Source organism: Eumetopias jubatus, unplaced genomic scaffold, assembly GCF_037043125.1.
Source record: "Eumetopias jubatus isolate StellerSeaLion01/CBP00866 unplaced genomic scaffold, mEumJub1_p1.0 scaffold_3, whole genome shotgun sequence".
Lineage (NCBI taxonomy): Eukaryota > Metazoa > Chordata > Mammalia > Carnivora > Otariidae > Eumetopias > Eumetopias jubatus.
In genome coordinates this window covers 141,445,017-141,517,105 of record NW_028274809.1, presented here as the reverse complement: position 1 = coordinate 141,517,105, position 72,089 = coordinate 141,445,017, and the positions used below count along the sequence as shown (strand labels likewise).

Below are 72,089 nucleotides of genomic sequence, written 5' to 3'. Positions count from 1 at the left end.
AGACTATGGTGCCCAATTGTTTCATGAAATGCTAGCTTAGATGTTTCTGTGAAGGTGTTTTTAAATGTGATTAACATTTAAATCAGTAGACTTTGAGTCAGGCAGTTTTCTCTCCCTAATATAGGTGAGCCTCATCCAATCAAAGGCCTTAAGAAAAAAAGACCTCCCAAGGAAGAAGGAATTCTGACTCCAGATTACTTTTAGACTCAAGACTACAAATTGACTCCTGTCAGAATTTCCAGCCTGCTGGCCTGCCCTGCAAATTTCAGACCTGCCATTCCCCCATAATTACGTGAGCCAATTCCTTAAAATAACACCCCCCTCTAAATATATACATTCTATTGGTTCTGCTTCTCTGAAGAACCCCAATTAATACAAAATTAATATGTATAATGGCTAAATATTTTAGCTTCCTTGCTATGTTAAGTGTCCTCAATTAACGTTTGCATTTCAACAAGGGCTCAACTTTAAAAAGTGAGCAATGTGAAAATTTAATCCCATCAGAGAGCCAGTTGAGGATAGAGAAGTATTTCCTAGTGAGTTTGAAATCACTTCAGTAGGCAGCTGCCTATTCATGAGATGGGCCCTGGGCTTATATACAGATTTGGATTTATTTCCTCCTCCCCTGAAGCTCTACATGGGACATGTGGAAATGCCTTTAGCTATTGGCCCATACTACATACAGTTCTTTTAGTCTAGGTTAACATTTGGAAATCACATATAAATAAAAATAGTCTTCATATTGCTCTATGCACCTGCTGTGAATGTCAAATATTGGTATAATTCATCTATTCATCATAATCATCAGAACAGTAAGGTAAACATGAATCATTGTTTCCTTAAGAGTCCAAAAGGCGACAAAATAAAATATTTCTCTGAAACTTTCTGAAGGAAAGGCAATCTTCCACCTATTACATTAGGGCAGAAAAATCATTCAGTCCAAAAATCAAAGTCTTTTTCTTTTTTAGCTTTTCATGCTGATGTGTGTCAACAATAAATCTTCCAGAGTCATCATGGTTCTTATGAAAGTCATATCACATCCTTTCAGAAACGGTAGAACAATGATAACATAGGGTCAAGGTGGACTTTGGAAGAGAAATGAACTCCACCTAGGATGTGATAAAATACCAAATGGTTTTGGTTTCTACAAGGCAGACTATTATGAGAATGGTGTTTTCTCTGCATGAAAATGTAGAAAATTTGTATTCACTGATAGAACATAGTTACTACATTTCTTTTTTATTGTTAGTGTTTGACAATCACTTATCTTTGTTCATTCTTGCTTGTTCACCTGCTCTTTGCTCCAATTTTTGATCTGCCTTGTGAGATCATGGATATTGTATGCTGCCAGAAGCAGAGGTTATGATTCCATACCTTGAAACAGAAACGGGTGAGCCTGGCAATCCTCTCTGTGAGACTGACGAAGGACGTCTGCCATAGAGGAAGGACAGGCAGAGAAATTTTAAGAAAGATTTACTGCCTGGGACCATGACTCACCTTTTGGGAGAAGGTTTAACCAACCCTCTATGTGAGCTGGTTGGGAGTTAACTTTTCTAGGAACTGAGAGAAGGTAAGTGTTGCCTGATGGAGAAATGGAAAGGGAGCAAAAGGGAAAAGGGCCAAAGAATCAGGGATTTAGGGTTTGGTCCTCAGCCTGATTCCAAGGACTAGTATAAGGTATTGCCAAGTACTGTGAAGCCAGCAAAAAAAAAGACGAACTATTGTTTTTCTAGAAGTAATATATTAGGATAATTATGCAAAATACTAATTAGTAAGTTTCTCACACCTCTGCACTTCACAAATCCCTTTGCTTGTATCCTGAAGGCCCCCCGTTCCCCAAGCCTGGAGCTATAGTCATTTGTTAGCCACTGGCTGTGGCCCCAGAAAAAAAGGTTATAGACATTGAACAAGAGCTAAGTGAGAGATGAGCTTCTGGAAGCAGAGGGTAGGCAAGTCTTCCTAGCTCTCGTAAACTTTGGGACAGATGCATAGAGCTAGGAAGGGGAAGGAGAAGGGAGGATAGTGCAGAATGCCCCCACCTGTAACCAGGAGCTTCCTTTGCCCAAGCTGGGAGCTCAGTGGATGCTAGGTAGCCATTGACTGGTCCTTCTTGCTGCTTTCTTGTGGACAATGCCCACCCCATGATTTGGTTTACTCATCATGGTGACACGAGGGTGAGGATCTGTCTACCTTCAGTGGGGCTAACAAGGTGGATCTAGACTGAAGTTTTTAAACTTTGACATTATTGGTATTTTGGATTCCATAATCCTTGCTATGGGAGAGGTCTGTGCCTTGTAGGATGTTTAGCAACATCTTGGACCCTACTTGCTAGATGGCAGTAGCACCACCCCCCTCCCCTGGTTGTAATAAACCAAAATATTTCCAGATATTACCCATGTTCCCTAGGGGGCACAATTGCTGGTCTAGACTGAATCTGTTTGAAATCTCCCACTGAGCCAGTACCTCTCTCTCCCTGCCATTATTCTCCTCCCCACCCCCACCCCCAAATCTGTCCTCTCCCCTCCTCTATACGTTAGTCTATGTCATAGACTTACCTAGCCCACAAAACTGCTGTGGCTTCTATACTAACTATTCTTCTGTATCCTCTTTTATCCTCCAAACATCACTTCTCTACCCTGAAGCCACAGGGAACTTAAAAAAAAAAGATATCTGTCCTGTGCTTAAAACCCCTTGGGCCTTCCCATTTCTTTAGGATGAAGACAAAATCCCTTACCGCCTGACCTCGTCCTGTGTGCTCAAGCCACTCTGCAGATTCCTCTGCCCCATTCACTCCCTTGTTCCCGGGGCTCTGACAACCCTGTTCTTTTATTCACAGGTGGGCTGTGATTCATCCAGCCGCATGGTCTTTGCACAGGCTGTTCCTCTGCCTGAGACACTCTCCCCCTATTCTCCTGGTCAAAGCACCGTGTTCCTTGATCAGGGCAAGCATCTCTTCCTTGGGCAAGACTTCTCTGACTGCTCACAACGAAGCAGGCTCCTGCTCCCAAATGCAGTAGTACCAGTATGGGGGATGTGTTTGCAACATTTACCACTGTGGTTTTATACTAGTGGGTTATTAATTAATATTAATAATTAATAATAATCTCCCTTCCTCCCTCCCCCTCTTCTTTCCTTTTCTTCCATCCTTCTCCCTTCACTTTTGTGGACTTAAGTCCACATGAGTCTGCCGAGCCTGGTCTCCCAACCCCCACCCCAGGATCTCTAAAATACTACATCTTTTCTTCCAGTTATTTATCTTCCAACCCATCTCCCTTCTTAGCAACCTACCATTAACCCTCCCACCCTTTCTGTGGGTTAAGAGGTCTCTTGAAGGAATACCAAGTTGCTGAAAAGATACCACCTAAAGCTCTCTTTGTGGGACCCCTCCAAGATGATGAAAATGCCCCAGTGTTTTATGCAAAGCAAAGGAGTCCTGAGCTTTCCAATCACATTTCAGCCACAGGGCTGCCCAGGTCTCTAGCCTGTGTAGCTGATGATAAAAATAAAAATAAATAAAAATAAAAGTCAAATAGTAGCAAAATAGAAAATCTAACTCATTGAATGATTTTTTCAGGCAAATTCTCCTTTAGCAGGGCTTTTGGCAGTAGGCAAGAGAAAGTATAGTTAATGATAAGGGCTGATAGCGGTATGGCTGATGGGTCGTGAACTTGTCTTGGCTCCTCTGTTTCTGGTTTGTGGTTCTATCCCAAGTCTGTAATGACATATAAAATAATAGACCACTTACCCTCGTTCTTCCTTCTCATTGCAAATCACATTTCTTAAGACAATCCATGGAATTTACAGGATGTGAACATGTCAATAAAAGTGGGCATCACTCCTGATGCAAGACCTCACACCTCATGTTTAACTTAAACCTCCTTCTCCACATGGTTCCACTTTAAACTTGTGTTTCCATTTTGTTTTTCTTCTCAGTCCCAAGGCTGTTGAAATTCCCCATTTATGTCCAGATGAGAGCTTCAGAAAGTGTGCAATACCAAAGAATAATGAAATCATGAACACTTCCAGTCTTGACAAGACTGTGCTGGGGATGTAGATAATAATCACAATGTAGGGATAATGATGGGAATTGCTACAGATTTTAATTGATCATAAAGCACTTTTCACATCCATAACTGCATCACAGTGACACTTGAAGGATGCTAAGAGGAAACTCTAGGCCCCAGGCAGAGATTAGAGAGGTTCTTCTCCACTGGAAATCCCATTTTACTATGATTTCTATTGTAAACACCAGGGGCCACATTCTTGTTTGCTTTACAAACTCAAGGAGAGATGCTCACTGAGAAAATTCACAGGAGAGCTAGATGGGGGGATTGGGCTGCTGTCCTAGCAACTGGTTTAAGCTCCATGACTGCAAAGACTGTGTCTGTTTTCTTCAGTATCACATCCCTAGAGCCTAGCACAGTGTTAACATTTGCTGTTCCCAGTGAATATCTGTTGATCTGTGTGTGTGGCAAGTAACACAATATGGAAATGGGTGGGAAGCCTCCTTCACAGATGGGAAATAGGAAGGAAAAAATGAGGAAAAGTGGCAACAAATGAACTTATGTTATCTTCTTTTAAAATGTTTCTTCTTCAATGATGTTGTCCTTCTTAGGCTAGCATTAAGACGTTTTCTTAAATGGTTACTGTTATTTCCATTTTGTGTAGTGGGAGAAGGAACACAAAGCATGGATTCCCTTGGGTCATATGGTGAATCTATTCAATCCTTTCTCTATTTTAAAATATGCTTGTTTCCTTTTTGATCTTAAATAGATTTGTGTCTGTCTTACACTGTTAGAGATTCAAGAAGAGTCAAGAGTCACTCACTCAGAGGAGGCAGTAATACGTATAGGACCGGTCATTTCTCAATTTCTGTGAACAAGTTAAAATTTTTCTTTTGACCTTCCATGATGCTGGATGCCTTAGTTCTGCCGGGATAATTTTTCTGGAGCTTGGGGATGAAAATGTATCCACCTTCTTTTTCCTTCTCCACCAGCATATGGTAGACATCCTAACAGGAATATGTTATAAAGTTTTCTTAAGAAAGGAGATGTTAAACACTGAATAGACGTCCAGCTCTTCAGGATGTAAGGAACAGAAAATGCACAGTCCCCTTGGTGGAGCTGAACTCTGGGTATGAAGCTAACAATCTAGTTGGGGGCAGTATTTTGCATAATAAAAAGGCAGGAATCTGGCTCTGCTTTAAGGCTCCTGCCCTCCCCAGCGCACGCTTCTTACATCTGGGACTTCCTGCTCATATCGCTTTGGCTTCCTTCTCTTTTCCAATTCCCAGGCTATGTCATGGTGCTACAGATACAAACTCACCGGCACCCAACACACACACAAGCAATTCAATGGTCATTCCCTTACAATTTCACGTTCCTTAACTACCTGATGTAACAGAGCCATTCCACTGTATTCGAGTCTAAGTTGCCTGCTCCGGATTGGCAGTGCGATACCATTTAGATCACTAATCTCTTTGGGTCTTTTTTTTTTTTTTTTTTGCACTTGCATCTTGAGGATGTTCTCATGCCACGATACAGGCCAAGAAGGAGAAATACAGGAAGATACAAGGAGGATGAAGCAAGTCATGTTGCCAGTCCCAAAGGAAACTCAAATAAGTTCACAATCACTACCCCACTTCTTTAAATTTGTGTCACCATTGATTATTAGCCTAGTGCTATTTATGTACCACTAAGAAATAAAAAAATGTCGCCAATCAAACTACGACGCAGTGCTTTCTTATCACATCCATCATAAGATACATGTCAATTTCAGAAATGTGAAAATGCGAAAAAGAACTTGACAAAGCACGTATGTGCATCCCACCTATCAATAGAATCAGTGGTGCGCCATGCCCACGTTACACCGCAGAAATTATAAAGTAGGCATTATCAATTATATGAGCTGTTATTTTAGAAGCATTCTGTTTTACTGCAGTCATTTCCATGTGAATTGGGAAAGGACTGAGAGCACAGAACTTGGAATAGCTGTTTTCATGAGTAGGGGATAAATGTGGTCTAATGCTCAGCATTGGACTGACATTACAGTTTTATCCAGCTTCCATGAGCGCATTTATTTATTTTAAATCCAACATTCTTTCTATGAGAATTTCTTTTAAAATAATAGCCACTCTTCGTGCCTCCCACAAATAACCATCCTTGTACGCTTGCTGCTGACTCGGCACTGGCAAAGAAACACAGTCTCTTTCCCAGGGCAGCCCCGGCTCGGCCGCCCAGCAGCACGAATGCTCAGGCAGCACGCTCCACAGTTGCAACTCCGAACAGCCTTGGCTGCAGAAGCTCCTCCATCAGACTACTGTCAGTCTGCACTTCAAAGTGCAGTGAGGCTGATATTTTCCAGGGGGGAGAGATAAAAAGTATGCTTCCTTTTTTTTCAGTTGATACTAGGGAATTGTGCTCAGTGAAGAATGTATACGTTCAAAACGGACTTAAGAGTCACCGTGACCACCTTCATAATGAACTGTCATGGAATTTTGATGGCTTGCTCACACATCCATCAGCCCAACTGCCTCTCGGGAGCAAGGTATGAGCCAGCAGGACAGAGGGGCGGGGGGCAGAGAACATTCTGCATCCTTTTGTCGACTTGTGTAAGAGTAGCTGTAATTTCCTGAGCACTTACTATGTGCCATGAACTGTTAGAATTCAGAAGCTCAAGCCACTTATTTCTCATAACACATACAATGGGTAATATTACTAGTGACATCTCAAAATAAGGAAACCTAGCATTATGTGTCTGTGTCCTGCCCCACCCCCCATTCATATGTCAATATCCTACCCTCAGGACCTCAGAATGTGACTGCATTAGGAAACAGGGTCTTTAAAAGAGGTAATCTAATTAAAATGAGACCTACAGCATGAGGCCCAATCCAATAAACCCGCGTCCTTATAAGAAGGGGAAACCTGGACATAAGAAGGGGAAACCCGGACTCTGGACTCAAGGACAGGCGTACAGGGAAAACACTGTGTGACATGAGGACAGCCATCTGTAAGCCAAGGAGGGAGGCCCGGAGCGGATTCTTCCCTCACAGCCCTCAGAAGAAAAACAACAAAAACAACAACAAAAAAAACACAACCCTGTTGACACTTTGATCTGGGCCTTCCAGAACTGTGAGACACTACATTTCTGTGTTTCAGCTGCCTAGTCTGTGGTACTTGTTATGGTAGTCCTAGCAGATGAATTCACTCAAGTTATGTAATCTGACAAGGATCATCCAGAGAAAGGGGTCCATAGCTCATGCATGAATTTTGGTGTCTGAGTCTGGCGTGTGGGCTCTGCTTCACACCACACTCTACAGTCCCTATTGAGTAGTAATAGACTCTCTTCCTGGACTTCTTTCTCCATGAAATTGGATGAGTCCATCACATGGGGTTAGTGGTTTCTAGATAATTTTAATAATATCGCACAGTAACTACTTGTCTGCCATGTAATACTATTGGTGAAATTTTTTTTTTAAGAACTTCTTTTTGCGGGGGGGAGGGGGAAGAGGGTGAGGGAGAGAGAATCCTAAGCAGGGCTCGAGCTCACGACCCTGAGATCATGACCTGAGCCAAAATCAAGAGTCAGACACTTAACCCACTGAGCCACCCAGGCGCCCCTTGGTGAAATATTGAATATATTATTATCCCCCAGGGAGAAGCCAGGACCAAACGGACCCTGTCCATCTGGCCTGCAGTCTGTAGTCTCACACTGGAGCCAAAAACAGACTTCAAGGACACTTTTGCCCAAGTCATCCTCTGGGTCTGAATATTAGGGTCACCATGACTGTAAATGGGGTGCACTTTCCGAAGACATTGCAAAGCTCCTTAAAGTCCTGACTGAGTCATTCCTCCGCTCAGAAATTTGGATGACTATCCCATCCACTGTCTTGAGGTGCAGAAGAAAGTTGCTAATACATTACCTCACATGGCATTGCCCCGGCCTATGTTTTCAGACCTCACTAGAGCCCCGGGATTTTCTCCCTGCATGCAGGCACATGTGCTCACACTGACTCTTCCCACGCTCACCCCCAGGTTGGCTCACCCCCTCTAGACAGGTTTTGCTGAGTATTCCTTCACACCTGGGCTTTTACTCTAGGTGTTTCCTTGACCTGAAACTACCTTCTTTTCCCTTGTTCGTCTACTGACATCCTACTCACTTGCAAAGTCCACTTTAAACTTTGCATTCCCCAAAGGCATGGCTCCCTTCCCTCCAAGTAGAATTATTTCTCCTCTCACTCAGAGTCCCAAGGCCCATTTCCTGGTCTGCCTTCAAATGGAGATAATTATGACTGTTATCCCCATGAGCTCTTGGGAGATGGGACTTTTGTCTTTTCAATCTGTATGTGTCCTCCAACAACATCTAGAATGATCTTCTTTATATAGTGGGTACTCACTAAGTTTTTGCTAGGTAATGCAGTCTCCAGGATACCTTAATGAAGGCTTCCAAACAGGCTCCAAAAAAATCCACTAACCTTCAGGAATAAGAAGCAAAGAACATGAGACTTGTCCTTGGCTTTCATTTTAAACAGAGCCAGCTCATAAAGGCAGAGAAACTCTTTCTTATGCTTTTCCTGGAAGACAAAGCGTGGGCCTATGATCACTAAGTGTGCTTTGTGGTCTCAATTTCATTGCCTACTCACTTATAAGGTTTTATTTTGTTTCTAGGCTGAACTACTTTGAACTCCAGGAGTCGATAATATAGCATACCCCGGCAACAATTACTCCACCTTATGTCAGGTAATGAAATGGCAGCTCAGGTAACATGGCGGCCCCAAACAGAAGCAACATGTAATGTCAGATTGGAAGCTGCAGATGGTCAAAGTCTATTTCTTTTCTCTAAATTGCTTTCTTCTTAAGAAATGTGAAGGCAGCACAAAAGAAATATGCTTCCCAGCTCATGGATCTCACTGAGAGTGACTGTCCAGTGTAACACCAGTCCTGATCCTTGTAACTTCGTTTTGATAGCAACAACTTCATTAGCAACATGATCCAAAATTTATGTCCCTTTTCCCTGAGATAAATTCCTTTTGAACGTGATGGAAATTATTCAGCTCTAAATGGCAACTGGGTATAATTGTTAAGTGCATGGAACCTGGAACCATCTGGCTGGGGACAAATCCTTATGCCTTATTAGGTGTTAGGGATTTGGGATGTGACTTAACTTTCTGGGCTTCAGTTTCATTGTCTGTAAAATGGGGACAAAGGGCTACTTTGAAGGACTGTTATGATAAATTAACCAAATCAATACATAGAAAGTGCATTGCCCAGTAACCAGGACATAGTCAGTGTTGGATTTAATGTTAACTGTTACTATTTCAAAGTGTACTCTTTACCAAAGAAAGGAAATGACAGAATATTATTGGCTTCTGTGATGGATTCCACCTCAAACTCCTTTTCTTCTGCTGTTATTTTTTTTCTTTTAAGACTATGTTGGAAATTATAAGCAAACATGCAAGTGATGCATGTATATTGAGTTTCACATACAACCTCATTGTTACTTCCTGGCACCTTTCCAAGAAATCTTACAAGTTATCAATCTCGCCAGGACAGAGTGTGTTTTCTGACCACTTCCCCTTTGCAATTAAGGACTGTGACCACTCGCTTACGCACAGACTGAGACCAGCAGCCTTAACCCCAAAAGAGGTCAGAAACTCCCAGCTCTTCCCGCCGAGGGGGCTAGCTGAGAACCCGATACCATGTGTTTTAAGGCTGTGGCTACGACTGTGACCATAGGAACTGGGAACACCCACCAACACCCTGCTTCCCCCCGCCCCATTTCCTTCGCTTCAATGCCATTAGCATGGTTGCAGTGCATTTGTGAATGTTTTGAGTGGAGTTAGGTTTCTGATGTTTATCGTTGAATTGCTAAAGATTTGGAGCGAAGACAAACGAGCAGACAAACAGACAAGCAAAGAAATATACAGAAAACACCCCTGGACAGACGAGCACTATGAGCAGACATGCTCAGGATTACTGGGGTCCATGAAGGTCTGGGGTCTCACCGGAGCCCCAGGATTTGGTCAGTTGCTCTGCAAAGAGAACCTGCCTTAGACACACAGCAAGGAGGCTTTATTTGCCCAGGAAACCTGCCAGTCTGGCCTTGCAGATAGTAGGTCAGGGTGGCGATGAGTTTTCCTGTTTACATCTACCTTCATGGAAGCATTGAATACAGGGCTTAAAGGGGCTAGGGAGGGCCATCTCCTCTCCTCTTTCCAGATTTGGTGTCTCAGTTAAATCCAGGGCTTCGCCTCTCTGATTGTTCTCTGTACCATGCAAAGCATAGCAAAGTAAGATAAATTCACAAAGACTTCTCTTCTGAGAGTGTGGGAGGGCTTCGAAGTGAGGCTGGTTGGGCTGGCAATAGAAAGGTCAGGTTGCACTGTGTCATCCACAGGCTTCCTCATCTGACCATCATGGTGCCTCTTACACATACTTATCTACATAAACTAAACTCCACATGGCTAAAAGCTGTGTCTATGCTGTTTGCCACTCTATGCCCCACATCTACCAAGGTACCTGGCATGTATCAGACTCTTAGTGCATATTTGTTGAATAATAAATAAATGTCTACTAATAGATACAAATACATAGGAGTTGGTATGGTCTGGATTTAAAATATTCAGTTACACTGTATTCATATGTGTATTTGTGTACAATCATGATAGTTTTTTGTTTAGTCTATGGTTACTTTGTGTTCTTCCTTCCTCCCTTTTTCCTTACTTCCTCCCTCCCTCCCTCCCTCCTTTCTCTCTTTTTCTTTCTTTTTCTTTCTCTCTCTCTCCTTCTTTCTTGTTAAAATAGGGAAAGCAAACTTCTAAGTCTGGAGAGAGAATATATTTGAGACCAGCCTATGAAGGCTGTGTGTGATTTCCTTGGAGAATAGACTCCAAAGGCTCTTCCATCATATTTGAAGAAGCTTACAGTATGCAAGCTTCTCCATCCAAGACAGATGATACCTTTCTTGGGAGTCTAGGATTTTATCACTCCTTTGAGAGAAGCTTAAAGTTTAAAGAAACTGAAGTTACTGGATCTGCTGAGGAGGAAGTTGAATGGCTCACTTTAAGATTATGAAAGGTTATGCTCTTTGAAGATGATGTTGGCTGAAGGAGTATAAATTATAGCTTAATATATGAATCAAGAGCCTAAAATTTTACCTTTTCATCTAGTAATTCTTCTAGGAATATAGCCTAAAGATATAAGACAGAAATCGGCAAAAGGTCCATAGCCAGTAAAATTCATCACATCATTGCGTATGAGAACCAAAAGTTGGAAACAATTTTAATGTCCAGCAATGGGCAATGGCTAAGTAAATTGTGGGGTACATTCATTAAAGTGGAAAGTAGGATACTTTGTTGTGGCTGTTTTGATACTGTGGATATTTTATGTCCCTAAAGAATAAACCACTGAATTCTTAAGTTAAAGAAAAAAGTGATACAATTAACACATGCATCATCCCTAGAACTCTATTTCTTCCTATCTTTGACTCTCACCCCAGGAACTTGAGCAACTCGGTGAGTTTTAAGGGTAGGACAAAGGTATCTGATGCATAAAAAATTTATAATTTAAAATCAAAGCTTAATGATTTCTTTTCAGTGTCACCAAATAGCAGTGTGTGTTGAAATAAACATGACAACTAAAAAAATGGGGTCAAACCTTTACTTATAAGGGTAATATTTATAAAGAGTATTTATTGATGAAGAGGAATATTATTAGAATAGTATCAAGTAAAAAAAGGACACAAGTGTGCATGTACAGTGTGATAATATGAACATATTTATATAAATATATACATATAATGTATGTATATAATTTATGTGCTAAATTATTTATATTAATTTTCATCATATAATACTATTTTAATATATATTTTAATATATAAAATTTAATATTTATATTTTAATATATTTTATATAGATACATATTGCTTTTATATAAAATTAAAATAGTATAATAAAATATTGAAAAGTAATTAAAATTAAAATGTGATAGATTGGGTTATCTATAAAAAAGAACTTTTTTGTTCTTTCTTTCTTTATTTATTTTTAATGATTAAAAATTTATTATGGTTCATTATATTGTACACCTGAAACTAATATAACACTATATGTTAATTATACTTCAATAAAAAATTAAAAATTAAAAAAGTTAAAAATAAAATAATGAAATAATAAAATACCATGTTCCTAAACTAAAAAATCCTTAGAAAATCTTGAGTAACTAGAACTCTGTTATACAAAACTTTGGTAAGTCTATGTATGTATGTATTTATTTTGTTTGTTTGAAGTTTTTATTTAAATTCTAGTCAGTTACCATAGAATGTAATATTGGTTTCAGGAGTAGAATTTAGTGATTCATCACTTACATACAACACCCAGTGCTCATCACAAGTGCCCTCCTTAATACCCATCACTCATTTAACCCATCCTCCATCCACCTCCCCTCCAGGAACCTTCAGTTTGTTCTTTATTGTTAAGAGTCTGTTTTCTACAAGATGTTGGCGAGGATGTAGAGAAAGGGGAACCCTCCTACACTATTGGTGGGAATGCCACCTGGTGCAGCCACTCTGGAAAACAGAATGGAGGTTCCTCAAAAAGTTGAAAATAAAGCCTCCCTATGACCCAGCAATTGCACTACTGGGTATTTACCCCAAAGATACAAATGTAGTGATCTGAAGCGGCACCTGCACCCCAATTTTATAGCAGCAATGTCCACAATAGCCAAACTATGGAAAGAGCCTAAATGTTCATCAACAGATGAATGGATAAAGAAGATGTGGTATATATATACAATGGAATATTATGCAGCCATCAAAAAAATGAAATCTTGCCATTTGCAATGACATGGAGGGAACTAGAGGGTATTATGCTAAGCGAAGTAGGTCAGTCAGAGAAAGACAAGTATCCTATGATCTCACTGATATGAAGAATTTGAGAAACAAGGCAGAGGATCATAGGGGAAGGGAGGGAAAAATCAAACAAGATGAAACCAGAGAGGGAGACAAACCATGAGAGACTCTTAATCTCAGGAAATAAACTGAGGGTTGCTGGAGTGGAGGGGGGTGGGAGGGATGGGGTGGCTGGGTGATGGACATTGGGGAGGGTATGTGCTGTGGTGAGCACTGTGAATTGTGTGGGACTCACGAATCACAGACCTGTACCCCTGAAACAAATAATTCATTATATGTTAAAAAAAGAGTCTGTTTTCTAGTTTGCCCCTCGTTTTCCATTTTTACCCTATTTTCATCCGTTTGGTTTCTTAAATTCCACATATGAGTGAAATAATTTTGTATTAGTCTTTCTCTGACTGAGTTATTTTGCTTAGCATAATACACTCTAGCTCCATCCCCATCATTGCAAATGGCAAAATTTCATTCTTTTCGATGGCTAAGTAATATCCAATTGTCTATATACACCACATCTTCTTTATCCATTCATCAGTCAATGGACATTTGGGCTCTTTCCAGAGTTTGGCTATTGTTAATAATGCTGCTATAAACATCGGGCTGCATGTACCCCTTTGAATCAGTATTTTTATATCCCTTGGGTAAATATCTAGTAGGGCAATTACTGGATGGTAGGGTAGTTCTATTGTAAACTTTTGGTGGAAACTCCATTCTGTTCTCCAGAGTGACTGCAGCAGTTTGCATTCCCACCAACAGTTCAAGAGGGTTCTCCTTTCTCCACATCCCCACCAACACCTGTTGTTTCCAGTGTTGTCAATTTTAACCATTCTGACAGGTGTGAGGTGGTATCCTACCATGGTTTTGATTTGTAGTTCCCTAATGATGAGTGATGTCGAGCATCTTTTCATGTGTCTGTTAGCCATCTGGATGTCTTCTTTGGAAATAGACTTTATTTTTAGAACAACTTTAAATTTACAGAAAAATTGAGAAGATACTAGGGAGTTCCCATTTGTCCCTTCAATCAACTTTTCCTATTATTAACATCTGACGGGGCACCTGGGTGGCTCACTCATTGGGTGTCGGCCTTTGGCTCAGGTCATGATCCCAGCATCCTGGGATCCAGCCCTCACTGGGCTCCCCACTTAGCAGGGAGCCTGCTTCTCCCTCTCCAGCCCCCATGCTTGTGTTCCTTCTCTCACTATCTCTATCAAACAAATAAATAAAATCTTAAAAAAAATCTTACATTAGCATGACACATCTGTTATAATTAATGAATCAACATTGATACAATATAATTCACTAAAGCCCATGGTTTATTCAGATTTCCTTAGTTTTTACTTAATGTCTTCTTTATGTTTGGGGATCCCATCCAGGATACCAGATTATATTAGTGTCACATCTCTTTAAGATATGCTTTGCTGTAACTGTTTCTCAGACTTTCCTTGTTTTTGATGAGCTTGACAGTTTTTTTTTAATTGAAGTGTAATTGACATATAACATCATATTAGTTTTAAGTATACTGCATCATGATTTGACATTTGTATATATTTATATATTGTGACATGATCACCACAGTAAGTCTAGTGAACACTTGTCACCATACGCAATAAGAACTTATTGATGAAAAATGTTTTCAAATACTCGAAATCAGCTCCTCAGGTAAAATGTGTGGCTGCTTCCTCACTGACAGTCTTGGGGAAAGGTGCTCCCTTTTCTCCTTGAAAGGTTAGTGAATCTAAGGAATGGGTAATCTGGACCATGGAATACCTCTTGTCTTCTAAATATCTGTTAAATTATGGAAACAGAGCAAGAACAGTTTAGTGCTGCCGCAAGAAACGGCCATGGTTTTTCTGGCAAGTGCTTTACCAAGGTGGCGGCTCGAATACCTGTCCCAAGGGCCCACCTCTCTTAATAAATTCCCTATTTTCACACCCCCTCCCCATTCAAGTCCCTTTTCAGAGTAGCCCCCCATTACAGACAGTGGGACCCCTGAAGGCTGGAGTTGATCTTCTCCTCTCATAGCCTCCTACACATTGTGCAGTCCCCGGTGCTTGGGTCCCCTAGTATTTAGCTCAGTGCTGGTGGATTCAATAACATACTTAGATAACAAAGCTGGAAATAACCTAAACTGAGTGTTTCCTTACCTTGCACTCGACTCTGACCCCTAGTCTCAATCCGTGAGGTCCAACTCTCTCAGGAGTAAAGATCCAGACTAGGATAGGCCTCAGGAAAGGGCAGGGGTGGTCTGTAGTGGCCCTCAGGGTTCTCAATATATGGCACACTCTAATACAGTGGTAATAATATGGCAATAGTGAATAGCAAAAGGGATCACATACTTGTGATGGGAAAGAAAATAAAGACATCTCATTATCTGAGTAAAATTAAAAGCAACACCATTCATTTCACTAATAATTTTGGCTATTTGGGTGTAGTATATGGAAGAGGGTGTCTATAGAGAAGGTATTTTAGTCCCATAGATCCTGACAAAATACTATTTGGATCAGAAGCATCTGCTAAGAGCTACTTTCCATGGCAGCTGGGTTTTCCTAAGCCAGCTTTGTGAGAATTGGCCTGTAATTTGGGAACCCCTCCGAACTTCCCTGTCCTCCCTGGAGGCAGGCTAGATCCTGGAAATGGTTTCTGGGGCTCTAAAGACCAATTTATTCTGGACACTGGGAAAAGAGGGAGCAGAGAGAGAGAGAGAGAGAGAGAGAGAGAGAGAGAGATCAATGAATTGCTATAACTTATTTGCTATATTTTGTATAAAGGTATCTAGGGGAGGAAAAATGACTCCAACCGGGGCAGAGGAGTGTCTTGATGCTTCTTCCCACTCTATGTTCTAGATAGTAAAAGAACTTACCAGGCACAGAGATCATACCCTTTCTTAGAAGTTCGTGGCCCTACAGAGAAGGAACTGGAAGAAGCTTGTATTAGTTTGCTAGGGATGCCATAACAAAGTATCATAGACTGTCTTAAAATACAGAAATTTGTTTTTTCACAGTTTTGGAGGCTAGAAGCCCCACATCAGAATGTTAGGAAGGTTAGTTCCTTCTGCAGGCCCCAAGAGAATTATCTTTTCCAGGCTTCTTTCCTTGTCTTGTAGATGGTGGTCTTCCCCCTGTGTCTGCACATTGTCTTCTCTTTATATGTGTTTGTGTCCAAATTTCCTCTTATAAGGACCCCAGTCATATCAGACCTCATTCTAACTTAATTACCTCTGTAAAGACACTATCTCCAAATACAGTCATATTCTGAAACTCTGGGGGTTGGGACTTCAAAAAAATACAAATTGTGGGGGGTGCAAAATTCAATTGCGACAAAGCCCATTTATTTCTGACTATGGTATACTCTGGCATAGGTGTATTCTCCAATCTTTCCTGTCTGTAGGTCTGGGGTCCCCAACTCTTCACACCAGTAAGAGAGGGTAGAGACAATCAACCAGCAAACATTGCATGCAAGACTCCGTTCTTACAGAAGGTACTGGATGAGCCACCTTCTCAATCCCAGCCTAGATTGGACCTTGTTCTCTTTCTAAATGGAGAAGTTGCCGAAAAAGCAAAATTGTATGGTGAATCCAAAATAGTCTGAAACTACGAAGCTGGGCAGCTTGGCTGTGTGGTGGAGCCCATTAATTATAGTGTGTCCTGATCATGTTTATTTGTCTAAACTTTTCTTGGTATTGCAGAGCTGCCCCCCTTGGACATTAAACAACAAAAAAAGTGAGAGCCCATGAAGCCATAGTCATCTCCCCTGTGGCTCAGGTCTATGGTGGGACAGCACAGTGAGGCATGCTGTGTCTCCCTGGAAGGGGCCCTGCGTGATGTGGGCTCACCTGGGTCCCCTAGAGAGAGATTTTCCTGCGTACAGTTGTGGGTCCCTAGGACCAGCTGCCGTCTCATTTATCATTAGCCAAATGCTTTGCAGATTAAACTGATGGGTTGGGAATGAGGGGGATGGGTGATGAGGCGAGAGAAACACTCACAAGTTCTCTCCTAAACATCTTTTGTCCCTGCCCCAGACTGTGGTAAAATAGAGCAGGGACCAGCTGGTTAGCCTTGTTTGTTTAAGCTGTTGACTAATCTCTGAGTTCATGTGCTGAGCTGGTTCATGAAGTTCTTGAACTTCTATTATCCTTGGACTTTTGGCACAGTGAAGATGAAATAAGAAACTGACACTGTTTTTAAAAGAAGCCTATGAGATTGAATGAAGTGAATGTTTGACTATGAATTAAGAGATTCAAGGAATTCACATAAATTTGCACAATATTTGTTGACGGCTACTCTGTGCCAGGCACTGCTCTAGGATCTGGGATCAGAGTGAAACTGAATTTTCTTCTCAGCTCTATCAAGAGCTCTACTCACTGGAGCTGCCTCTGGAATGGTTGGGCAACACTGATCCTGTTTCTCTGAAACAATGTTTTAAATGCAAAATACTAATAAGCAGATATAAATCAGGAATAAAGAAAAGTACATATAGACCTGTGCTTTCCAATATGGTAGCCACCAGCCTCAGTGAGTGATGAGGAACTGTGGAAATTCTGTCCTCTAGCTGCATTACCCATATTTCAAATGTTCCATAGCTATATGGGTCTAGTGGCTACCACATTGCACAGTCCCAGTACAGAACATTTTCATCATGGCAGAATGTTCTATTGGACAGTGCTGATGTAAATAATGAACAAATACATATGGTTTCATATGGACTATTTTTCATCTGAAAACATTTTGCAAACTGCAGCGTACAACACCTGGAAAGGCCCATTAAGGTTGCTAGTTTGTATCTCAGGACTGGTAACAACCCTAAAAATTATCTAGATTAACTACCTATCTGATCATTAATCTACTCTACAACATCTCCATCAAGCCTCAGTCTATGTTGGGCTTGAAAATGCTAACAACAGACATTTGCCTTTGAAGACAGTGGATGTTCTCAATGAATTCCCCCTAGTCCAAAATGGTTGGTGAAATTTAGTACAAAGCTCTTTAAAAATATTATGAAATTCCATATTCTTACAAATGCCTTTGTAAATGAGTCACACAATTTCCATTAGAATTGTGTATACAAAGAGTAAATGTCAAATGTAAATGCAAATGTCAGAAACAAAATGAAGCGATGGTGTCATCTGCCCATTTGTCCTGCAGTATGCTAACAATAATTTAAAAATTAAGTTTGGATGTATTAACACAGCCAAATAGATGACTTCTTTCTGGAAAGTGATCTTAAACTTTTCTCAATGATTTTCTTTCTCCCAAATATTTCGGCCATTGAAAAATGAGCAGATTTTCCAGATAAATAGTTAAGTTTACCTTTTATAACACCCACTGTGTGAGAATTATAATCAATCATGACAGAAATACTTTCATAGAGTATCTCCGCTTGAGTAAGCAGGGCATACTGATGCACTCCAACCTTTTCTAAAGGTCTTGGCATCGCCAGCACCATGGTGCTGAGCCAGGCCATTGTACCAGTGAGCTGCACTAGCTGTGTGACCCTGCAGCCACCCTAATATGTGACCCTATTGTCACTCTACTGTGTGTTCCTTCTTTGTTTGGTAATTCCGACTGCTCTCGCTGAGCACCTCTAGCTACAGTTGGGTATTCTTTACTGGAGGATATTCTTTACTGCTTCAGTTCTTCTCTTTTCTTTCTTTCTTTTTTTTAAAGGTTTTATTTATTTATTTGGCAGAGAGAGAGAGTGCGCACAAGCGGGGCAGTGGCAGGCAGAGGGAGAGGGAGGAGCAGGCTTCCTGCTGAGCAGGGAGCCGGATGTGGGACTCTATCCCAGGACCCTGGGATCATGACCTAAGTCAAAGGCAGACGCTTAACGACTGAGCCACCCAGGCGCCCATCTTTTGTCTCTTTCCACACACACTGGGTTGTTTAAAGATAAGAATCTGAAATGACTCTTTTTCTCAGATTTCTAATTACTATTAAATAAAGTGCATAGATGTTGATGGCAATCTGAATGGCTGATAAGTGATGCTGTGCAGTAGTCATAGTAATAACAACGACAAAAAGAAGAACGAAAATGAATGTTACATGCATATATTAAGCACCGTTCTAAGGATTTGTATACAGTGGCCCAAACTATATTCATTACAACCCATAATGTAGACACTGTTTTCTTTATTTTTTAAATGGCCTAAGTAAGGCATAAGAAACTTAGGTCCCCCAGCCAGTAAGTGGAAAGCCTGGATTTAATCACAGGACATATGGCCCCAGAGTCCCTCTTTTTAACTATTTTGTTTTAGGGCAGAGTTCTGAAGTTTTCACTTTGTAATACAGCATGGATGCATGCAGGTTAAATAATCACTTATTTCTATCCTCTGTTTTGCATGCGGACCTTTGACAAAACCCTTGTACTGTTTTATGAGAGTCAGTTTGGTATAACAAAGAACATAAGATCTATACTCAGAATAGATAGGACATCTATTCAGGCATTCACTGCATACTAGTTTAGTATGTATTAGTCTACAAAGTCTAATTTGAGTATCTTTAGTTTTTAATCCTTTTGTTCTACCTTTCCCAGAAGGCTAAGAGTGCCTTATTTGCATATGAGTATGCAATATACATTTATGATGGTGGTGATGAAGATGATATCCGCCATACTGGTCATTTCTGAAATGTGTTCACCCAGAAACATCTCATGCTGTGTATTTTTGCATCTGTGCTGCTGTTTCAATGTTTTAAGATTAAAAGGGCCACTTAATTCAATACACTAAGTGCCTAATGCGTGCCAGGCATTTTGCTAGGTGATAGGGATGCGAGAATGAATACAATGTCCTCAAGGCTCCTATGGTCTACTGGGAGGACACTCATTTATAAACAGATGAAATCACTGAGGAAATGAAACAATGAAGAAGGTGACAGGTTAAGGGTGAGTGAGGAATATGAGAGGAAGTGCTCTTAGAAAAATTCAGGGATTTGGGAAAAGCCAGGAGGCAATATCACCTGGGCTGAGATTTGATGGTTGGATAAGAATCAACAGAATAAACAGAAGTGACAGGGAAAACTTCACAGGTGCACTCAGACCTATGGTGTGATATGGAGCGCATCCAACCTGCTCCTCTTCCAGGATTTCTCCTTTCAGTGAAGGGTGTCCGTCAGTTGCAAGAAATGAAAACCTGTAGGGCATCATGGACTCCTTCCTCTTCCTCACCCTCCACAGCCAGCCAGCCACCACACCCAATGCATTCCACTTCCTAAATGCTTCTGGGACCCATCACTTCTCTCCACCACTTCTGCCACCACCGTGGTTGCTTCTTGCCTATATTTGGCAATGGTCTGGTAGCCAGCTCCCTGCCTCCAGGCCAGCTCTGTCCGTCTCTTTCCACTACCCTCCTCCAAACTCATTCCCCACATTGCAGCCAAAGCATCTAAATTGCAGATCAGAATATGCCATTTCTCTGAGGGGAAAATCTTTCAATGGCTCTCCCTTGCTCTTAGAATAAAATTTAAATTTTTATCATAACTGGCAAAAAAGCTTGGTGATTCAATCTCTGCTTATTTTTCTAGGCTCATCTTTACCCATCCCTTCCTCACACTCTGATCAAGCTATACTGAACTTCTTGCAGTTCCTTGAATGCATTCTGTTTTGCTTCTGGGCCTTTCTATGTGTGTTTTCACTAGTTTGGGATAACTATTACTTATCCCACAAGTCTCATCTTAAATATGGCTTCTCCAAAAAATGTCTTTCCTAAACTCCCTAGTCTAAGTTAAGAACTTCTCTTCTGTGCTTCCAGAGCACATTTTACTAATTACACTATATGGTAAAGTGGCTGTTTCCTTGAGTAACAGCATGTTAAAGTGGGGACCAAAATACTAGGTGGCAAAAACTCCCATAGTTCAGAGAAGATACTTGTAGAGAAGGAATCTGGAAACAGATTAAGGATATAAATGATTGAGGATGAAGTAATCAAAGGATGGTTTGTTTAGAGAATTGATGAGAAAGGCTTTGAGAGGGACCAGTTGGAGATCTTGATATTTGTTCTGAAGTTTGAGATGACAGAGACTGGGATTTCTCTGATGTCTAAGAAGACTAAAAGTAAATGATTGTGGCTGGAGCTGCCTGTCTGGTGGCAGAGCTAAGATGAAGCTGTCCTGGGAGCAAAATATGTTTTCATTGACAACAAGGCAGAAGTGTGTGCTGGGGACAAGATGTGGGCAGCCAAGGAGGAGACAGTCTGAGGATAATATTTAAAGAGATTTCATCCAAGAGGGCTTCCAGCCAGAGACAGGCTGTGGCCAGAAGAAAGAAAAGGGGATATACTATTAGCTGCAGAAACTGAGGGGATAGTTCTCTAAGGGAGAGGGAACTTCAGTCAGATGTTTTTGGTGGGAATTTTTTCAAGGAAACATCAAAGTGCCCCATGAAATAATTAGCTCTGAATATTCATTCACCAAGCCCAAAGAGCGCCAGCCCAGGTTATAACAGTCAAATAAGACCTTTCCTATCCTTTGCCACTCCCCACACCACCCCACCCACACAGCAGCCCCTTTAGCTTATGGTCATTTTTCCAGACTGGTCGTTCTAAACTGTGGTAGGGAAGAAGATTCAACTTTAAATGGAATCAAAAATTTTATTATTAAACTAATCCCTTCATGTAATTAGCAAGCTGAGTGTGTTCTCGGGACTAAAGTGACCAGAGAACTTTTTATTATGTAAGTGTTAACAAAGAAATTGTGAGACTCATCTGAGACCTCCAGGGAAAAGGAAAAGAAAAATATAGATTACTGACTGGTTTTAAGGTTTCTTCTTTATCTTTTGGTTTCAGCGGTTTGATTGTGGTGTGCCTAAATGTGGATTTCTTTGTATATATCCTGTTTGGGATTTTCTGACTTTTTCAATCCATGAGTTCCTGTCTTTATTCAGTTTGGAAAATTCTCAACATAATCTCCTCATATGTTGCTTCTTCCCTATTCTCTTCTTGTCTTCTGGAACTCCAATTACACATATGTTAGACCATTTGATGATGTTCTGCATATTCCTAATGATATATTGTTTTATTTTCTAATTATTTTTCCTTTATGTGCCTCAGTTTGGAAATCTTCTATTGAAGAGCCTTTGAATTCATGGGCCCTTTTTTTCCCTTTTTGAATCTAGTCTGCTGTTAAGCTCATACAACAAATTCTTAATTTCACATGCCTTATTTTTATTTTCTAGAATATTCACTTGATTATTTTTAAACCATTCCATTTCTCTGCTGAAATTCCCTATCTTTTTATGTATTTTCTTTACCCTTTCCTCCATTTTCTTTACCATAATTATTATAGTTATTTAAAAATCCTTGCCTACTATTTCCAATATTTGGGGTCATCTCTTGGTCCACTTCTGTTGGATGTTTTTCCCCCCCTCTTGATTGTGAACCACACATTCCAGCTTCCTATCATGTCATGTAATTTTTAAAATTGCATAATAGGTATTATGTATAAAAGAGCTAATGTAGATACTAACATGCAGCTAAAGTGAAGAGGAATTCCATCCAATCAAAAATCGAGCTGGGCTGTAGCTTTAGTTTCAGTGCTCAAATCTTGAAAGCTATATATGCTTTGTGCTTATTGTAAATCACTCTCTCCAGCAATATTTAAAAAAACTCCTAACTGCCACTGTGAACTTAATGGCTTCCCAATACTAAAAACTGTCCTGATAACATCAGTGGTGATATTAGTTGAATGTGAATTTGGGGTATTATATAATGAAATATGTAAACATTGGGAAGATCTGTGGAATTCAGTGAATGAATATTTTCCAAATGACCATGCCTGATATTACAAAGTCATCCCTGGGGAAAAGATGCATTCAAAGAAAAAGATAGACCAATGGATATTATTGTAATGGAGGAGGAAAACTTCACTGAAGGTTTTAGATGCCACAGTGCAAATAATGGCTAAAAAATGACCACTTGTTGAGTTTTAGTATAGTAGAAAAGGAGAACTCTGCAATTATCAGGAAAGGCAATGAAAATACTCCTCCCTTTTCTATTTATATGTTTGTGTGATGCTATATTTTCTTCATACACTTCAAGAAAAACAATGTATCACATTAGAGTGAATACAGGAGCAGACAAAATAAGGTTGTCTTCCATTAAAGAAATTTGTAAACACAAAGAATGCAACTCTATTCGCCAATACTTTTATTTTTAAAATGATAGTTATTTTTCTTAAAATATGTTACATATTGTTACCACAAAGAGTAAAAAAATGTCTCTGTTTGAATATCTAATATGGTAAATATTAATAGCTATAACCCATATTAAAATATTCAGCTCTTGGGGGCAGCCGGGTGGCTTTGTTGGTTAAGCATCTGACTCTTGATTTCAGCTCAGGTCATGATCTCAGGGTTGTGAGACTGAGCCCCGCCGTGGGGCTCAGGGCTGAGCACTAAGTGTGGAGCCTGCTTAAGATTCTCCCTCTCCTTCTCCCCTCTGCCCCTCCCACCATCCACCCCATCCCACCCCCGTCATGCATGCATTCTCTCTCTAAAAAAAATAAATAAATTCAGCTTTTGGGGGTCTCTGGTTTTTAGGAGAGTAAAAAGTTTCTGAGACTAAAATGTTTGAGAACTGCTCCTATATAATTACATAAAATCTGAAAGTCACTCAAGGTAAAATTTGTTAAGTTCTAAAGCTTGATATTAAAATTTTACAAAATTAGCATAAAAAATACATTCCTCATTATGGTATAGACATATTATGTCTGTAAGTTTGCTGTATAAGTTTCCCTAATCTAACTAGGCTATCAAAGTAATAAAGAGATTTAGAGAGTGACATTATTTGGGTACTTTCCTCTTTAACACTCAGTCTTCTCCCTAGTCCAGCCCTTTGTTATTAGAATGCCAGAATCGTTTGCATATTCTTTTCTTCTTTTTAATTTATTTTTTATTATGATTTTAAAATTTCAGTATAATTAATATACAGAGTTATATTAGTTTCAGGTGTACAATCTAGTGATTCAACAATTCTGTACATTACTCAGTATTCGTCATCACCTTCACCTATTTCACCCATCCCCCACCCACCTCCCCTCAGGCAACCACCAGTTTGTTCTCTATAGTTAAGAGTCTGGGTTTTTTTTTTTGTTTGTCTCTTTTTTATTTTGTTCATTTGTTTTGTTTCTTAAATTCCACATATGAGTAAAATCATAAGGTATTTATCTTGCATATTCTTTTCTTTATTTCTTCACTCATTTTACAAACATTCTTTAAGCACTGGGTTAAGGCAGTAGGAATACAAAGGTAACTTCCCTCAGGAGCTAATGGCCTAGTAGGTTAGAGAAGTAAATTAAAGATTATAAAAAACATTTCAGAGATATGACAACATATAGACATAGTGTAACAAAGAATCCTAGAGAAGTGGTGGCCGGCCTCTGGAAAGGTATCAAGAAAAGCTTCATAAAGACAAGGGGGCCTTAACTGTATGTTTGAAGATAAGCTGGTAATCAGATGAAAAATCCGGGGAAGGTCAATCCTGGCAGACTGAACGACCCAAGGTATAGAAGTAAAAAATCGGAGGGCGCAAGCAATTCTGTGTTGCTGGGGCATAAAGCTGAAAGGCTAGAGGGTGAAAAGAGGCAGTGAGGGAAGTAGGAACCAGAAGATGCTAGAAACATGGGAAGGAGCTTGAGAGTCATCTGATCGAACAGCAGAGTTTAAGAACGAAGCCACGAAGCCCTGGCAAGGACTAAAAGCCCCAAGTCTGTGGGAATGCTTTGTAAGGCTAGCATGCTGCCTTATAATGGATAGGAACTGCTTTTCTCCAATTTGCCAGCCTTCCGTGGTCTCCAGGGTCTTGTGTCTTGTCCCTCCTTCTCCTGTTCCGGCAGTCTCTGTATGTTCCCCTGCCTGCTGACCTTTGTACCGACACGTAGGTCATTTGTGTTGTATGGACCATTTGTGTCCTACAGGGGTCTCTCATCAAGTTTTTACCAATTCCTGCTCATTAAACCCTTGATATATGAAGCACTCCACCCCACCCTCCTCCTCCTCCCCACAAACTAGAAAATCTGAAAATCAGTGAATATCCAATCCCTTTTCTTGAGATTTACAATATGCTTTTGTACATTACTGCCACTGATAAGATCTGCATTAAACAAACACCAACCAATTTTATTTCCAAGCTAATCTGACCATGGGACCTCCTCCTTTATTTAAGTGAATGTCAAATAACATCTAAAGCAGCCATTTTCAGAGTGTAGTTGTAGTTGCGGAATGCCTAAGAGTCTCTGAGATTCTCTCACGGGTTCTGTGAAGTCAGGAGTATTTCCTAGTGGGGCGCCTGGGTGGCTCAGTCGGTTAAGCAACTGCCTTTGGCTCAGGTCATGATCCCAGGGTCCAGGATCGAGTCCCATGTTGGGCTTCCTGCTCAGCAGGAAGTCTGCTTCTCCCTCTCCCCCTTGCTCATACTCTCTCTCCCAAATAAATAAATAAAATCTTAAAAAAAAAAAAAGTATTTTCTAATAAAACTACAGCATTATGGTCCTTTTTCCTTCTCATTCTCCCAAGAGTATACAGTGGAATTTTCTAGAGGCTGTATGATGTTCAGTAATATAACCGATTAAATACAGAAATGGATATGAGGATATATTAAGCCAGATAGTAAGGTGATTTGAAAAAATGTAAAACAGTGTTACTTTTCTCCCTACTTAAAAAAATATAAATGGTTATATTTTATAAAACTTTACTGTGTTAACATGCTAATAGGTTAAAAAAATATCTCTGTTTAGGGGCGCCTGGGTGACTCGGTCAGTTAAGCCACTGCCTTCGGCTCAGGTCATGATCACAGGGTCCTGGGATCAAGCCCCACATCAGACTCCCTGCTCTGCTGGAGGCTTACTTCTCCCTCTCCCACTCCCCCTGCTTGTGTTCCCTGTCTTGCTGTCTTTCTCTCTCTCTGTCAATTAAATAAATAAATAAAATCTTAAAAAAATCTCTCAGCTTAGATTTCAACTATGCCAAATATTCACAAATATAACTCATATGAACAAAAGTCCTTTGGGGTCCTCATTAACTCTTAAGAATAGAAAGCAGTCCTGAAACCAAAGAGCGTGAACACTGCTGACTTAGCAGAGTCACTGGTCGTAACTGGTATTTTTGCCTGCCCAGCAACACAGAATCAATTCCTTGTTTTTGATCTCTGTACTTTAATTTTCCTTTGGGAGTTATCTCTCCTCTCTCTTCTCCTCTCAGCCCATAGGTTCCGATTAGGTTAACTCAATCCCCTGGCTCAAGGGAAAGACATTTGATGAAGGCCTGTGTCCAACCATGCCTGAATCTAGACCTAATGCTACATTTTTCAACTACATGCACCAATAAATTGTCCCTTGACTCCAAAGGATTTTCATCTTAATACACCAGGGTCTTAGGAAATGCAGCATGAGAAATGTTGATCTAATCATCATGTTGTTTGTAGCTGAGTATTGACATAAACTTGAACCTTCAACTGTGTTTTTGGGCTTGACATCTCTTAATGCCTTAGTTCACTAGGGCTCTGACTTAATTATTTTGCAATTTTAGTAACAAAGTACCTGGTTAATTGATATATTAAGGTAATAATAAATCTATGAGTTCACAGTAAGACAGACATGTTCAATTGGGAAGATGTATTAAACAAAGAATTATAATAACATAATGATTCTCTGCCTAAGATAGACCCCTGGTCACTCTCTCCCTTGATAGCTATTATTCAAGTATTAGTTTTAATCATTATCTTTGCCTCTTGAGAATAGGTTAGTCCCCCTCCCCATTACTAAAATGTTCTCATCATTCTAGCACTTTGGTTTTGGAACACTCATCATAGTTTTAGTTAATTATTTGATGATTTGTTTGATATGTTTCTTTCCCACCAGACTGTAAGCTGCATGTTTGTCTTGATCACTCTGTCATTGGGATCCAGCCTGGTGCATGGTATATGGTAGGTTTCCAGTAATGTATCTGTGAGTGAGTGAGTGCATGAGTGTCATGATAGGAGGAGTTAAAGGTGTTGTGGGGCCATAAAACAGAAGGAGCCCACCCAGGTCAGGGGAACAAAGGAGGACTACTGGAGAAATGGTACTGGAGCAGAAAGAGGAAGGCTGAGTAGGAGAGTCATCCCACTGTGGACAGAAGGGAGAGAAGCACACTACGGTGAGGGATAATATTCAAAACTGATGTAGAACAGGAGTCTTGAGCCAGATTGTGAAGGACCATTGGAGGTTTTTATCTCAAGAGTTTAGACTTCATACCAATGACACTTGGAAGCCATTAGAGGGTTGGAAGTAGGCAAATGATACATCTTTTTGCTTTAAAAGGAAATCCCAGTCAGTGTGTGTAGAACTGTTCAGGGGCAAGCAAGTCTGGAGGAAGTGGGACCAGTTAGGTGACATGATTAATTAGGTAAAAAAACAATGTGACTTGGACAGGGATTGTGGCAGTCTCCTTCAATCATATTTTTATTCAACACATATTTACTGTATACTTACTATATACCAGGCAACATTCTAGAATATGGGGATATAGAGATGAATAGTACAGATAAAGTTCTTGAACATGTGGAGTTTATATATCAAGGGGTGGAATGCTGATGAATGAATAAGCAAATAAAGAGGCTGGAAAGGTTCATTACCTTCAAAGAAGCAACAAATGGACTGACAGTGGTTTCCAATTCAGCCGATGCATGCCAGAATACAATGAGATAGAATCTTTAGGGTACTAAAGGAACACAAGTGCCAAGCAGTAGGAATGTCACATGAAAAATTCTGTACAAACATAACATGTGGTCTAATATATGAAACTATGAAGCTACTGGGTCAAACATACCTGAACATGACTCAGAGATTTGAAGGACCCTCTTGTAATCTGAGGATAATGATGGCAAGGAACAAAAATGTATGTAAAACACTGGAAAAAATGGAAGGGATTACAGAGAGGTCATTGTGGGTTTAGTTGTTGCTATTATTATTATTTTAGAGAGAGAGAGAGTGCCCGAGGTGGGGGGAGGGGCAGAGAGAGAAGGAGAGAGAGAGAATCCCAAGCAGGCTCCACTCTGGATGCAGAGCCTGACACAGGGCTCAATCGCAGGACCCTGAGATCATGACCTGAGCTGAAATCAAGGAGCCACCCGTACGCCCCAGGGTTTAGTTGTTATAATGCATTTTAAACTTCTTTGATCTTATTAAAGATCTATAAAAAAGACGAAATATAGAATTGTTTTCCAAAAGAAGACTAAAGAGGAAAATAACATGTTATCCTCAAAGTTAACAAACAAAAAGTAGGGAGAGGCCCAGGTCTGCATGGAGTAGAAGATTAATGTTAATTACTTCTATACTGGAGTCTGCAAATTTTTCCCCCTCTTTTCCTATCAGACTTGTTATACATACACACATAAATGCTAAAAGCATTTTTTTTATTTGAACAAACCATTTCATTTGTACAGATGCTTTTTTAAATCCAACCTGGTTGCTATTCTTCAAAATGTGCTGTGTTCTAAGTGTTCACCTGAGAGCACAAGCTTTACTAACTTAGAGATGTGTCATTTGTGAGAAATCTTGCCTAGAGAAGAACCCATTAGAGAACTATGCAGAAAGAGAACACAAAGTTAAAAAGGATTCATGAAATGTAGAACACCACAGAGGTGGAATTTTTGTAGGTGTCTCAACTGTCCAGCACCCACTTCCCTTACTTCCTGCTGAAGATGTATCAGAATTTGTGAGCCTAATCCATATTTTCATTTTCTCACCGAGGGGCACAATTCCGAAAAGGGGCTTTTTAAAAACCCTTGAAAGTTTTCTTTAGCAATGAAACTGACATTTAACTTACACCTTCAACCTTGTGTAACATTCATCTTTCTCCATTCACAGTCAGGAGCTCCCCCGGGGCTCCCTATATCTTAGAGTATAGCCCTCTTATCTTTCGGATACTGAAGGAGAATAACCGTCAAGCAGTAGGAATGGCATGTGACGAACCCTGTCGGAATGTAATATATGGTCCCATATATGAAGCTACTGGAACCTACCCTTCTTTCTCTCTGTACTGTTTTCTTTTCCTAGCTCAGAGTTGGTGCCTCTAGGCTCTCTGCTCCCACATTCAAAACCTGCCCTACTCAAAGCCACTTTGAGAGTGCAGAAAACAGGGATTTGGGACCGGGGCTCTGGTTTTCTAAGGCTGCCAAAATAATTCGGAACCTGTATTTGGAACCATGATAGAGGCCGCACCCTCAGGATCCCCAAGGATATTCCTGGTTGAACTTCTTTCGGGGTGATGGGGAGGAGGACCGGATGACCAAGAGATCACCAAGTCCAACTTCCTAAATCCTATAGGAGAAACTGAAGTTCAGGGATGCTAACGGCCCGTCTGCGATGTCCCTTTATCCGTATCCTTAACCGAGGCACCATCTGCCTCTCCCCCGGCCAATCTCTTGGCGGCTGAAGATGAGCAAGTGGCGTCTGGCTCCGCTGGAACAACCCACAGCCCTTATCCTCTGAGAGCGCTGATGGGGAGGAGGCCGTTCAGAGAGAGTAAGAAAGCGAGGGAGGAGAAAGGAAGGAAGGGGAGACAGAGGTGGGAGTGGAAGAGGCAGCCTCGCCCGGGGCTGATTGGCTCCCGAGGCCAGCCCTCGCCAGCGGTTTATAAGAGTTGGGGTAGCCGGGCGCCCTGCCCGCTCGCCCGCGCGCCCCCCGAGCAGCGCCCGCCTCTGAGTGCCCCACGTCGAGGCCCGCCTGGCCCCGCGCCGGCTCCGCGCCGTCTTTAGAGTTGGTCGCGGGCAGAGGCGAGGGAGAGAGCGAGCGAGGGAGGCGAGCGCAGCAGCCAGCCGGCCGAGCGCCATGCGCCGCGCCAGCCGAGACTACACTAAGTACCTGCGCGGCTCGGAGGAGATGGGCAGCGGCGGCTCCGGCGCCGCGCACGAGGGTCCCCTGCACGCCCCCCCGCCGCCCGCGCCGCCCGCGCCGCACCAGCCCGCCGCCGCTTCCCGCTCCATGTTCGTGGCCTTCCTGGGACTGGGGCTGGGCCAGGTGGTCTGCAGCGTCGCCCTGTTCCTCTACTTCAGAGCTCAGGTGAGTGCCCGCCTCCCCGGGGGTCCGCCCACCTCGTCCCTTCCGCACTCGTGGGAAACTGAGTCTGGCCGCCCGGCTCGGCTCCCTGGATCTTGCATATTCGGGAGGGGAAAGTGACTAAAGAGGGTGCGTCCGGCTCGGCTCGGGGGCAGCCCGGCGCGGGGCCCCGCGCGCTCGCCTCTGCTCTCCGCTCCCGTCCCTGCCCCGCAGCGGGCAGAGGCTGGGCTCGCCCGGCCTGTTGCGTTTGAATTTCCCCCGCGACGCAGCATTGGCCGCTCACCTCTAATGGATGATTGCACACTCCCCCTACAACCCCTTCCATTTCTAATCTGGAGCTAAGAATTAACGTCTACTTAAGGGAAAAATTGAGCGCTTAGGCGGCAACCCTCTCCCTGCCCGCCCACCACCTGCAGAGGGTTTGGTTCGTGGGGCTGGCTGCTTTGCAGGTGGGCTCCGGGCCGCCGTGCTGGAGGAGAGCGCAGAGCCGAAGGTCGCGCGCGGTGCTTGCACTGCAGGCAGCCGCTGGAGCACCCAGTGGAGATGCTCAAGGCACCTGATGGGCCAAGTGACGGTGCGCCCAGAGAAGCCTGGTTGCGGGACAGGGGCTCCGCTCGCTCTGGGTGCAAGAGGAGGGAAGGACCCGGTGCCTTCCCACTGAGGTGGGCGGAAGAGGGAAGCAAGGTGTGTGTGATGGTGGTGAAGTTCTCACCCCTGATACAGCCTCGCTACAGTCTAGCAAATAACTAAACTTCTAAACGATGAGAAAGAGGGCTGGGAACTGCAGGGAAAGATAGTAGAAAGGAAGGGGTAAATCTGTAATATTATGCTTTCTGGTGGTTTATGCTCTTGTGTTTTCTTGGAAATTGCAGTGCAGTTGGTTAGATTCATTCAAATGTTCTTGTCTGGTGCTGTGAACTCTTTGTCAGAGGAAGTGGAGGGCTGACTGTGCAATTTTTTTTTTTATGGGAAAAGAGAGTTGGGTTTGGACTTCATTGGTTTTCAGATTCAAAGGTGATTACTAAACCAAATTGGATGCATCAAAACACAGCATTGCTTGGATTGTATGGGTTTTTGACATGTGCCAGAGTCTTGAACTCCATTACTTGTACTCATAGGCTTTTTGTTAAATATTCATTATCCACTGTTTTGTGTTTTATAGAGCAAGTTTGATTATCTACTTTAAAAAAAGGTGAAAATACTCTGAGCAATACTTTAGGACACTTGTATTTATTTGCATCTTAATAAAAATAATCTTTACCTATTGATATATTTTTTTCTTAACAGAACAACTTTTGCAACAAAGATTACACACATCTATATCAAAGTGATGAAATGTTTTTCTTTCTTCAGAGTATGATGCAGTCAAGAATGAGTGGTTCACCCATTTTCCCACCCAGTTTTCTCCTTCCATGTAAAGTCTGTATGTATTGAGTGCCTACACGGCAGATGAGACTATTAAGTGCTATGGAATGGGAGTTAAGGATCATTAATTCAATTCATAAAATGTCCACCTACTACGTGCATTGCATGGTGCCAGATAATGGAGGTACCTATAACAAAAGACTTAAATTTCTTAGTCGTACAAGAGAGCAGCATTCAGAAAAAGGACAAAAGATGCAATCATTCTCTACTACTTTTTATCTTTTCTAACACCTTAGGAATATGCATTTTCGTAGCAGTAATTGTGAAGTGAGTGTTCAGCAGGGAAAGAGCAGAGGGGAATGAATGAGCTGTAGGGAAGATGAGCAGCTTAGATTGGTGGGAACTGTGGAAATGGGTGTGGCCATGTAGAAAAGAGTGGCACGCTGGGCTCTTAGGACAGATGTTCTGCATCTCCACAGCAGTCTTAATGGTCTGGTAGGCTCGGGGGTCTGTCTGATGATCGCTTATCAAAATTTAGCGGTCTTGACGTTACATGAGTAATAGTGAAGCTCTCAACACCTTTTTCCAAAGTAAAAGGCCAATTAGTAAGCCTACCTAGAAAATTTTCATTTGTAGATTTAATGTCATCAGATTTTATAGGTATAATTTTCCTAAATGCCATGAAGAATGGGTTTCTCTAAAACTTATGCCAAATATATTAGCCATTACTCCTGAACCCCATTTTCGTACTGCACTTTTAAAGGGGCAACTTCTTTAGAAAGAAGTTATATCAGGAGCAATGTGTTCATAGGAAGACACCACTAGATTTGGTTGTGTTTTATTGAGTATATAGTATCTACCTTTGATACCAAAAGGAGTCCTAATCATTTGGAGATACTTTCTAAAGTAAGGTACAAGTGAAATGCTATGATGTCTGGCATTTGTTTCAAAATAATAGGTGGGGAGGGTTCGGGGTAGGGAAGTGGTTGCTTATAGATGAAACAAGATTGGCCATGGGTTGATAATTGTTGAAGCTTGGTGATAGGTTTGTGGGAGTTCATTCTACAATTCTTTCCACTTTTACATATGCCAGAGGCCCTCTTTCAAATTTCTACTAGCTAAGAGAGTAGACTCGATTTGACCCATCACTAATATAACATTTTTACTCATGTCAACTCCTTTAGATTAGAACTTGGTAGCAAATAAGAAATACTTTATTTAGTTCCACTAAAGTCGGAAGTGTCAACTACTTGGGGTTTCTGAATGCATCTGAATTAGAATGAAATCGTCTAGGATCAAGTAACATGTTTGCAGTTTATAATAAACAAAAGAGAAAAAGGAGCCAGTTCTATTGTTTTTGTTTGGGGGGGGGTTGCTATATAATTCTTCAAGAAAAAAACCCACTTAATTTAGTTTTAAATGCATTTAGAAGAATGCCCAGAATAGTGTAAAAATTAGTGACTTTAAAAAATGTTTCCCCTTCTCAACTCATGTTTGAATAGTTAAAAATGAATCAGCCTCCCAAATGTTTGCAGATTGCCTGTGCCCAGATTGAAAAGAAAAAAAAAAAGTACTAGATCTAAAGTAGATTGGCTTTTCCTCCACGAACCTTGCCAAAGAAAAAATAGCATGTGGTTTGTGCTATATATTTACCACATAGTATTCATACTTTGGTTTGCGAAGAAGAAGAAGAAGAAAAAAAACTTCCAAAAAGTTGCTTGTAAAATTGATGCGCGTGTTCTTTCTTCTTTCTTCCTTCCTTTCTTTATTTCTTTCCTTTCTTCCTTCCTTTCTTTCTTTCTTTCTTTCTTTCTTTCTTTCTTTCTTTCTTTCTTTCTTTCCTTTCTTTCTTTTCTTTCTCTCTTTCTTTCTTTCTCTCTTTCTCTCTTTCTCTCTTTCTTTCTTTCTTTCTTTCTTTCTTTCTTTCTTTCTTTCTTTCTTTTAACATCCATATAACCATATTCAAAGTTTGGAGTTTAGCTACAAGGTAAGCTTTTCAGAAAACTCAATCTCTGTTGCCCTTTGAACTCCTTCCCCCAAACGCCCAGTATGCACACCAACCTCCCTGGGTGTTTGTTCCCCAAACTAGAGAGCAGTCATGACTGCGACTCTGATGTGGAGGTGTGCGGGCTGCCTGTTTGAAAAAACAGATAACGAAGTAGCACAAATGTCAAGCATCCTGCTTCATTTAACCCTACACATGATCACATTTCAAGGAAGTTTGTTTTTTTTAAAGACTTTCATTTCAGATGAACTACATCATCTGATAAATGCATTATAAAGTCTTTTAAATCAGATATTCAAGGTTTATAGAATACATTCAGACATTTCTAGGTACAATGAATTCGTTTGTAACTCAGTTTACAATGATTTTTTTTTTGATGAGCTTGTGCGTTCCTCTGTTGTGTACAATACATTGGTTCAAGAAGGGAAGGACTGCCTGTTTTGCTCACTACATCATTGGCAGCATCAAACCCAGTGCCTGGTATGTTCAATTTACTGAAGAAGCTTTTCAAATGATTCACAACACTAGAAACTTGCAGTATGGAAGTTATCTAATGAGTAGCTAAACTAGACTAAAAAGTAGCATTTTTTTCAGTCATGCAAATTCTCTCTCCAGACTAGTGTGTCTGGAGAGAGGGTGTGTGATAGGGGAGTCCTCTGTTCAGCCACTGGACCAGCATTGTGGAGTGCCCCACGCCTTGCCCTAGGGTCTTCCCCGCATGGAGACTACCAGAGCCGAGGCCCCCACTGGTGTGTGTGGTCTGCCAGCCCCCACTCCTCAACTCCTCTCTTTTTTCCTGGTCTCCATTTTGGGGAAGGGAGAGCTACAAGACACTGGAACAAGAAAGACGTCTGGTTATAGGTTAACAAGACATTTCTAATGTATGGCCTTTAAGTAAACAAAATAAATGACTATTGAAATTAACTATGCCATGCTTTCTTTTGGGAAAACAATTGGATGACTTTTATATACGTTTTAGTTCTTGTGTTGCCTTCCTAAACAGTGGTTCTCCAGAGCACATTTGAAGCCCTTGGGGAGAGAGATTTAGTTGGCCCCTACCCTCAGGGATGTGGGTTCAGTTGGCTGGGGGTGGCATCTGGGCCACCAAAAAGTGGAGACTTTTTAAAAGACAGGGGACAAAATCTTTGTGTTACATTTCTTTGCATCAGATCACTAGCCATTATTATTGTCACAAGAGTTTTGTACTAACTGCTATTGCTTGTGAAAAAAATTAAAATTGGTGTCCAAGGAAATTTCGAGAGCTTTTAAGAGCAGAAGATCTATATTTGTACATTTCATATTTGAAAGCATTCTCCAACTTTCATGTACATGGGGAGGACCTGGGATCTAGTTAGGATGCAGATTCTCAGGTGGTGCACCAGGGACCTGAGAGTCTGCGTTTCTAAGGAGCTCCAGGTGAGCCCTTGAAGCTACAGGGGCTCGGACTCTACTTCCAGTAGTGACAACATGGTGGACAACACTGCTTCCGCTTGATGGCGCTTAGTCTGTAAGCAGGCCTGGAGCTCAACCAATTTTAGGGTCTCCAGGCATTTCCCCGCGAACACCACATTGTTCTTGTAGTTCAGCAGTTTCTTGGTGGTGAGCCAACTGAGGCCTTGGCATGATTTTTCCTTCTTGAGGTCTGAACCCAATGACCCTTCATATCAGCTGCCCAGGCTTCTCTGATTTTGTGGGAAACTTAGCGGCATAAGTGAGCTTTTAAAAAAAAAGGGGTGATTGCAAAGCTTTCCTTATATAAAAACTCACATATTCTGATTTATACTGATTATTGTAAAGAAAATATGAAAAATAAATATGGATTACAAATAGTTTTGCTTTGTTAAGGACACCTCTCCCATATGCAAGACTGAAATAATAAAATCCGTATTAGTGGGTGCACATGTGTTGAAAGGTTATCATTCATTTCAAGAACCTCAGATATGGATAGAATACTTTCCAGTTTATTTCTGATGGTTGGTTAATAAACCTACCCATCTTTTTTGATTACTTTTAAGAAGATAAACCAGGCACTGAGAGAGCTGGTATTAATTCACTGAGCTTATATTATAAACTTCTATAATTTTTCCTTTCTTCATCCAGTATGTACCTACTAATGAGCAAATGCACACAAGGTACCTTGAATTTTTGAAAGAAGAGGACAATAAGTTAAACAATTATTATTAAAACAATTGATAGCTAAATTATCTCTACCCTTTGCTTGGCAGTTGAAACTGCTACAAGCGGGGTGCCTGGGTGGCTCAGTCGTTAAGCGTCTGCCTTCGGCTCAGGTCATGGTCCCAGGGTCCTGGGATCGAGCCCCGCATCGGGCTCCCTGCTCAGCGGGAAGCCTGCTTCTCCCTCTCCCACTCCCCCTGCTTGTCCTCCCTTTCTCACTGTGTCTCTCTCTGTCAAATAAATAAATAAAATCTTAAAAAAAAAAAAAGAAACTGTTACAAGGGCTTATCAGAACCTCAGGAGGAGGGGGTAGACAATCTCAAGAAAAGAGTAATACTTAAAGAGATGTGTATGCAGACAACCAGCTAACAACTCTATGGGGATATTTTGGGTGGGACAATCCCTTAAATTGTAGGAATTTTCGCATCTCCCCCCTGCAAGTATCCATACAACCTGCTCACCCCAGACAGCCTTCTTCATCCCATGTGACGTTAACTTTCGCCCCCTGACAGACATACCACTCCAGGTTAAGAAACACTGATGAGAGTTTCAACACAAAGGGAAATTATACTTCTGGCTTTAGGTTTTTTGGGGGACCTAGGAACTGGATTTCTCCCTCCCTTCTTTGGCTGATTAAAATATACATTGGGGGTACCTGGGTGGCTCAGTCATTAAGCGTCTGCCTTTGGCTCAGGTCATGATCCCAGGGTCCTGCGATCGAGCCCCGCATCGGGCTCCCTGCTTGGCGGGAAGCCTGCTTCTCCCTCTCCCACTCCCCCTGCTTGTGTTCCCTCTCTCGCTGTGTCTCTCTCTGTTAAATAAATAAAATCTTAAAAAAAATATATACCTTGATTAAGGGAGAAAGGCCAGAAAACATGGTGGCTAAAGATGGTATTTATTTCACCTGATTTTCGTAGGCTTCATGCTTTGAATATCCAAGTGAGTTTCATCATCCTATCTAGCATGCTGGGTATGGCTTAAAGAGAAAAAGCTTTCTCTACCTGCACTGACTTCACGTGATTTTCCTTGACAGTCCTCCCCGCACGAGGACTTTCATGTTGGCAGACAATTTTGATCATTTCCCCATGATTCACATGTGTATACTTGTGTTGTGAATCATAGGTACTCATAAAAATGAATTAGAAGTCAATGTTTCACCAATTTGAGGGGAATTGTACTCACTATTAATTGTTGGAGACATAAAGACTCTTGTAAGAATGAATTTTTTGGTCCTTAAGTCAGTCACACTTCATTAAATAGTAGAATGATCAATGATAATTACTCCACGTCCTGACTTTTTTTTCCCTCAGATGGATCCTAATAGAATATCAGAAGATGACACTCATTGCATTAATAGAATTTTCAAACTCCACGAAAACGCAGATTTGCAAGACACAACTCTGGAGAGTCAAGAAACAAAATTAATACCTGATTCGTGTAAGAGCATTAAACAGGCCTTCCGAGCAGCTGTACAAAAGGTGAGTCCGCATGAGGCTACAAGTCAAGGGTCCTCACTGACCCTGCTAATACCGAAAATTAATACTGGCTGAGTGCTTTTGACTTTGTTCTTTTTCATTTTTATAATTTGTAAAAGAGCTAAAGAGAATTTTTAAAAGAGATTAGTAGAATTCTTTTGAAGCTGGTAATGGCTTCTTATGATGACTAGAGACATTCATGCACATATTCTTTTCTTTCCTTTCCTTTCTTTTTTTTTAAGAGGAGTCATTTAAATTCATACATTGAAGGAGGACAAAGATAGTTTGTGGTCGTTAATGGGTCAGTTTGCTGGTGTGAATTCCCTGCCCTAGAAACCATTCCCTCAATTTATAAGACTCACTGCTATTTCCTTTACATTTGGTTTTGTAAAGGTAGGACCTCCTATTCCACATCTGTTGGTCCAGGACTTTGTTAAAAATAACAGTTCTGTACCTCTGAAACAAATAATACATTATATGTTTAAAAAAAAAAAAGAAGAAGAAGATAGCAGGAGGGGAAGAATGAAGGGGGGTGGAAATCGGAGGGGGAGATGAACCATGAGAGATGATGGACTCTGAAAAACTGAGGGTTCTAGAGGGTCCAGGACTCTGTTAAAAATAACAGTTCTGTACCTATGAAACAAATAATACATTATATGTTAAAAAAAAGAAGAAGAAGAAAAAGATAGCAGGAGGGGAAGAATGAAGGGGGGGAAATCAGAGGGGGAGATGAACCTTGAGGGACGATGGACTCTGAGAAACTGAGGGTTCTAGTGGGAGGATGGGTTAGCCCGGCGATGGGTATTAAGGAGGGCACGTTCAGCATGGAGCACTGGGTGTTATGCGCAAACAATGAATCGTGGAACACTACATCAAAAACTAATGATGTAATGTATGGTGATTAACATTACATAATAATAAAAAAAACCAAGCTCATGCATAAAAAAAAATAATTGTAAGTTATCCATTGTCATCTGTGGTGAGGAGGTAAGCAGGCAGAGCAGGAAGTGACGTGGTGGGCAAGGTGGAAATTCTGTGTCCATCTTCTCATCTTCCAGGAGAGCTGAGTGAGAAGGGAGGAGTTGGGGATGGGGGAGCCCAGTGACTTCTCTTACACCGACAGCTCCAAGTGAGAAACATTGCAATTAATAACTGCGTGTTCTACTTTTCTGAATAAAGTCACTTGAGAATTTTGCAGCTGTGAAATTATTTTACTTACTGACTCCACCAAAAACTGGGTAGAACCCAGTGACTCCAGTGCATGCCTGCCTGCACACATTGCATACCAACATGCGCATCTGTGTGGATTCTTGCATCAACCCATTTATCCCAGCCTCTAGTATGCAACTCCCTGGGCTATCTCTGATCATCTTAGGGTAAATCCTAAAGTTGTCAAACTCCCTAAATCTAAATTGCATTTTAATTTAGTCTATTTTTAAAAGATTCACAGATAATAATAGCATTTTAAGAAAAGAGGATATGTGCTAGAGGTAGGGAGATGAAGCTGTTTTGTATCTAAAGTTGATATTTGCTGTATTTTGTCAAATCTAAGATGCCACCAATTTTTAACTTATGTCATTATTTCATGCATCACAAAGAAAGAAAGAAATGTCGACAAAAATATTAAACACATGGGCACCGGGGTGGCTCAGTCGGTTAAGCATCTGCCTTCGGCTCAGGTCATGATCCCGGGGTCCTGGGATTGAGTCCCACATTGGGCTCCCCGCTGCGTGGGAAGCCTGCTTCTCCCTCTCCCTCTGCCTCTCTCTCTGTCTGTAATGAATAAATAAATAAAATCTCAAAAAATATGTTAAACATGATCATCATAGATTCTCTTTGCATCTTAATTTCAGAGTTACTAAAATGTAAAAAAAAATGCATCAGAGAATCAATGAAATACATATTGCTCTACCATCTATAAGAGCATACCAGTTTTACATATTACATTTTTGTTATAATTTAGTGTATAGGTGCTTAGCTTTATGGAGTAGATAGATATTTTAAAGCGTGGGCTTAATTTGATCTTTTTGTCCTATATTGTAATTTTTGGGCTATAGAAACAGCAACTCTGCTAGTCTGTTCATTTTTATTGTTTTGTTTTATGTTTCATTTTCATTGGTCTGCTTTTTTATCCCCTCTCCCAAATGTTGGGTAATCTATCTTTAAACAATGATTTACATGTACTAGAGATAATCTATTAGTTAAAAACAGAACCCCTAATTAAGGTAATTCTGGTTAGGTAAATTACTATCTCCTAATTTTCTGTGTAAATTGACCCATATTGTACCTCCTTACAATGAAGAGATAAGCTTTTAATTTCACGGGTGTCCTGGTTCTTAAGAATTATCCTTCGGGGTTTTTTTCTGGAAGAATAGGATCAGCCAAGATAATTTTGAAAATAAAAAAATATTGAGAAAAACGGATACCATTAACATTTATTTAAGGGAATGCAAAAGTGGTTCATCTTAATGGGTCAAGAGAGAAAAACATTAGCATCTCATAGATACTAAATAAGTGATTGACCAAATTTCATATTTATTTCTGATGTTTAAAATCCATTAGAAAACAGAACCAGATGTATTCTTGATGTTTTCCTAAATACCTCAAACTAAAAGTTAGCTTAATGGGATGAAAAACAGAAACATTTTCTTAAAGTCAGGAACACCACAAAGATGCCTAGTGTCCCCGCCCCGTTATTTAACATTGTTCAGAGTATACTAGCTAATGTAATCATATGAGAGAATAAAATAAGAAAATATATGAATATATACATACACATATATGAAGGCAAACTTTGCATGTGATATGATTGTATACTAGGGTAAATTTGAAAGAACTAAAAGGCTGCAAGCAAAGTCAATCAGTTTGTAAAAATTAGTTAAGTAATAATCACTAGCTGTCCCCATTTCAAACAACAATTAGAAAACACAAATGAAAAATTCCATTCATATTGTTTAAACAGCCCTAAAAATGAACTTAACAAGGCACAGATAAAGCTTACGGAGATTAAGCTAGAAAACTCTACAGAGGCATTTACAAGGGAAAGACGTAACTATGCAAAGTCCTGATCCGTGGGAGACAAAACCCCTTAGAGTAGACTTTACTGGATGTGCGTGAATGTGTGTATATGTAATTTAGTACTATATAACATTATTTTAAATAAGTGGGCATAGTTTGAATGGTTTGAACATGGCACTGGGAGGATTTGTTTACAATCTTTAAAAAGTAATAGGCTTACCTCATGTCCTAAGTGGAGACAAATCCCGCTGGAGAGAGTGTTGGTGGCCAATCACTGCTCCAGTCTTACACCTTCTGTTGCCTCAGTTTCTGCCCCCACCTGCCTGATCAGAACTTAATACCTGTTTGTTGTCCCATTTCCTTTGAGCTTTCTAAGCGAACTGTCTAGATAGAACAACAAACCAGTTTGTACTTAAAATGAGCAATAATGGCAGAGTTTTCAGTATTTTAGGAGCGCCTTGGGGACTTGGTGCCTCGTTCCAAATAAGCAACACTCACTATAAGAGATTCAGTACCTGGCCAGCCAAAGGAGAAAGATTTGTGGGCAGACAAGAATAATCAACTCTTTTCATTAAAGGCACACGGTTTTAATTATATTTACAGATTAGTATGACTCACAGGATGAGGAGAACTTTATTTTGCTAATAGCACATTTTTGTGTTGTTGGGCTATAAGATTTTACCCTTATTCATGGGTAATAACATTACACACAGACAATCCTTTTTCAAGAGTAAGGAGCTGTCGTAATATACCCATGAGTGTTTGGAGGTAGAAGATGCTATTTCTTCCCCCAGACAAGAGGATCTTTACGAATGAGACGAGTGTTATCCATACCTTATCATTAGAATCAAGCCATGTTTATTAAGCGCACATACCGTGCTAGGCACGTTGCCATAACTTTTCCTATACCCAAGGTATTCTTCTTGGACTAGGAAGTATTCTTCTCTTACCCTCGCCAAAGAGTGATTTGCCAGCTGTGTTATCCTTTGATGAGAATTATTGGTTAATATGACATTCTTTACATCTTGCCAAAATAATCAGATTTCTCATTTCTCTTGCCAATGCTGAAAATAGATGTATCAGGCATTCATAAAGTAGGTTTGTATCTTTGTTTTAGTTCTAATATAGATATTGAGTGAACCCATAAAACAAATTACATGTGAGGTTGCAATCATTATTGAAAGATCAAACCCATCCAGTGGTAACAAATGCTAGACATAAGCACAATATTACATTATATGTGTGCAAAAAGTGCTGTTTACCCAGCCCGTCTTTGGTCAGGCAAGTAATGCTGTTTTTCCCCCTTTTTTGTTTGTGGCTGGGCTTTCTTGGCTTTTTTTCCCCTTTAGCACAGAACTCTGAAAGCCTCTTAGTGATCCAGTCCTACCAACCACAATTTACAAAGTCTATCATAACAGTCTATGACAATAAAGAAAACACTAGTACAAATATGGTGTCCAATTTATAAAGCAATTCTTGTTTCCAGCTTTGGCAGCCTCTCTGGCCTCTGCTAGCCTGAGGAGTGGAGTGGAGAGCTCAGGCCCTGAGCAGGGGCACTTGGTCCTTAGATCTCTCGGCCAGCCTCAGTGGAAAACCATGTGTTTAGGCCCTAAATATACATTCTGAGCACTCTGGGCTGTGACTCGGCATGATTTTAGTATGCCCAGTTGTTGGTTTCACACGAAGTACCTGTTTGTGAAAAACTTCCTGAAGCTTACTATGAAAAGTATTTGAAAGAATGATGTGGAGCAGAGAGATTAATGTGGGATGTTTAGTGCATTCAAGATGACCCCCTCCGCCAGGATGTGGCAAGGGAGCATGAAGATTTACATGTGTATGGATTTTTTAATATTAGCTTTTAAAACATCTTTGTGACTATTCCATAATGTGCTTAGTATACAGGAATGTTTTATTCAATACTTAAATAAATAAATATGTATGTTTGGGAGCATTAAAACTTTTTCCCTGAAAGAGCTGTACAATCAGAAGTGTTTGGAGGTCACAGAACAAACCTGCAAACTCCCCTCAGGACAAGAACTATAGCCGTTTTGCTCACACTTGAATATGTCACACATAATGTAGTCTCAAGAATGAAGGAAAAGAACAAATAAATGATTGTGACTTATGGAACTCTGTGAACTAATATTTTTAAATAAACATGGGTCATCGACCAACTCATAAGGCCAGAGTGTTAGTAGCCTGCTTCTCATTTCTCTGGTGTCTTAACCAAAGTTATGATGGATAATTATTAATATTGTAGCCTGAGGTGGTAAGGTCTCGGTACAGATGCAAAAGTACAGATAATTTTTGTTGAAAGTTATCTCCATCCAGACTTTTCCCTTTAGGCATGTTTTCCTCTGGTCTCTGCAATTGCACTACAGAATACGAAAAGCCAAGGATGATAATGACTACCAATAACTATCTTTTGTTGGCATATTCTTGACAAACCATCTCCTGGAGTCAGGAAGCCTCTGAGCCTCCGAAGGCTTACTGGAAAATGGGGAGTAAAACCAGAGCCATCATTATTGAACAGTTAATTCTTACCTGGAATTCTTGTTTTATTCCCTGGGGATCAGTACATATTTGGTCTCATCTCCTACTGGATTCACAGTGTAAATTAAAACTATCTCCTTGTATTAAGAGTGGTGTACCCAAAGATATTCAATACTTTGATCCCCCAGTAATTAGTCACTGTTATTTGGCACAGTCCATGCTGCTGTAACAAAGAGAACCCTCATTCATGAACTAAATAAGATGGAGTTTTTCCCTCTCCCATGCAATAATCCAGGGGTGAGCAGTCCAAGGCTAGAAGGGAGGCTCCTCCATCTTCATCTGGTACCTTCTGTACCTTCCATCTCTTGGTCCAAGTTGGCTTTTCCATTTGTTGCCATTTCCAGACAGAGGAAAGGGAGAGAAAAGGCCAAGACTGGTACCTGGGAGCTGAGATACCATTGATTCTAGTAGCATCCTCTTGGCTGGAAGTTACTCATAAGACCAAGCCTGGCCATAAGGGAAGCAGCACAATTATCTCTAGCTGAGCAGACATTTGCACCAAGGCTTGAGGAAGGGGGTTGCCCATAACTCACTGGGAAGAGAAGAGGCTGCATTCTAGGGGACAGTGACCAGTCTCCACTACTCACTAAACCCTGTTTAGGCAGGAAAGTAGGCTCACTATGTGAGCAGAGTTAACTCTGTGAATACAATACATTAAGTCTATGAAAAATTGGAATGGCTAAGATTTTGTTTTCTAAAAATTAAAGTACCTTAAGATTATTTGGATTCCAGGAGACAGAGACATTTAAAAATGGATTTAACAGCATGCATTTTTTGAAAGAACTTTCAAAGATTTGTTTAGACATATACATCTCCACATCTGTGATCTCTGAATGAACCTTGATTGTCACCTACACAGTTTTTAGTAGGTTTCATGGATTCAAGAACATTAATTTAAAGCCAAAATGTTTATCAGATTAAGTGGTTGTGTTCTCCATAGAGAGAGCTGATCCTTTAGAATTCTGATGTCACTTATTACAAGAAGACTATTCCCATTTTTAAAACTAAAGTATGTAAGAAATCAACTAAAATTTGAGTAGATCTTAACTACTTATGAAATTATAATCATTAGAGTTGTTATATACCATTATTTCTCACTTGCTTTTTAGTTAAATACACACATAACAAACACAAGGGGAAAAATTAAACCCCAGTCATTATCACTTTGCTGTTGTATATGCATATGTATCGCAAGAAAGCTTCTTGTAAACCCACAGGGAAACTTGGGGTTTGGGGGCACTGGTGTTCCCAAATCAAGATGTTAGTCATGTAGTGGTTTTCCAATGCGATTTCATCTGCGCCGTAACAGTTTTGGGAACTGCAATTCAATCAACCCCAATCATATTTAGCATTTATGAAAACTGTCTTTATGGGAAAGCTGAAGTAAGACCCACAGAATTTTCCTACAAAACCAAGGCCATCTACTGCCTTTGACCCAACAATAGGCTATTGGCTGTGATGTGCTCAATCTCAGGGAGACCCAGGGCAAAAGGTAGGAGGGTTTGCAAGAGGGAAATAACAGTGAGTGGCATCATCAGAGGTGGGCTTATCTGTGTGCTAGAAGTATCCCAGGTTGGAAGAAAAGATATTTTGGAACGACATTCTTAAAGAAACAAGAGATAAGGAAAGACACACCTGGAAGAGAGCATCTAATTATGTGGCTTGGGATCTTGACCTACAATTTTAGAAGTGAATAAAACTCGAGGTCCTTGGTTAGAAGGGAAGGTCGCAAAGGATAGATTGTATTGCTCCCCACAGAGTGGCTCATCTTAGGGGAAACAGAGCCTGTGGAACTGGAGAGTGATGTTCCTTAGAACAGTGTTTCCCAAGCCTGCTTGATCTTAAGAATACCTTGGGGACCTTACTTAAAAAATAAATAAACCAGATTGGTCACAAAGATTTGGTAATTCAGTAGGAGACTTTGTGATTTCAGAAATCCTCTCCGAGAAGGACTGGTCTATCTTTAAAGGAAGGCTTCAGGGTGGGAGCGGAGATAGCACCTAGGACCAAGAAGGTGTACTAAGCATCCTAAGAAGATGTGAGAGCCAGCAGAGTACAGGGAAGACTCTGGTGAACATAAGTGGTGGATGTGAAGAGAAGGAGCCAGCCTATGGTATGGAAATGTGGGTTTTGAAAGTTGCAGAGAGGGGTCTGCAGCTAAGATGATGAGACAAATGTTTGCTTGAACCTTTTGAGATTCAGGGTCTGAGAGAGTTCTGTTCTCACATCACTTCCTCATTACTGGGTGCTGCCCTAGCCTCCAATCTTTGCCCTTCAAGAACACTAGGTGGTGGTGGTGGTGGTGGTGGTGGTGGTGGTGGTGGTAAATATGATAATGATAACTATAAATCAGGGGGCTCATATTCATCAGAAAGTTTTGGTGAGCTCAGAACTTCTTCCTCCCAGTGCCTATGCCTGCTTTTTATCTTCTCGGACCCTTTCATGGTGAAGGACCATATTATCCTCTCCATCACCCCAGCCAGAAGCCAGAAGATCATCTCACACTCTCCATCACTCACTCTTTACTTGGCCCCCATCCTGTGAATTCTACCTCCTCACAAAACCTTCAACTACTTCTCTCTACCTAGTCCCTACTGTTGTCACCTTAATGCAGGTGTCACCAGCATCGTTTCTTGCCTAGATCACTGCAGGTGGCCACCCCATCTATAGTCTCACTGCTTCTAGTCCATCCTCTCCACAGCTGAGTGACTTCTAAAATGCAAATCTGAACATGTCCCTTACGTTCCTGCTTAACTAATCCTTCGGTGGACCCCGGTAACCAACAGGATAAAGTCTGAGCTGCTGAACATATAACACATAATCTTTTGTGCTCTGGAAACCCTCATTCCAACCCCTGCCTCTCCAGGCTCATTACCTTGTGTGTCATTCCATCACCCACCAAGCTTGTTGTGCGCAGTGGCCCTACCACAGTAAAATGCTAGAAGTTCCTTAACCTGGCTGTGCCCTTCCCCTTCTGCTTCCCTGCTATGATCCAAAGCACAGTGAGGGCAAAGATGATCTCTCTCCTGGAAACACAGCACCTTCAGCACACCTGAAGGATAGGTGTGCTCAGGATGGGGGCCAAGTAAAGAGTGAGTGATGGAGAGTGTGAGATGATCTTCTGGCTTCTGGCTGGGGTGATGGAGAGGATAATATGGTCCTTCACCATGAAAGGGTCCGAGAAGATAAAAAGCAGGCATAGGCACTGGGAGGAAGAAGTTCTGAGCTCACCAAAACATAGGATGCCTGTCCCCCCACCCCCAGCAGCCATCATTAAACTTTGTGGAATGGATGGATGGGTGAATGAGAGATGGGCGTTTCTGTGTGGCCCTTTATACGTTATTCCAGGCCTTTCCTGTGTAGTTGGTTCTCTGTCTTTCAAAATTCAGCTCAGGCATTACTTCTCAAAGGAGGCCCCCACTGATGCCTGCCTGCCCACACTTGGGTTAGAAGCTGCTCCTGTGTGTGTGCCCAGAGCTTCTTTATTCACTCCTGTCATTCAGGGCATCCATTGTAGGAGCTTGGTGTGGGGCTGACTCACTCAAATGTGAGCCTCCAGGACAGGGACTGTGTGATGTTTAGTTTCTCTCTCCGGTGACAGGCACACAGTAGGTGCTCAGTGAAAGTTTGAAGAACTGGCTTAATGAGTGAGTGAGCCCTGCTCATCCCTGCTCTTGGTGTCATCAGACGATTATTGGTTTGCTCTTGCCAGAAGCTAGCCACATTACGTATGCTCAGAAAGATTCACAAAGGGCTGGAGGTCACTCCCAAGTGTGATGCTTGTCCTACCTCTTGGAGGGGGCAGTTTCTGCCTTTGGGGCATGAACACATTAAAGGACCTTGAGGCTGGAGGACCCTGACTAGCCACCCTGCCCCTTCCTCCCTGGCTTCATTTGTCCTCAGTGGCTGGTCTGGTACCTCTGCTCCCCTTGGCGTCATACTCCTAGTAGTCCGATACCTTGGGGAGGGTCTGTGAGAGTAAGCCTCCTTTGGAGGCCACAAGGTTCTGTGAATGTCAAAGCTCTGCCAGTGCAAGGGGGCATATTAGTTCAAGTGGCAGAAGAAAGCAGAGACAGGATAAATAGCACGCCTTGCCCAAGATGCCACACTGCAGTCACTCCTCCAGGCCCTTAGATTAAACTTCTTAACCAAGAACTATAGTGCAAGACATTTTGAGATTGAGCTCTTTATGAAGACTAATATTGCTGTCATAAGGCTACTTTATGAAAACTCTAGGGGACCCTTAACTGTGGCAGAAGGTTCCTCATTTAAACCATGAAGGTTAAACAAGAAAAACTAATTTTCTCTTCCCAGCATAGCCAGCACACTGCCAGGAAAGCATCACTCCGTTCTAGGAAAACAAGGGCATGCTCTTCTTCAGCCCTTTGGTGGGGAGAGTGCATTTTCTGTTTGCAAAGACGTATCTTTTCCAATCAGCAGACTTCTTTTGGGAGAAATGAGCCCCCGGCGACTATGCTTGGGTGGGAGGAGGAGACCAACACACATCTTGGTAAAGTTCTTCACTGAGAAATTTCCAGAAGTGCTCGTGGGATGGTGGTGGCTGACTGAGTTAGGAGGCAAACAAATTAGGAGGTTTAAGAGGTAGGGTGCTGAGGTGTGGGCTGTGGATAGAATCTGTGTCGGGAAAACTTTGCTCTGGGTGAATTCTGTAAATCAGTAGCTTATATTAAGAAATAAAGAATGTTAGGTATCAAAATGTAGAGTTGCAAATGAGTCAGAGATGGCTCTTCCTTTCAGGTTCAGTGGGCCAATGCCCTATACGCCGGCTCCCCTTCCTGCTGCTGGCTGGGCCACTGGACCCACCGGACCCAGTCCTCCTCCCCATGCACCCCCCCCGCCGTGGGGATGGTCAGGAGCTGCCCTTCCCCCTCGCTAGTGCTCCTCTCTTGTCCTGGCACCCTAGAAGACTATGCTTCAGGGCACGTGGGCTGAGAAGCACAGACTCTGCTATGCCCTTCATAACATGTATTTAGGTGACAGCATGCTCAGTGGATCCTCCTCTTAAAGTTCTTTGCTTTGAGGTTATTTTGAACTGTTACCACAGACAGTTCATTAGGAACTACGGGGCCCCCCTCTTCATCGAGGTGCCTATAAAGTGTTCCCCCATATCCTGTGGATTAGAAGGTTAATGTGAGCTTTAGGGGAGGGAGGAAAGCAAGAGGCTGAGACATCTATATTAATGCTGCCTCTTTAGTTGTTGGACAACACCTGGGTATTCTTTCTGTGGGTGGGTATGCTTTCTGTGCCTTGTAAGGCAAGAATACCAGGCAAATAAAATCTTTACAAATAAAGACGAGCTACTGATAAGACAGTAAGACGTCTCTCTGAGAGAGCACTTGGAGACCATGTCGGTATGAACCGGAGGGCAGGATACTGACTCTAAGTAGCATGTGTGGCTGGTACCTGTGGGGTCCCACAGTGGCCTCAGTGGTGGAGTTTGGGGGCTCAGGGGAGGGGGAATAGCAAGGGAGCCTGAAGCAGTAACCAGGACATCTCGCAGGGCCTTCTAAGCTCAGGTGAGGAATGTGGACTTGTTCCTGAAGCCTGTGGGTGACTCCGGGAGGATTTTCAGAGAAGGACCAAGCTCCTCCGTATACTTTCGGATGCTCCAGCAGCAATGGATCAGTTTGAGGACAGCAAGAGACTGGGAGAGGAGGTAGGAGGCAATTATAATCCTCATGAGAAATGATGAGAGCTTGAAGGAAGGCAGTTGTACTTGGCGGAGAGAGGAGGGGATGGCTCTTTGAGCAGTTTATGTGGTGGAAGTCTCCAGGACTTCTCTGCAGGAATGGGAAACTGGCTATTCATTTTCAGAAACAACCCATGTGTGGCATTCATGTGCTAACTCGGCTGATGAATACCCTATTCTTGTAACTTGGTTGGAGAAGAATTACTTGAAGGGTATCATTAAGATGTTAAAATGAATGCATTACATATGTTAACAAGTGTATGAACCCTGTATTATATCTGGCAAACGGGGTGTTAAATCCTTGTTCAACCAGCCAGATGTCCCTGCAGCTGCTGTGGGTACTGCAGAGGGAGGCAGCCACCTGAGACCCCAGCTATGAGCTGGTGCCAGTGGTTTCCAAAGCATCTGGCTGTACAAATTCCTTCTTCTATGCTCTGACTGACAGGCACTGTGTGGATCACACAATTCTCGTCCCAATGCACAGGTGCCATTTTCTGTCTCAGAAGCTCAACCTCCAGTAACTTGGCCTTTTCGGGGTATTTTTACAGCTAAGAATGTCCTCCGTGGGAGCTTCAATCAACTTCTGTCATTTCGTAAGATAATAACACACTGCCATCAAGCAAATAAGACCATTTTAATAACATTCGCTCTTGAATTGGAATGCTATCAAAGTCTTGTTTGGGGCAGTGGTCCAACTGAGTTTGCAAAAGCTTAACATTTGCTGTAAATGTTGAAATTACCTGGAGCAAAATTTTCATAACTCCACAAAGGAGCTGAAAGTACTCATAAGTGTTTGTATTTATTCTTAAAGAGTACAATCTCTCCTAAGTGGCTTTGATTTATCAAGATTGAGCCAGTTCTGAGAGGTCTCCCACCTCCCTATGTTTGGCGAAAGACCCTAAAATATTTTAGAAGATGTTTGAAAGAGGCTGCGCCAACAGACTGAAGACCCGGTCTGCACTCTTCAAATTTACCCTACCATACTCTGGGGATTGTGCTTCTTGGAGGTTGAGTTCGGGAGAAGTCGAAAAGAAGCAATCCTAGAGACCACAGTTACACAATCACATCGATCTTTTGTGCGCTTTCTTTCCTGGTGGAGGAATTGTGAAATCACAACATTCTTCTAGGAGTGAAATCAAAGTCGAAATTAAAAAAAAAAAAAATTGTATCGGTTGTTTTCTTGTGTGTTCAGATGTACTCTGACAGCAAAGATGAAACATTAGCGCAGTCTCAAAAGGAAAATGCCACAATGAGAAGATTGAAAAACGTTGTGAAATTTCCTCAGCTGTATTGTTTTTAGACTTTGGAGTGGGGGCGATTGCACGATCTGGTCTGCAAAGCCTGGCTGTGGCGTCCCAGGCTTGTCAGTGCTGGACAGCGTTCACTAGGTGGCAGTATGTCAGAGGGTTTCTTTTTTCCTTGAATTGGCAGCAATTTCTTTGGCTGCCTACCAGTAGTTCGCTTTTTCTGTTTGTTTTGAAGGGTTAAATGAAGCTAGCATAATCGAGGCCCAAATTACGCTTATCTAAAAATGCATAATTCTGCTGAAAAGCCTACTTGTTACAGTGTGACCGCAAAATCAATTCATTCATTCAGGTGAGTTTTCTTAGTCACTTATAGGTAATGATCCTAGTTGTCATGGGTAGTTTGTAGAAACCAGGGGGCAATTCTTTTTGTCCCCTGCAAGTAACAGATGCTAAGCATACTGTATTCGGAGAAGGCAGATCGCTGGTCTTCCTGAGGAGCAGACATCGGGTTCTCTTTTGTGGCTCTTAGTGAAGACCTTAGAGAAAATTGCAGGGAGCACTGCCCAGATTTTTCACCCTGGCAACTGTTTCTGGCTCCTGCTAAAGGCTGTTTGCTGGGAGGTGTGTCAAAGCCACCTATCCTTCTTTATGATCGTGTAGACCACATATGCACAGGATGTTTATCCAGAGACTTAACTTTTTTTTTTTTTAACTTACAACTGGATTTAAAATAAGATAAACACACATAATATACTAAAAAAGATCTCTTTCATCTGAATAATTTGTTCATAGGAAAGGAGCTGAGATATTCTTTGTAGTGTTTTCTGATCAGATGATCAGAACTTTTTGAATTCAAAGAAACCAGAAGCAATGTCTGAATGGTAAGATTTGGGAATAAAGAACTGTACATTTTAAGACACTCTAATTAGTGTGACAGAAGTAGAGGACTAGAGTGGATGAAAATAAATGTAAGTGTGCTGCTTAGAAAATAAATGGAATTGTCAGTTGGAGTGAAGTTTCAGTACTCGTTTAGAAGGGTTTCCTATAATCTTGAAAATTAAAAATATTAGGGGGGCATTCAAGAAAGATCTGTACTTAGCATATACATAGCCAAGTATCTGTTGTTTGAGAAAAATGACAAAATAGATTTGCTCCTGCTGTGTGGAGTGGACTCGGCAGAGTCACATTTGGAAATGTGATGCCCCTCATGCCCAGGGTCTGCAGGCCCTGGTTCGGGCACTTCACCAGCCAAGCCCTGAACATGACTCAGCCAATTCTGAGCCTGGAAATTCGGAGACCATATTTCCTGATGTCAAACTCTTTTTTTGTCAGATTTTCCAGGCAACCTGCAGAGACTCAGCAGTCAGATCCCCAGTGAAGATAAGCCTCCTTTCAGACTTTCTACTCCAGGGAGGAAAAAAACCCCCTAAGGATTTCTTGACAGGCATAGGGGAAGAAACAAAAAAAGATACTTTTTTTTTTAAGATTTTATTTCTTTATCTGAGAGAGAGAGAGCTTGAGAGAGATCATGAGCAGGGGAGAGGGGTGGAGGGAGAAGCAGACTCCCCACTGAGCAGGGAGCCCGATGTGGGACTCAATCCCAGGACTCTGGGATCATGACCTGAGCGGAAGGCAGACGCTTAACTTACTGAACCACCTAAGCCCCAGGAAAAAAAGATCTTTTCCCCTCTCCCCACTTAGGTTCTCCAGTTGGGGCTTTGTAAATTAGATTGATAAAAGCAAGATTAATGAAAGAAAAGCATATGCATGTATTGAATGTATGTTTCCTAAAGAAATGAAGACCTGAAGAAATGGTTAGCCTGAACGATTTTTATACTAGGTTTGATGGAGAGTGGAAAGGTGTGGGAAAATGTGACAGGACAAAAGGGCCTGTTCCTTCAGGTTCTTCTTAGCATCCTCACATCTTAGAGATAAGGATGCTCCTTTCTGCCAGTTAGGAGGAGAGCATCTCTCACACAAGTGTCTTATGACCACTTCAGAGGAGAAGCACAAGGGTCCTTCCTGCACCTGCCATTTCTCAAATTCCTTCAGCTTAAATTATTCAATATGCCGAGGCCTTATATTTTGGAGTAGCATGTTCTGAACCCCATGAAGGACCATTGAAACTTTTCTGCCAGCTTTCAGGCATGTATTTGATGGCCACCTCTTGTAAAGGGAGAGTCCCTTTGAACAGAAGTTCAAGTCCCAGCTTTAATTAGGAGAGTGCATATTCTCTCAGCCTCCATTTACCAGTCCGAAAAATGAGGTTAGTGATAGTTACCCAGCCTCTGATTCTAATAAGCATCAAATATGATAGTCCAAGGGAAAATACTCTGTTAGATACACATGTAAGGGATTATTTAATTTTCAGCATGAGTATGTGGAATATATTTAAGTTATGAGGATATAATAAATCTATGGCCAAATACAGACATCACCAAACAGCCATTCATGGGAGCACTCAATTAGTAATAATGTTTGTCAATGCCTGCCCTATATTAGAATCACCTGAAGAGATTCCTTAAAAAAAACAAATACCAAGTTAGTATCAGACTAATTGCATTAGTCTTAGAAGAATGTTCTGTTTATGGTTGACATCTATGCACATCAACTAGAGTTCAAAAAATTGGGGGTGAGGTAGTGATACAAGAATAGATAACAAGAATACATTTTTTTGTAGCCTCAGGTTGTAGACACATAATGCACTGCCTTTTCACATGGAAACTTCTCTATAGGATTTCTGAGAAGCATTGCAATTTTGGGTACTAAGAACAGGTATAACATGAAAGCAGCATTACGTGATGGTTCTCTAGATAGAGTTCTAATTCATTCTGGGTCAGGACACATTAGGGTTTCTTTGTTTTGTTTTGTATTTGGAGGTTTTTTGTTTTGTTTCGTTTTGTTTTTTAGCAGTCATTGAAAGTGCTTCTGAATGGTGCTGGTTATTGAATTTTCTTGTAATGAAAAGTTTCTGTGACAGCTGTGACCTAGAAGCCACTGATGAAATGGGTGGGAGAAGTTTATTCCCAGGTGGGAAAGAACAAACTTTCCCTGCCCATTTAATCAGTGACTTTAGTCTGTTGCTTCTTTTGCCCGGGTCTCAACCTTCAAACAAATGTCAGATTGGCCCATCTCTGAAATCTTTTGGGATTTCAGGGGGATTGCTGTTCTCAAATTGAGACCCTAGGACAACAGTACTAGCTCACCTGCTAGAAATGCAAATTCTCAGGCCCTACCCAAGACCTACTAAGTCAGAAACTCTGTTTCAATGCGCCCTCTGGGAGACTGTGATGCATGCTCAAGTCTGAGAACTGCTGAGCTAGCACTTAAGCTCTTCCCTTGTTTTTCTCAATAAAAGGTGTGTTTTTCTCCATAGAAAAGCACGAAGCGGACATTTGTAGACATATGCCATACTTAGCTTTGCTTCATTTCCCCTCCTCCCTCTCCCCTCTGAGGATGAGGCAAATCCGGGCTAGAGGGAAAATGAAGGGTAGCTTTAAATTCCCGAATTACTCTGTCATCAAGGATCCTGTTCCAATCTTTTAAGAGATAGTAATCAGGTAAAGAAACATTGTATATATAAGTGTATAAAGATATTCGCTATGTATAAAGACATTATATTGTAAATGTATAAATATATATACAAGGTATATCTCTATTATAAATGTATATATAATGAATAAAGATAGATTGTATATGTGTGTGTATATATATATGCATATATATAAAGCTGTAAAGATATACACATGTAAAAGATACACTGTATACAAATGTGTAAAGATACACACAATGTATAAAAACACACTGTACATCTATAAATCTCTGTTATAAATACAGGGGAGACTAAACCAGGAAATTCCAGAAATCAGAGTACCACTGGGAATCCAGAAGTCATAAGAAGAGAGTTGGGATATCGGAGGTCGGCAGGGGAGAAAAATAAATCTTGGATGGTGAGGGAAGGATAAGGCCTGGGAAGGGCCATTGCCTTGCGCCACTCGCCACAATTTGCCTAGAATTTTCTACAAACAGTGCTCCAGAGTTCCGCAGGGCAGTGCCCTGGGTCAAGGCAAGGGCAGAAGTTAGCCCTGGATGAGCGCCCAAGGTTTCTTTGTAAAAGTCAGTCACACTGTGACTTCTTTAGGTAACAGAAAACAGTTGTGCCATCTCCTCCAAGGGTTTTTAAAAATAGAATAGATTCTTATCTCTCTTGAGAGTCCTGAAGACGGAGAGAAAAATCAATGTTATCTTATCTCTAGAATCCTTCCAACTGTTAACAGTTGAAGTTGTGTTTGCCATCTATCTATCCATCTATCCATCTATCATCTCTCCATTATCTATCTATCCATCATCTATCTATTTATCTGTTATCTATCTATCATCTCTATCCATCTATCCATCTATCATCTATCCGTTATCTATCCATCTATCATCTATCTATCCATTATCTATCATCTATCCATTATCTATCATCTATCCATTATCTATCTATCCATCTATCATCTATCCATTATCTATCCATCTATTATCTATCTCTCTATCCGTTATCTATCATCTATCTATTTATCTATTATCTATCTATCATCTCTCTATCCATCTGTTATCTATCTATCCACTATCTATCATCTATCCATTATCTATCTACCTATCTATCATCTATCAATCATCTATTTATCTATCCATTATCGATCATCTATCTATCTATCATCTATCATTTATCTCAAAGCCTTCTCTCCAGACACTCAAAGAACTTAGGTTACGTGGCTAATTTTTTAAATATCATGGGATGGAGCTGGGGGTGGGTGGGAAATGGTTAGCATGGATGGTCATCCCAGTAATAGAGAAATTAGGAATCTCTCCAAGAGTGTTTCTATTATCTAGGTATTTGCATTACCGTACACTTCTAAGTGCCTAAATGCATTACCTCATTTAATCTTAATCCCCACCTTATGATAGAGGTGCTATTAATATATTTAGTTCAGGTAGGTGGCTGATAAGGGGTTTGAACTGAAGTTAAACCTGACATTTCACCCATTCTATCATAATAGTTAATGGTAGCTAAGGTCTTGATTCAGAGGGGCATGCAGTTACTTACCTATTGGATCCTTCATTTCAGGGCTCAAGTCGAGATATGCAATTACCTATGCTCTTTACATACTTGTGTTCTTTCTTTTTCTGGTTTTTCTTTTTTTTTTAAGCTTTTATTTATTTATTTGAGAGAGAGAGCAGGAGCGGGGGGTGGGAAAGAGCAGAGGGAGAGGGAGGAGCAGACTTCCCGCTGAGCAGGGTGCCCACTGTGGGGCTCGATCTCAGGACCTTGGGATGATGACCTGAGTCGAAGGCAGATGCTTAACCGACTGAGCCACCCAGGTGCCCCATTCTGGTTTGAGTTTCTAAACCTCTATTTGTGGCAGTATTTTAACTTAATTATTGATATTCTAAAAGCTCTTAGAATTCCATATAGTACTTTAAATGCACTGTGATTTTTTTTTTAAATAAAAAATTAACCATTGGGAGCTAAGCATTATTTGCTTTCCTGTGAGCTGAACTTCAGTGTGGTAACAGGAATTCACTAATAAAATAGACATAAAAAGAGCCTCTCTAAAGATTTAAGAGGGTCATATATTTTGTGGTAATTGTTATTTTCCTAGTTAACTTCATCTTCTTTTGTGTATCTGCTACAAATTCTTAATTACGTTTAATTATTCCAGGTTTTATAATTTACATTGTCTTTTATTTCCTCTTATTGTCCAAAGTATTTTGTTAGATAACATGTGTGTGGTCTACTTTTTAAGCATATCAACATAATTCTTTGGGATGAGCCTCTCTTTTTTTTTTTAAGATTTTTTTATTTTAGAGAGAGTGAGCATGCAAGTGGGGGGAGGGGCAAAGGGAGAGAATCTCAAGCAGACTCCCCATTGAGCACAGAGCCTGATGCAGGGCTTCTCACCACCCTGAGACCATGACCTGAGCCAAGACCAAGAGTTGGGCACCCAGGCACCCCAGGTTGAACTTCTCTTGATATCTACCTAGAACACTAAAGAATTTCACTGCCTATGTATGTCTGGCATATTTTGAAGGAAAGAAGATTAATTTATCATATGTCCAACAATCCTAAATTCTTATGGCTTGACTGGAAGAGTGAATATATAAATAAGATTTTTGTCTTTTTATTTCAGGAATTACAACATATTGTTAGATCACAACACATCAGAGCAGAAAAAGGTAAGCATGAATCTGCATGAATATTTGAAATCAAATAGGGTCAGTACTCTTGGGGCTAACATGGTTTCTCTCGTCTCCAGCTATGATGGAAGGTTCATGGTTAGAACTGGCCAGGAGGGGCAAGCCTCATACTCAGCCTTTTGCTCATCTCACTATTAATGCCACTGACATCCCATCAGGTAAGTTCCATTTGCATCCAGCCTGAAAAAGATTTCAAGAGTCCTTGATCGGTCCGTTTGAATACTCCAAACTATTATTAGCCGGTTACTAAAATTTTGAGAGCCCTTAACTTCTAGACCAGAAGAAAGATCATTTGTGGAAACAGTAATTCTCAACTCTGCCAGAATGGACATCATCACTCTTCATTTTCAGATCATCAAGATGGGTGCTTATTTTTAATGACTGCCAGTTGAGGTTGCAGAACTGGGAAGGACAATCCCTTGTTTTGTTCATCTGTATTTCTCCAAGCCAAAGTTGGTACATCCCCCTTGCCAACCTATAAAGTGCATGGATTTATCTCTTGCAGAGTTCCAGGTAGGGCCTTAACAGAGTAATGTTTAAGAGGCAGTAGCCCTCTAGAAAAGAAGACATACTCCTCCTTCTCCAAGGGCCTATCACTTTCTCTGGATCAGAATTTAGCTCAATGCCCTGGAGAGCTGATTATCTTTTAGAAATGAGGAAACTCAGAGCTCTGTGCCTACATCTAACCAGGGCCCCAGCTATTTCACCATGTAATCCCCACTGGGACTCTACCTTGGGATAGGTGAACATCCAAAGGTTAAAAGAACATTACAATAGAGTGTCACTTGACATTATTATTATCATGCCATTTGTTCAACATACAATGTACCAGGCATTTCACTGTATTCGTTATCTCTACTCCTTACCACAACCCTGCAAGGTAAGTGACTATCATTCAGATTTGCAGACAAGGAAACTGAGGTCCACATAGTTTATCTGCTCAAGGTCATAGGGGTGGTAGGATTAGAAGTTGGGTTCCACTCTAGTTGATTCCCAGGTCCATGATTTTTACACTATAGGCCATCATATTAGTACCTTGTGGCCAGTTGGCTTTGTCAGAGGGGAAAAAAATTGGGGACTCTTATGTTCTTATTTTCCCATAAAAAGTAGATTAATGTACTTTTAATAGCAGGGGCTCATAGACTGACTGCCTGGGTATGAAGCCCCACTGTACTACGTACTGGCCGTGTGACCTCAGGCAAGTTATTGGAATCCTTAGTGTGTCAGTTTCTTTACGGGGATGGAGATGGTATTTACCTCATGGGGTGGCCATGGAGATTCAATGAGGCAATGTCAGAGCATGCTTACATGGAAGCTGACATCTAGTAAGCACTCCGTGAATGCAACTTGTTACTACATTTGAGTTTTATTAAATGATTATACATATTCCACTTTGTTCTAAAAATGATTTAAGGCTAGTTTTTCTTGGAGTTAAAAAAAAAAAAACCCACCACAACAACCCAAGTTTTAGTAATGATTTTGCAGCCACTCTCATAGCATGGGTTCCCAGAGAGGTATTTCCTGACTGCAGACATGGAAACTGAGAAACCAATGCTTTGGTTGGTAGCACATTCTCCTAAACCATCTATCCTGCCTCAGATATCTGCTTCATAAACAAATTTTCTCTCTGCACATGTGTATGTGTGCCTTACATTGAAGCTACACTAATTTTCTGAGTGAAAACTATTTTGCATATTAGCAAATGCAATCAAATTAATACCGATATATCAGCTGTTTGTGCTATGAATGTGCTCTGCATTTATCTTTTCAGTTCATTTTAAATGACATATGATAAATATTACATTACACCGTGTGCCAAAGTCTGTTTGGCAATAGCAAGCTCTCTCTTCAGGCACCTAGCGTCAAATCATTGCCAAAAAACAAGGCAAAACTCCTAGTTATTTTCCGACGGTTATTGAGTTTGTGACTGAGTGAAATGAAGTAGTGTATGCTTCTGTTTAAGAGAATAGCATTTGCGTTTCTGGCTGAGCCAACAACTCCTTGAGTCCATTTATCTCCCAGTTTTGGCCAGTACGGGATTCTTCAGAGGAAGGTGGCTTTAATTTCGCATGTTCATTTTTGGCCTCTGTTTTATATTGATTGACACATAAGAAAAAAATCAGAATCTGCCTTATATTGACTGTTCGCTTCCTGAATAAAATGCATCGGGAAGTGTTTTGTGAGGCCAGACTACATGGCTTTCTTAAGGGGGCGGCTCAGGCTAAATATTTGGAGACGTCTCTTCCCTAGCGCCTAATGGCACTGACCACAGGGGATGAGGGCCTGGGGTAAAAGGTCATCACCGTACCTTGTTTGTCATGGAAACCTAGGATTGCCATGTGAGGTCCCGCAACTTGATAGTAGTGTATTCTTCTCTCCCTGTCTCCCGCTCTCCTCTATTCTTGAGTCTTCAAATTCATTCACCCTCCCTTTCTCCTCTGCCTGCTGTGTGCATTCCATTATTTGCTCCAACAGTTTCCGTCGCTGACACTACGCTCTCCCTTTTCTCAGCCCATCCACATTTGATTGAAGCCTTCCCTGTCCCCTGGCTCCTCTGTCTCCCTCATTGGGCTGAGTGCTCCTGATCGCCACTCACTTCTGCAGCATTCACTTGGCAGTTGCTTAACTGAACTTCCACCAAGTGCTGTGTGACATGCAGCAATGAAGATATTATGTTTTCCAATCTATATGCCTATTTCTTGTTTTCTCCACTATTAGTGTTAAGTGCTTCGAGAGGATACTGCTTGATAACATTCTTAATTATGGGCAGAGTGAATCTCCAAAGAAACCCCCGCACAGTTATTTCTTGAATGATTGATCAACTAAATGAATCGATGAATTGACGAATGGATGAATAAAAATAGAGATATGTTTAGTAGGGAATATGGACACTCTTTCCAATTCACTGGCTAACGGTGGAAGTGGCCTGTGGTCAAGGTTCCTGTCTTTTCTCCCCTCCCTGTTTCCTATTCGTTTCTCGCCTCTCCAGGCTGTACCTATGAGCCCTTGGTCTAATACTAACTGATCCATCCCACTGAGAGGGTAGACTTTACCTTAGTCATTCTGCTTCTCTCTATTAAGACTCATCATAGGAGATAAACTCTAAGACAAGTTATTAATTGAGAGAAGGACTGAATACGGGAGGAGGGTAAGAAGAGGGAAACATGGGATAATTTTAGGTGGGAAACATCTTGAATTTTGTTTGCTCTGTCAATGGATTAGGTGGCTGTTTACCAGCCTGGAGGAATTACTTTACTAGTGTTTGTGGGGCTGTGATGAATAATCTTGCAGTCTCATCTTGATTCACTTGGGACCGTGGGATGATATTTATATTTGGAATGATATTTACATTTGGGGTGATAGTTACGCTCTGGATGCTTTAATCTGGTATGACCTGAGGTAGGACCTCCAATGAAAAGGAAGGAAGGGTGCAAAGAGGTTGCAGTGCCTGAAATGGCTTCTCGGGCTCACTCTAGCGCCCACCTCTGGAGTTCAGGAAATAAACTGTCCTTGGAAGGGATCGGAACCATTGGAATCAAGCAGTCTGGAAGTTCTGTCTCTTGCTTTTCTGTTATCAACTGCCTTGGGCTTATTCTCTGTCTTCAACCTTAAGTGCTCTTTCTGATTCTGTTGACTGAATCCTGTACCTATTTTAAGTTCTCAGGTTCAGTAACAATCCAGCAAAGTCATTCTTGATTCTTCTGGGAAGAACTAAACTCTCTTTCCTTTGAATTCCCATGGCAATTATCTCTGCACCTTGGCTCTCAAGGTTCACGCCTTGCTTCTTAACTGAACACATACCCTACCTAACGGTCATGGACCGTATGCTCCTGAGGGAAGGAAAACTGAGTTTTTGTCTTCGTACTCTCTCAGGTACCTAGCAGAGAATACTAAGCACATCTTAATGCATTTCTGCCCTTTTAGAAAATAAATTCTGAGGAAGTATTCTCCCCTTGGAACAATAACTGTTAGGTTTTTCTCCAACCTCATGGAATTGTGAGGATGTCCTTCTCATTGAAGGGGTGGATTTTAAATCATGTGCCCTTCCTATCCTCAGGTTCCCACAAAGTCAGTCTGTCCTCCTGGTACCATGACCGAGGTTGGGCCAAGATCTCCAACATGACTTTCAGCAATGGAAAACTAATAGTTAACCAAGATGGCTTTTATTTCCTGTATGCCAACATTTGCTTTCGGCATCATGAAACTTCGGGAGACCTCGCCACAGAGTATCTTCAGCTGATGGTGTATGTCACTAAAACCAGCATCAAAATCCCGAGTTCTCATACCCTGATGAAAGGAGGTAGCACCAAATACTGGTCAGGGAATTCTGAATTCCATTTTTATTCCATAAACGTTGGGGGATTTTTTAAGCTACGATCTGGTGAGGAAATAAGCATCGAGGTATCCAACCCATCACTACTGGATCCAGATCAAGATGCAACATACTTTGGGGCTTTTAAAGTTCTAGATATAGATTGAGTCCCATTGTGTGGAGCGTTATTCTGTACTTCCTAGGATGTATGGAAAAAATTTTAAACAAGCCAAGAAAGATGTATATAGATGTGAGACTACTAAGGGGTATGACCCACAATGGTACAAGAAGACTCTTTCCATGCTTTTGACTCTGTAGCGAGCATGTGTATTTACAGCCAATGGGAGATGTTGGAGTAAAGTGTGTTACAGTCTAAAGGCTTTCTTACATAATGGCTTTTAAATTTTGTAATGAATTCCTAAAATTATACCAGATTAGAGCAATTATGATTGCCTTTATATAAAACTGCATTTGGGCTATGGGAGGGGTTAATTCTCTGGATCTAGCCTGTGGTTATGTGCCACTTTGCAGCTCATGTGGGGAGGGTGTCATCTAATTGACAGTGGATGATCATCAGAAGGGTTAAGTTCCTTTGAATCGTTACATCATGCTGGAACCTGCAAATAAATACTTTTTCTAATGAGGAGAGAAAATATATGTATTTTTATATAATATCTAAAGTTATATTTCAGATGTAATGTTTTCTGTGCAAAGTATTGTAAATTATATTTGTGCCATAGTATTTGATTCAAATATTTAAAAATGTCTTGCTGTTGACATATTTAATGTTTTAAATGTACAGACATATTTAACTGGTGCACTTTGTAAATCCCCTGGGGAAAACTTGCAGCTAAGGGAAAAAAAAAATGTTGTTTGCTAACATCAACTGTATTATACTTCTTTACTCTTTTTAACTTAATAGATTTTTCAGACTTGTCAAGTCTGTGCAAAAAATTAAAATGGCTGCCTTGAATAATAAGCAGGATGTTGGCCACCAGGTGCCTTTCAAATTTAGAAGCTAATTGACTTTAGAAAGCTGACATTGCCAAAAAGTATACATAATGGGCTACTGGAATCTGTCAAGAGTATTTATATAATTATTGAACAGGTGTTTTTTTCTACAAGTGTTGCAAATTGTAAATTTTGTGGGTTTTTTTTATGGAACAGTTATCAGTGGCTTACCAGCAAAAAAAAAAAATCCCATTTTTAATATAGTTGATGATATTTTCTACTGTACAGTAAAAACATTGCCTTTGAATGTTAATTTTTTTTGGTACAAAAATAAATTTATAAGAAGACCTGCCTTGTGATATTGTGCTTCTCTTTCATGTCTGTATTACTCTGATCCCATTCTCTCCAATATGCTGTTGTGGCTTCCATCTTTCCGAAGGTTACTGGGAGAAATGCGGATTTAATTAAAAATTAGGAACAGATTCAATTAAATTAATGAACCTCTGAATTTGAAAAATAATTTACAAGGGATATGTATGCAAGAATGGAGCCAGATAGGAAATAGAAGCTTCTTCACTCAAAAAAGAAAAGTTTGTGTTATGCGTCTGTCATAAGAAAAAAAAGTGGTGTTGTGCACTAGTTCCTAATGCCCTGAGGGACAATTGACTTGGAGGAGCCCCTGAACATTTTTATAGCTTACCATGGTGAGGAAACATTAACAATGGAGTAGATGCTCCACCTCATGGAAATTTATGCCGGGGAGCTGTCTCAAACCATCCTGGTTGCTCACGTTGAGGGAGACAGCAGAAAACAAGCAACTTGGGAAGGCACAGGAAACCATAATTTAAGGCACTTGACATTCGTGGATAAATGTTTCTTGATGGTTGTGAAGAATGGAAGAAGGAAAGAAATAGCAGATGTTAAAGAAGAAATTATACACATTTTAAGCAGCAAAGCTATGACTGTAGGACTCAATCATTGTCCAAAATACACCTATGGTTTTATTTATTTTTTTTTTTAAGATTTTTTAAAATTTATTTGACAGAGAGAGAGAGACAGCGAGAGGGAATACAAGCAGGGAGAGTGGGAGAGGGAGAAGCAGGCCTCCCGCGGAGCAGGGAGCCAGATGCGGGGCTCGATCCCAGGACCCTAGGATTATGACCTGAGCCGAAGGCAGACACTTAACCGTCTGAGCCACCCAGGCGCCCCCACCTATTGTTTTAAAACTATCAGTAAATCTGAGGTAGATTGGCACAAAATATGATTGCATATCCCAATTGCTGAGCCTTGGCTTAAGGAAAAATGAATTTTGATATGCAATCAGAATTTCTCCACTCTCCACTGACACAAAATCTTGTTATATAAAGAACCTTATTAGCTGCACTGGCTCCTGGAATGTGATTCTGTCTTTCCATAGGTGAATGATATTCATTCATTTGTTCCACATTATTCACTGAGCACCAACTATGTGCTAGGTACTGTATTAGGCACTGGGGATCCGACAGTGTTCTTCCTGACTTTAAAGAGTTTCCATTCTAGTGGGGAGGAGCCTCCTAAGAGTGTGGTAGGTAAGCTCCAGGGTATGTAGAGCATGCTGTGGCATCAGAGAGGGCCATTGAACCCAACCTTGGGGATCACAGATGTTCTAGAAATTAAACTGGACTGAATACGAGGTGGGCTGAAAGGCTCCCAAAGTGGATAAAGAGTAGAATATCTATTACTATTTTTTAACTTAGAGGCAACTAACTTGCAATCTCTCAAAGATGAGCTAAAATCCAAAGTCTAGGGATGGAAAGAACCTAGGATCTTGTGAGACAACACATGGTGGCACCAGCCAGACTAGGGAACTAACATGGCGGATGGTCTGCCATGCTAAGGGCGACCTCTATAGAAAAGCTTGAAAATTCAGCCTGACTGTAATGTAAATTTGCATATGTTAACAACCTGGTAGGTGAGGGATTTTTAGAGCTTTTTTGGAATGAATCTATGACTTAATGAAATATTAATGGGAACTGGCCTGTGCCTTGAAGGAGTCAGCTATAACAACTGGATATGCCAAGAGTATGGAGGTATGGGAAAAGCTTTTTCTTTTCTAGTGCTGCTCAAGGTTTTCCAGGATCTGAGTAGAAGGATCAAAAATGCAGGATTCAATACCCAACTTTTCCATTCATGCACTACTTTTACTCCTGCTCTTTCTTCTCACTCACCCCTTTTCCCACTTCCACTCTTCTTGTTTTAATGTTTTTCTTTTTTCTTTTCCTTTTCCCCCCTCATCCCTGGCCCTTGCTTCAGAGGACCACTTGGTTTCTCCAGTGGCCTGTGAGGAAAAAGGAGGCTGCTGTATCTGACTGAGATGGAACCAGATCATGTCAACACTCGGCAACAACTAAGTGAATGTCCTGACAAGGTCATGTCAGGAAACCAACACATCCTGGATGCTCTGGCAAATAGAATTGTCTGCTCATTGTAAACATCCCCTTTCTATCTTCTTCCCACCACATGCCAAATCCGAAGGAAGGAAAGCATGCAAAATTTGAAGTCCTCTGTCTTCATGAGTCAGCTTCTACAAATATACCAGATTCACGCACACTTGCATCTTTCCAAAACACAACATGTGCAGCAATTCCTGTTCAGTGGAGTCGCTTTCCTCCCTCTCTTTCTGCTTTCTTTTGTCTCATTTGTTTCCATCAGGCCATCTTAGAAAAGTTCCCAGGGAAGATGACCTGTTTCCCCAGTGACTCCAGTGGAAACCTGAACACCTCATGTCTCATCCTGTCTCTCTGTGTCTACTTGTTGACTTGGCTTGGGACAGTGGCATGGGGTTCCACTTGTACATTTTGGGGACACACCTCTGACTCAGCTTGCAGTTGTACATTTAGCCTGTGGAGTCATTCGGGGCATGCCAAGCAAGTGCTGGCTTCACTTTTGGCTTTGTTAATCGATTCTCTAGCTTCCTTGCTATGAAATTGAAATATGTTTCCCAGAAGCTGCATTTATAAATGCTAATTAGTTATTGATTCACATTATTATGATTTAGGCTTGTGTCACTTCTTACAATAAAAAATTTGCACACCGTGAGTGTTAGATTTTAGCTATAAAACAGAAATCTATCCTTTTGATTAGCAACACTTTTATGATACCTCTACTCTTCTACTCTCGTAATTGAAAAATTCTATTTCCTAATCATTTACCCTCACCTCCCCTCTCCTTTGTTGACTGATTATTTTCTTTTCAGAAGCTTGTTGTTACCACATCTTGACCAGTACTCCAGCTATTTGTAGTGACAATCTCTTTGATATTATCAGATGTGGACCAGTTATAACATTATTTATATTGCTACTGGCTTTCAGTGTTTATAGAGAAATCTTGTAGAATCTTCTGTTTTGAAAATTTGAAGGTGTCTCTTCCTTTTGGCAAAGGAATGAGCTAGATGTTACTTACTCCATTAGTAGCGTGCAGAACTAAGAACCTGGGGATCAGGGCTGGCTTCAGAGACAGTAATTTCTCCTAAAACAAAACAAAACAAACAAACAAACAAAAAAAACCCTAATAGATATTTTAAGCTCTCTCTTTTTTTTAAGATTTTGTTTATTTATTTGACAGAGAGAGACACAGCGAGAGAGGGAACACAAGCAGGGGGAGTGGGAGAGGAAGAAGCAGGCTTCCCGCGGAGCAGGGAGCCCAATGTGGGGCTTGATCCCAGGACCCTGGGATCATGACCTGAGCTGAAGGCAGATGCTCAACGACTGAGCCACCCAGGTGCCACCTATTTTAAGCTCTCTTATGAGGGTCCTAAAATCATGGTATGTCACTGTCTTGGGCAAAACCCATTTTTTTCCTTCTGTATGGATTCTGCACAAGCTTCATTTTCTCAAACGTCTGATCTTAATAATCTTATGTTGGTGGGGGGCGCCTGGGTGGTTCAGTTGGTTAAGCAGCCAACTCTTGATCTCAGCTCAGGTCTTGATCTCAGGGTTGTGAGTTCAAGCCCCACATTGGGCTCCACTTAAAAAAAAAAAATCTTATGTTGGTGGAATGAAACTCCTCGTGAAATGTACATATCTTTTAGAAGACAGATTACAAACGTGGGTGTCAGCTAGACCCAGGATTGGAGTCTGAGCTCTGCTGCCTGGTAACCTGGGGCAGGTGCCACCATTTGGATTTTGGTTCCCTGCCTTGTGAAGAAGGAGTCAAACCATGTGCATTGAGAGGTTGTAAGGATTGGCACATGGGAGGGGTTCAACAAATCGGGGCCACTATTATTATCTTCCCATCCCATTTGCTACACCCTTAGCCCCAGAGTCAAGCACATATTTTATCTTTTTTCCATAGCTGCCATGCATGGCCATATTGAGCAAGGCACTGTGCTATGCATTATAAGAGACACTAGGATAGATATTAAAATTAATTTTCTAGGGCTGTGATATGTAACAATTACACAAACTGGGTGGCTTTGCCCCCATTTCTTGCTGGAGCTACATAGAATTGGGTGAGGGATGGAAGGGGAAGTGGAGCCAAAGAGGCCACTTTTCATGATGAGCTTTTTCAGGTGTAGTACCTTCTTACATAGAATCCTAAGGCAGGGAAGTTTGAAAGAGTGGGAAGATGAGAAAATTTGATGTCGGGAGAAGAGAGATCTAGACTTGCCTCTTCAACAATTGTTTCTAACTTAGCCTTTCTCCACTTCTTTATTCACAAAATTCAAATAATCATAGTACATCACCTGTCTCGTGTTCTTGAGACCTCAAGTAAAAAAAAAGTGCAAACATGTCAGAAAGAATAAATTGTAATATGGATTAGATAGGGTCATTGTTCGTGAAGTTACTCAGAGCAATCACACAATTTGACCTGATCAACATCTAGTATCTTCCCTGAAGCTGCTTTCCTCCTCCAGCTCAAGCATACCTCTTCTGGTGCCATCCCCCATACCAACAAGCATTTCCGGGCAAGATTTTAGTGGTCATGGGCTCCATGCATGCCCTGCTATCAGTGGTGACACATTAGTCTTTAAATTAATTCTACTTGGACTTGACAGGTCAAAATTTTTTTCTCCTGTTCAACTCTGGTTTCACATTCTAGAGATTGAGTTTATCTCTTCCAACCTTTCCCCTTTCTAAAGTGGAAGAGAAAGGGGAAAGGCAAAAGAAGTACACCTTAATCACGGTGGTGATGGATCATTTTCTCTTTCCTACAGGCAAGTAGCAATGAATTAGAGTCTCAGGGCCAAATCCACCTCGCTATCCCTCTCCACTGGGCACTTCTTTGCTTTCTTCTCTCCTCCTGGTGGAGCCCATCAGCCTGTGCTGAGCCTAGTCGTGAAAGTGAGGGGAGTCCATTAAGACAGTGGCCTAGATAATTCTCCTTCATTTATTGTAAGCAAGTCTTTAAAGACCACTCCCATCTGTTAGCACCTTCCCTTAACCTCAAATCCTCACAGCCCTGAGGGTCTAGCATTTGGTAAGGACTCAATAAAATAGTAAGCAACATCTAAACCAATTTTTAGAAAAACGAAAAGATTTAAAGAGAATCTTCCAGAGATATGTGGATATTGTAGAGAGAAAATTCCCCAGCGAAAAGAATGGCTCACTAAGGAGAAGCATTTCAGACAGCAAGGGTTGGTTAGGGAAGAGATATTTTGTGTGCGTGTGTGCCTGTGTGTATTTGGTGGGTGTAACTTCGGATGCTTGTAGCTGTAAATAACAGACAAGCCGAACTCAAAGTGGCTTGAACAATCAGGAGATTAGGAAATGTGTTTCCTTGCATAATAAGAAATCTAGCGGTGAATCAGGCTTTCAGTGTAGTACATCAGGGCTCCAAATCTGCTTCTTACGGTTCCCTTTGATCTGTCCTCCTTCGTGTGCTGACCTCTCGCTAGCAAAACGGTCACAGCAGATCCAGGCATCAAATTCCAATACAACAACGTTAAGGGAAGAAATAATAAGCATAACTGGCCCAGGCTCCGCTGGTGCCCTTGGGGGCCTCCCAGGGCACAGAAAGTAAGTTTTACAATTCCCACAAACCGGCTTCTAGACAGAAGTCAGACGAGAGCAGAGGGAGCTATATGCTTAGCTTATGGAAAAACCATATTGTTAAGGATTTTTATGCCACATTTGTGTGCAGAACTCAAACTGGAAGATTTCTCTGCAACAAACTCCACTGGGCACTATCCACTCACAGCTATATGACCTTCACCTGAACCTTTGCTACTCTGCTTACTTGGCTTACAAGTACCACTTTGGGGCTGGATTTCTAACATGCACACATGTTTCTGAAATCTGAAATCCTCCTTAAATTTTCTACTCGAGCCAATACACTGAGGATCCAGCATAAAAGCTTTCTGTTCTTTTAACATCGGCCCTATTCAGGACTTGTTCTTCCACACTTGTTTGACTACTTGTACCATGAGATCAATAGCCATGTTGCGCTCCTAGATGACTTAACAACCGCTTTGGATCAGCTGCACAACTGGCCTCAATGACTGCAAAAATTGGTCATTAAAATGGCTAAGAAACAAGTTTCAATGGCACAACAGGCAATTTCGGGTCAGCAGGTAGATGTGGCCAAGCCCTAGTCTGATCTTCCCACGCAATCTCCACCTCTGTGCTGCACCCAATCCTCCTCCACGGTGCCAGGCAGGACAATTTAAAAAATAAATAAATAAATAAATAAAACACAGTTATAGTCATGGTGTTCACTCGTCCCAAAGCCTTACATCATTTCTCTGAGCCAACAGATTAAATGCAAAATAGCTACTGGCATCAACCTCTTTTTGCTAGTTTTTTTCCTGGAATCTCTACCCTGGGCTTCTCCACACTATGCCTGAGGGACGCCTGAGTGGCTCAGTCAGTTAGGGGTCTGAATCTTGGTTTCGGCTTGGGTCATGATCTCAGGGTCATGAGATTGAGCCCTGCGTAGGGCTCTGCACTCACTATGGAGTCTGCTTTAGGATTCTCTCTCTCCCTCTCCCTCTGCTCTCCGCTGCTCATGCTCTCTCTCAAATAAATAAATAAATAAAATCTTGAAAAAAGAAGTCTAAAGGTAATGAGAGGACCCAAAAAGTAGCATCTGGAGGGTGTCTAGCTGCCCCCAGGCAGCTCTTCACTAGCCAGCCTAAAGATAAGCAACAACCTTCTCTGTGGAACAGATGCTTCTTACTCAGTAAATGTTTTAGCGAGAATCTCTTCTCAGATGCCAAGTGTCACTGATATTTTTAAAAAGATGAATTAGGCCCAGCCCTCGGGAGTTTCAGTCTACGATTTAGTTATCTCAGTTTTCTCCTCTGGATACCTCAGATGCCAGATTCTTTTCTCACATCATAAACTCCCCCTCCTTGTTAGTTCTTGGTTGTTTCTGAACTCTGGATGTCACTGCTCAACACTAGAGAATGCCCCTATTTTCACCCCACACTGAACCTGAAAGCAAAAGTCAGATGATCAACCTATTGTTAGTGTTCTTTTGGTTTTTTTTTCCCCCTGAATCCGCTTCTTAATGTATTCGCTCTCTCCTCCCTTTCTCAGATGCCAGTTATAGACATATTAGACCTTTTTACTGGTCCCAAGTGCACCCCCTATGCTTTTCTGTACTTTCCATCCTTTTTGGTCCCCACATGTCAGTCTTCGTATTTCCTACTGATCTGTCGCCTAGCTTGCTAATCCTAGCCTGTACAGCATCTTCCCTGCTGCTCACCCCATTTAACACGCACATTTCAGTGATTTAGTTTTTAGTTTAAGAATTCTTATGTGATTCTTTTTTAGAAGTTTTAGCTTTTCTGCTGAACTTCTCCCCCCCGCCATCTATTGTTTTGCACTGCTTAATCTGTGTTTGATGTGTTTGATAACTTCAATATCTGGTCATTTCATATTCTGGTCATTACTGCTGCATAACAAACCACCCAAAACGTAGTTGCATAAAGCACCCTCTTGGCTGGAATCATTTAGAAATACCTTCACTTGTGGCTGGCCACGGACGCTCGCTGTTGGCTAGAGCATCTTCAAATACCTTCTCAAAATGGCCTAGGCTTCTTGATGGTATGCCATCCCAGGGTGGCTACACTTCTTACACGGTATCGCTTTAGAGGCTAAGTAAGTAGAGATACAGGGGTGGGTGAAGGGGGAGAGTGTGGGGAGAGCAAGCAGAAGGTTATTGCGGCAAGGTCAGATTTCAGCATCTGAAATACCAATGTTCAAATGTAGTAAGGACGTATGGGAACTTACCCATCCCCGCCAAGCTACAAAATAGCAGAAGACTGTATTATAATGATAATTATTTATTATTATATAATGATAATTAACATCTTTGAGAGATTTGTTGAGTGCCATCAAGTCTAATGTTTCTAGAAAATGACTACTATCATTACCCTCACTGTATAGGTGGGGAAACTGAGGCCAGAGAGGTTCAGCAACTTGGCCAAGGGCATCCAGTAAGTGGCAGAGCCTGAATTCAAACCCAGGCAGTTATACACCAGAGGCCAACTACTCAACACTCTTTTATGTACAATACAATGGCCAGATACACACTTCTCCCATTTTCTGTGCATATCCTGGCTAAATGCCAGCAGCAGAAGTTAATGAGAGCAAAATGCAGTCACTATGTTTAGACAGGAGAGGTCAGGCAGAAGCCAGGCTTCAACATCATTTATCAACATCAAGGGCTTCAGCAGATGTTGGAGTGGGAAGAGGGCTGGATTTGGAATTTGGATGACACGAGATCTAGTTTAGGTCTAGGCTCTGCCATCGCTCCTTTGTGACCCTGAACACGCCATTTAATCTCCAGGTTAAATTCTAAAATGAAGATCCTAGGACTTCAACTGAATGACTTATCTTCAGGGCTGTGGGGTTGTAGGGATAGAGAGTGAGTGAACAGACAGGCGCATCACTGCTGGGACAGACAGGGAGAGGTGGCAGTGACCCCGCAAAGGAAGACAATATTCAGACCAGACCCCTCTGACCACTGATTATACCAAATTAGGAAATTTAGTGACGGCCATGAGAAGAGGGTGCGAGAGCCACAGGAACCTCCCACACAGGGGCCAAGGACAAAATGACAATGGGGCAAGCTAACCTCCTCTTCCCCCTCCAGGTGCTCACTCGGGGTGGAGGCCAAGGGCCAGAAGTGGGCTTCCCTTCCCTCCCAATCCACCCCCTCCATGACCTGGTCCTCAGGGTGGGAGCTGCAGCAGTCCCCTGTGGGGAGCGGGAGAGGATGAGGGAGGCAGAAGGGACAGGAGAGGCGAGGCAGTGGCCGGTGGGACCCTGGGTCAGCTGACATTCTGAGCCCCCAGCGCATGCTCCATTGATCCATCAACCGTCTTCCGTAAAGCAAAGCAATTAAAAGATACAATTACTAAGAACCTAAAGTCTGCGTGGGCAGAGCCTTGATCCCCAAGCGCAGGCGGGCTGGGTGCAGGGCCCGGTGAGACCTCGCTGCTCTCGTGCACCCTGCTCACGGCCGTGGCAGAGCTTGGCGCTCTACAGCAAAGCAAGGCCGGCTTGGCTGCTGGGGTGGGCTTGGTGCAGCCCCCGCCCTGTTCTTTTTTTTTTTTTTTTTAAGGTTTTATTCATTTATTTGACAGAGAGAGAGGGAGTATAGGCAGGGGGAGTGGGATAGGCAGGCTTCCAGCCGAGCAGGGAGCCGGATGAGGGGCTTGATCCCAGGACCCTGGGATCATGACCTGAGCTGAAGGCAGACGCTTAACGACTGAGCCACCCAGGCGCCCCAGCCCCCACCCTGTTCTAAAGGCAACATTCAAGCCCGAGTTTCAGAACGCCAAGTCCCAGGGTCAAAAGAACGTTGATTAGGTTCCCAGCCTCCGAGCTTCTGGTTCAGCCTCCTCGTCCCTCCCTTTGTAGGGAGACCTGGATAGTCTTTGCTTTGCTTTTTGCTGACCACTACCTTTTGGGAGGAAGGGTTTGGCATTGATGTTCTAGGGCTGAAGTCGTTACGCTAAGTGAAAATAAACACTAATAAATCCTGCCTTCGGCACTGGGGTCACACACTGGCTTTAGGGAGCCATTTACATCTATCTATATTTTTTACCGAGGGTTGCAGTGGCAAAGTAACATTATTCAGGTGCCACTGTGTTTGACGTTTTATTAGACACAGGATCGCTGAAAAACATCAGCCTCTAGTCAGCTTTAACTCCTGTGCTGGCATCCAACTGCTGCTAACTTCACCTTCAGGGAGTGCCTTGTTTAGACAGGTCCATTTTCAAAAAATTTTTTTAGTCCTGATTCATTGTTAAAAATGGCTCCTCTAAATAAATTTCCATAGAAGTGGGTTGCATTTTTCCAGTTATAAGAAGAAACTTAGGGGCGCCTGGATGGCTCAGTCGGTTGAGTGTCTTCCTTCGGCTCAGGTACCGGGGTCCTGGGATGGAGTCCCCCATTGGGCTCTCTGCACAGTGGGGAGCCTCCTTCTCTCTCTGCCTCTGCCTCTCTGTCTCTCATGAATAAATAAATAAAATCTTTAAAAAAAAAGAAGAAACTTATATTTGACTATAGGTGCAGCAAATGATGCATAATATAGTTTAGAAGCACAGATATATTGCATCTTGCATGAAATTGCATGGTTATCTTTAAGAGAACTGTAAGCTTCCACAGTTTAAATTTTATAAATATTGCCTAAAAGTAATTTCTTATGCATTGTATATTTTATCTAAAATTATAATGTTGGCTATGAGCTATATTATTTAAATTCTTAATTAATAGAACTGGGGTTCATTTTATTTTCTTCTAACTTTGTTGCAATATTATTGACATAGAACATATGTAAGCCTAAGGTGTACAATATGATGATTTCATACAGATATATATATATATTGTGATTTGATCATTAAGATTTTTTTAAATTAATAAAATTACTTGGATGATTCAAATATGTTTTAAAAATTACATAGTCAAGGGGCACCTGGATGGCTCAGTCAGTTGAGTGACCAACTCTTGGTTTCGGCTCAGGTCATGATCTCAGTGTCCTGGGATGGAGCCCCACCTTGGGTTCTGTGCTCAGTGCAGAGTCTGCTGCAGATTATCTCCCTCTCTCTCTGCTCCTCCCTTGCTCTCTTTCTCTCTCTAAAATAAAAATAAATAAAATCATTTTAAAAATTACACAGTCAA

At 41.4% G+C, this 72,089-nt stretch overlaps 1 protein-coding gene across 1 annotated transcript; it reads left to right on the top strand.

Annotated features, from left to right (window-relative positions):
* The first annotated feature begins 29,696 nt into the window (after positions 1 to 29,696).
* On the top strand, positions 29,697 to 61,203 carry TNFSF11 (TNF superfamily member 11). Its single transcript, XM_028106306.2, has 5 exons — positions 29,697 to 29,927; positions 36,780 to 36,947; positions 55,649 to 55,694; positions 55,775 to 55,873; positions 59,773 to 61,203. The coding sequence occupies exons 1-5, from the start codon at positions 29,697 to 29,699 to the stop codon at positions 60,192 to 60,194; spliced, it is 966 nt and encodes a 321-aa protein (XP_027962107.1). The 3' UTR covers positions 60,195 to 61,203.
* The last annotated feature ends 10,886 nt before the right edge of the window (positions 61,204 to 72,089 follow it).

Bases quoted from the DNA above. Each gene is read 5' to 3' on its own strand.
- TNFSF11 (XM_028106306.2), top strand. From the start codon at position 29,697: ATGCGCCGCGCCAGCCGAGACTACACTAAGTACCTGCGCGGCTCGGAG. The intron at 55,695-55,774 runs GTAAGCATGAAT...TCTCGTCTCCAG, and splicing joins ACACATCAGAGCAGAAAAAG to CTATGATGGAAGGTTCATGG. The intron at 55,874-59,772 runs GTAAGTTCCATT...TCCTATCCTCAG, and splicing joins TGCCACTGACATCCCATCAG to GTTCCCACAAAGTCAGTCTG.